General features: G+C 36.9%; 2 protein-coding genes across 3 annotated transcripts; both read left to right on the top strand.

Annotated features, from left to right (window-relative positions):
• Positions 1–33,225: 33,225 nt before the first annotated feature.
• Positions 33,226–59,558, top strand: LOC100891568 (cyclin-C). 2 transcript variants are annotated; one of them, XM_030981970.1, is made up of 11 exons: positions 33,226–33,358; positions 45,003–45,109; positions 46,382–46,466; positions 48,362–48,431; positions 49,808–49,859; positions 50,662–50,717; positions 51,402–51,437; positions 52,116–52,207; positions 55,156–55,223; positions 58,031–58,113; positions 59,405–59,558. In XM_030981970.1, exons 1-11 carry the CDS (start codon positions 33,327–33,329, stop codon positions 59,435–59,437), a joined length of 714 nt encoding a protein of 237 aa, XP_030837830.1. In that variant the 5' UTR covers positions 33,226–33,326; the 3' UTR covers positions 59,438–59,558. The 2 variants fall into 2 exon arrangements, with proteins under 2 accessions (XP_030837830.1, XP_030837829.1); XM_030981969.1 differs by lacking the exon at positions 59,405–59,558 and adding an exon at positions 59,242–59,297.
• On the top strand, positions 59,490–63,040 carry LOC105439202 (dynein assembly factor with WDR repeat domains 1-like). The gene is made up of 4 exons (XM_030981401.1): positions 59,490–59,622; positions 60,307–60,383; positions 61,369–61,531; positions 63,006–63,040. Exons 1-4 carry the CDS (start codon positions 59,490–59,492, stop codon positions 63,038–63,040), a joined length of 408 nt encoding a protein of 135 aa, XP_030837261.1.
• The last annotated feature ends 9,049 nt before the right edge of the window (positions 63,041–72,089 follow it).

The raw sequence follows: 72,089 nt of genomic DNA, 5'->3' as shown, positions 1-72,089 counted from the left end.
TTTTTTTTTTACAAATTATAATGAGTTTAGCGTATATAAATGTAATGGCATGTCAAATCATTCAAAAGGGATATGACCCGATTCTGATAACTAGAATCTTTTGCTTGTAAATACACAGGATAGGGGGTTAATTAACAATCAAAGAAACCAGACTTTCAAATTGAAAACCCCCCGGAAAGATATTAAGGACGGCATTTGTTCCCTCTTGAAACGCCGAACGTACCGCGTAGTGTGCAGCTGAATATACAATGGCGTTTTATTTTGCTTACAAGCGACAGATTCCTTTATTTTTGTATAGCTGCATTTGTCATCAAAATAAACCATGCGCGGGGTTTAGAGTGAGGCAATAGATTATACATTTAACCTGACGGGAGTGAAGTAAGAGAAAGAACTCAAGAGAAGATGAAAACACAGGCACTGAAAATGTGTGAGATGTCATGGGACATCGCCTGCTTGTGCAAGTCATGTCCATACTGTGATCTCAAACATCTCAGCAGCGTTCGGAGAGCTCTTCAGGTGCTATGCCGGGGCTGTATTTAAGCGATTTGTAATTTATACTAATCATTACTTCGAATGTGTCCAAGCATTGAATTTTGATAACCTTGTCGAATCAAAGCTTCAACTTTGCAATAATAAAAATAAAGTTAGTTTTTAAAATCAATGAACATCTACTTTAATACTATTATGACGTGCAGTAACAAATTGAAATTTCAGAACTCATTATAAATTCGTTTAACAGTTGATTCCACTTGATTTTTTCTATCGTTCGGGTTATTTAGCAGAACGAGATAGAAATTGACATTCTCATGGCTTACGACTTCGCATAAGTGTTCATCGTCTCTACAATGCTATTTGAACAATATTTGGTGACAAAAGACGGCATTTCTATGTAGCGTCAAAAGCCGTCAAATAACGAAAACATGGCACATAAAAAGATCCTCAGTACTGGGTCTGATTTAAAGGAAACTTGATTTGAACCCGGCCATATTCTGTCTCTCTATGTCGCTCTCGTTTGTCATTGCCTTCATTTTCCCTCGCTTTCTTCATTCTTACCACGGAATATGTAATGTGTATGCACGTGTATGCCTCAATCATTGAGAACATACTCACTAATATCGCTGAAATGATTCTTTTCCTACCCCTTTTTTCTTCATTTAATTTTTCTTAGTAGTTGTAGTTGTAGTAGTAGTAATATCAGCAGTATCATAATAATCATTAATATTATCATTGTTATATTTACTATTATAGTAAATATCGTAATTATAATCATTATTATAGTAAGTATGTGTTATTGTTATTATTCTTATAGTTATTTGTATGCTTCTTCTTCTTATCATTATTATCGTATACACTATACGTCACGTGCCAAGAATTTATTGCTATGATACATCCAAGATGTCTACCAAAAATGTCATGTCGTTGGTGAAATATTATCAAGCCAAAAGAAGGAACATTAGAATTACTATTTTAAATTGTAATAAATAGATAATACAATCATGATTTTTTTACTAGGGGATTAACATGGACATAATGCACTTGTTTACATGACCACATTATATCTTATTCATTCTACCTCCAATTTTTCAGACTGTTTTCAAAACAATATCGTGTTTATCGATCATAGTTCTATGAAGCTTGATGTCTCATGGTAATTTAAGCAATCTATTAGCAACAATTTCTGAATTTTAGCGACAATCGTTCGCCTTTGCTGCTCTTTAATACTATTATGACGTGCAGTAACTAATTGAAATTTCAGAACTCATGATAAATTCGTTTAACAGTTGATTCCACTTGATTTTTTCTATTGTTTGGGTTATTTAGGAGAACGAGATAGAAATTGACATTCTCATGGCTTACGACTTTACAATGCTATTTAAACAATATTTGATGACAAAAGACGGCATTTCTATGTAGCGTCAAAAGCCGTCAAATAACGAAAACATGGCACAAAAAGATCCTCAGTACTGGGTCTGATTTAAAGGAAAATTAATTTTAACCCTGCCATATTCTGTCTCTCTCTCTCTCTCTGTCGCTCTCGTTTCTCATTTCATTCAATTTCCCTTGCTTTCTTCATTCTTACCACGGAATATGTAATGTGTATGCACGTGTATGCCTCAATCATTGAGAACATACTCACTAATATCGCTGAAATGATTCTTCTCCTACCCCTTTTTCTTCATTTACTTCTTCTTAGTAGTTGTAGTTGTAGTTGTAGTAATATCAGCAGTATCATAATAATCATTATTATTGTCATTGTTATATTTATTATTATAGTAAATATCGTAATTATAATCATCATTAAAGTAAGTATGTGTTATTGTTATTATTCTTATAGTTATTTGTATGTTTCTTCTTCTTATCATTATTATCGTATACACCATACGTCATGTGCCAAGAATTTATTGCTATGATACATCCAAGATGTCTACCAAAACTGTCAATTCGTTGGTGAAATATTATCAAGCCAAAAGAAGGAACATTAGAATTTCTATTTTAAATTGAAATAAATAGATAATACAATCATGATTTTTTTACTAGGGGATTAACATGGACATAATGCACTTGTTTACATGACCACATTATTTCTTATTCATTCTACCTCCAATTTTTCAGACTGTTTTCAAAACAATATCATGTTTGTCGATCATAGTTCTCTGAAGCTTGATGTCTCATGGTAATTTAAGCAATCTAAGCAACAATTTCTGAATTTTAGCGACAATCGTTCGCCTTTGCTGCTCTTTAATACTATTATGACGTGCAGTAACTAATTGAAATTTCAGAACTCATGATAAATTCGTTTAACAGTTGATTCCACTTGGTTGATTCTGTTGTTCGGGTTATTTAGGAGAACGAGATAGAAATTGACATTCTCATGGCTTACGACTTTACAATGCTATTTAAACAATATTTGGTGACAAAAGACGGCATTTCTATGTAGCGTCAAAAGCCGTCAAATAACGAAAACATGGCACATAAAAAGATCCTCAGTACTGGGTCTGATTTAAAGGAAAATTAATTTGAATCCTGCCATATTCCGTCTCTCTCTCTCTGTCGCTCTCGTTTCTCATTTCCTTCAATTTCCCTCGCTTTCTTCATTCTTACCACGGAATATGTAATGTGTATGCACGTGTATGCCTCAATCATTGAGAATATACTCCCTAATATCGCTGAAATGATTCTTCTCCTACCCCTTTTTCTTCATTTACTTCTTCTTATTAGTTGTAGTTGTAGTAATATCAGCAGTATCATAATAATCATTATTATTGTCAATGTTAAATTTATTATTATAGTAAATATCGTAATTATAATCATTATTATAGTAAGTATGTGTTATTGTTATTATTCTTATATTTATTTGTATGCTTTTTCTTCTTATCATTATTATCGTATACACCATACGTCATGTGCCAAGAATTGATTGCTATATGATACATCCAAGATGTCTACCAAAATTGTCAATTCGTTGCTGAAATATTATCAAGCCAAAAGAAGGAACATTAGAATTTCTATTTTAAATTGAAATAAATTATATAGGAGAAAGAAAAAGAGAATACAATCATGATTTTGGAACTAGGGGGTTAACATGGACATAATGCACTTGTTTACATGACCACATTATCTCTTATTCATTCTACCTCCAATTTATCAGACTGTTTTCAAAACAATATCATTTGTGTCGATCAAAGTTCTATGAAGCTTGATGTCTCATGGTAATTTAAGCAATCTAAGCAACAATTTCTGAATTTTAGCGACAATCGTTCGCCTTTGCTGCTCTTTAATACTATTATGACGTGCAGTAACAAATTGAAATTTCAGAACTCATTATAAATTCGTTTAACAGTTGAATCCACTTGGTTGATTCTATTGTTCGGGTTATTTAGGAGAACGAGATAGAAATTGGCATTCTCATGGCTTACGACTTTGCATTAGTGTTCATCGTCTCTACAATGCTATTTGAACAATATTTGGTGACAAAAGACGGCATTTCTATGTAGCGTCAAAAGCCGTCAAATAACGAAAACATGGCACATAAAAAGATCCTCAGTACTGGGTCTGATTTAAAGGAAAATTAATTTGAACCCTGCCATATTCTGTCTCTCTCTCTCTCTCTGTCGCTCTCGTTTCTCATTTCATTCAATTTCCCTTGCTTTCTTCATTCTTACCACGGAATATGTAATGTGTAAGCACGTGTATACCTCAATCATTGAGAACATACTCACTAATATCGCTGAAATGATTCTTCTCCTACCCCTTTTTCTTCATTTACTTTTTCTTAGTAGTTGTAGTTTAAGTAGTAGTAATATCAGCAGTATCATAATAATCATTATTATTATCATTGTTATATTTATTACTATAATAAATATCTTAATTATAATCATTATTATAGTATGTGTTATTGTTATTATTCTTATAGTTATCTGTATGCTTCTTCTTATCATTATTATCGTATACACCATACGTCATGTGCCAAGAATTTATTGCTATGATACATCCAAGAAGTCTACCAAAAATGCCAATTCATTGGTGAAATATTATCAAGCGAAAATAAGGAACATTAGAATTTCTATTTTAAATTGAAATAAATAGAGAATACAATCATGATTTTGTTACTAGGGGATTAACATGGACATAATGCACTTGTTTACATGACCACATTATCTCTTATTCATTCTACCTCCAATTTTTCAGACTGTTTTCAAAACAATATCATGTTTGTCGATCATAGTTCTATGAAGATTGATGTCTCATGGTAATTTAAGCAATCTAAGCAACAATTTCTGAATTTTAGCGACAATCGTTCGCCATTGCTGCTCTTTAATACTATTATGACGTGCAGTACCAAATTGAAATTTCAGAACTCATGATAAATGATAAATGATAAATGCTATTTGAACAATATTTGGTGACAAAAGATGCCATTTCTATGTAGCGTCAAAAACCGTCAAATAACGAAAACATGGCACATAAAAAGATCCTCAGTACTGGGTCTGATTTAAAGGAAACTTAATTTAAACCCGGTCATATTCTCTCTCTCACTCGTTTGTCATTGCCTTCCTTTTCATTCACTTACTTCATTCTTACCACGGAATATGTAATGTGTATGTGCAGGCCTCATTATGTTAATTAGGGTCAATGGTCAAATTGTCTCAATATATCTGCCGTACATCCATAATGATCAAGGCTAAACAGTAGAAACTTGACATTTGGATAGATCATAATGGGAGAAGCATTTTATAGAACAATATGACATCGTGAAAATGCATTCTTCATTATGTAAATCATGAGCATACGTATCACCTAATTCGTCAAAGTGACGAATTAAAGTCTAGTGAATATTGTATGCATTAAATGCATTTATACATCAAATTTGATTAGATTACGAAAATGACCTATTAGGCAAACACCGAACACAAGCCAGCAATCGCAAAAGGAAGAGGCACTCGAAAGTACAAGTAAGAATCGTCAGAACGTGCTCAGGTTACACATTATCGCCCTGCATTTCCTACAATGGGCAAACTTCGAACTTCAACCCAGGACCAAAAGAATATCTAACATTAAATATATAAACCCATTCCCAACCTAAAACTCGATTGCGACCCTAAGTCACTCTTTTTATTTTTTGTTGGGGGGGGGGGTTCATATTATTGTCAACGGAGCAGATGTCAGATCCAGGCGCGGACCCAGGGGGGCCGAGCGGGCCTTGCCCCCCCCCACCCTTGCCCCCTAAAAAAGTTTTAAAAAATAATTTGTGACCAGAAATTTACCATTTTTTTCTCAAGGAGGGGGGGGGGGTCAAATTGTCGGGGTCAAAATAGAAATTTACTGCTCAATACCCCCCCCCCCCCATTGAGCGAAATACCGGCCGGCACGATTTGACAGGGGCTAAAAAGTAAAAGAAAAAAAGATTAGAGCTCACTCCCCCCTCCCCACCCCCCCCCCCCCCCCCCCCCCCCACCAACTGAGCGAAATATCGGCCGGCACGATTCTCAAGTTTCAGCACACTAGATTTCAGATTGATTTCAAATTTGGGCCTCCCGCCCCCCCCCCCCCCCCCAAAGAAATCCTGGATCCGCGCCTGGTCAGATCACCAACTTGCACACGAGGCGACTGACACAAACTTTGACGCGCCATGTTTGAATAATATCGTACATCAAGTGATTATACGTTATAGCAGAAGTCTTAAAGTAGATATTCATTGATTTTAAAAACTAACTTTATTTTCATTATTGCAAAATTTAAACTTTGATTCGACAAGGTTATCAAAATTCAATGCTTGGAAACATTCGAAGTAATGATTATTATACATTACAAAACGCTTGAAAAAAGCCACGGCATAGCACCTGAAGAGCTCTCCGAACGCTGCTGAGATATATGAGATCACAGGATAGACATGATTTGCATAAGCAGACGATGTCCCATGACATCTCACACATTTTCAGTGTCTGTTTTTTCTTCTCTTGAGTTCTTTCTCTTACTTCACTACCGTCAGGCTAAATGTATATGCAATCTATTGCCTCACTCTAAACCCCGCGCATGGTTTTATTTTGATGACAAATGGAGCGATACAAAAATAAAGGAATCTGTCGCTCACTCTGTTGGCTTTCATAAAAGCTACAGGTAGATACCAATCATTAACGAGTTATAACTAATTCTCTTGGAGAGGAAGGGAAGGGAAAGTATAGTTTAGCACTGCACAGTTAAACCTTATTATTAATAAAATACTCGCACCCAGTTCATGGTCGACACCTAAATTATTGCCCGCACCATCGAATAAACGGAAGCTGCACAGTACATGATACCCACTGAAGAGGAAAAGAAACAGCGCCATCTAATCATCAGTGATGAACAACTAAAAAAAACAGCACAGCAAAGGCAGAAATAATCTGTTTAGATTGGTTAGCCTTAAAACCCAAGAACAACAACAACAACAAAAGCTTGAAAACAAAATAAGACGCCATTGTATTTTCAGCTGCACACACCGCGGTATATGTTCGGCGTTTCAAGAGGGAACAAATGCCGTCTTTAATATCATTCCGGTGGTTTTCAATTGTAAAGTCTGGTTTCTTTGATTGTTAATTAACCCCTATCCTATGTATTTACAAACAAAAGATTTTAGTTATCAGAATTAGTCCCCCCCCCCCCCCCCCCGTGAACGGAGGGATACCATGCGTGTTCCCAAAATGTCCGTTAAAGGGATACTTTTCACGCATCCAAAGTCCGGCTCGTAGTACACAAAAAGCCGGCCCGTATTGACTTTACACACAGGACTTAGGGGGTATTTTCAAAAGGAGGGAAAATGCATAATTATGCGTACCCTAAATAACTGTGAGTGGGGGGGGGGGGGGGGGGGGAGGGGGCGGGAATCGGTTTCATATCCCACTTTTGAATGGTTCGAAATGCCATCACATTTATATACACTAAACTCATTATAATTTGAGAAATAATAACTTTGCAGTTATGTGTTCATTCGTTATGGGATGTCGTCTGCTTGGGCAGTATTGGTGCATTATGCGACGTCATTCAAATATTGCAGTTTTTCTGGCGAATCTCTAGTATATCCCAGATGCTATGGAGGTGGTTTTATTTGTATTTTTATAAATCACCCGATATGTACAGTTGAGATAAAACTTGTAGGTTGGCCATCTGTTAGGTTACCAGTTTCTAGTGATAAATTAGTTGACATATTTGTGATTTTCTTTGAATGTCCACTTAAAAAAAAAGCCTTTGTTAGATTTGAAGCAGTAATTCTAAGGCGGGTTTTTTCCAAAATGACGTCAGTGTTTTTCGCTGTCGCATTTCTGCATTTCATAGCATTACCTTGAAACCGTCTAAGTCCACACTTGCCCAGATACATTTGAGCTATCCTCTTCTCTTTCTATCTAGTTGGGGTTTAAACCTGGACTCAATGAGTACGCTTGTATAAATACCTGCCTTTGTGATTTGCCATTGAATGTGACCTTCAACATACCCACGCAAAAGCAGCAACGCGATTACCTCTTTTGTGAAAAGGAATAACAGCTTTACAAGGCTAAAGTAAATAGTTGAATTCCAAAGTTTTACGAAGATCTGTTGTTGTGTTCATCGAGCGGACAAAAACGCCCATTGGTTGGCTTTTTCATCTGTATCTGAAAACAAAATGTCCTTGGAAAACTAAATAATCACAGGTCCTGAAATGCAAACTTCCAATTATTGTAGTGCATGGTTCTTTGGGCATGAACCTGAACCGAGTATTACACACACAGAGAGACAAAGAGACTGAGTGCTCTACAACTTTTCTAATCCCTTATTAGGCTAGGACAATTGTGGTTTGAGGTCAAACAAATTGCAATACAATATTTTTCACTGCAATGCATATTAGTAAGGTCCCCCAAATGACATACTAAAAGTCCGAAAAAATCCATGTAGTGGAAGTGACCCTAATTTGCATAAATCCAATATGGCCGCTATTTCGAGGATTTTCACATAGATTTCTCATACTGTTCAACTTGTATGGGCTGTTGTGGCACATAACAAATAGCAAAAAAATATTTGTTATTGCAATGCATTCTAGTAAGGTCCCCCAAATGACATACTAAAAGTCCGACAAAATCCGTGTAGTGGAAGTGCCCTAATTTGCATAAATCCAATATGCCGCTAATTCGAGGATTTTCACATAGATTTTGTCATATTGTTCAACTTGTATGGGCTGTTGTGGCACTAAACAAATTTCAATGAAATATTTTTCACTGCAATGCATTCTAGTAAGGTCCCCAAAATGACATACTAAAAGTCCGACAAAATCCGTGTAGTGAAAGTGTCCCTAATTTCCATAAATCCAATATGGCCGCTATTTCGAGGATTTTCACATAGATTTGTCATATTGTTCAACTTGTATGGGCTGTTGTGGCACTAAATTTCCCCAAAATGACATACTAAAAGTCCGACAAAATCCGTGTAGTGAAAGTGTCCCTAATTTCCATAAATCCAATATGGCCGCTATTTCGAGGATTTTCACATAGATTTGTCATATTGTTCAACTTGTATGGGCTGTTGTGGCACTAAACAAATTGCAAAAACATTTTTTTTTCGCTGCAATGCATTCTAGTAAAGTCCCCAAAGTGACATACTAAAAGTCCGACAAAATCCGTGTAGTGGAAGTGTGTCAAATTTACATAAATCCAAAATGGCCACCAATTCTAGGGTTTAATTTTCCTAGATTTGGTTAAATTATACACCATACATACCTTTTAGCATACTTTGGGTGTACTTTGAAAGTCTAAAATGTTATTTCCTGGAATGCTTTTGTTTGCACAAGGTTTCATCTGCCCAGTTGCATGAGTGTTTCAATCTGCTTGAATTCAAAATGGCTGCCAAATTAAGCATTTTTGTAGAGAATTGATTATACTTATATTTCTTGTCCTATGATATATTCAGAATAATTGCGACAACGCTTATTCATGTTGTAAAATATTGTTATCTTTCAAATGTATCATAATTTGGTTCTTTAATTTGCATATAATATACACATACATTTTCAAAAAAATTGGTTAATTTGCATACATTTTGTTTTGATTCTCACCTTATAGTGCATTTCAGAGCAGCTATAATAATGTTGTTGTACAATCCCAGTTTAGTTGTTATTACAGGATGCAGATCATGAGGCCTACAGTTTGGTATACATATTTTAAGTTGATTAGAGTAATTGGTAGTCTCCAACAAACATACATTTATGTGGCATGCTGATTAGTAGTAGCATCAAGTTCTACATGTAGGTCTAATGGTGGTGAATTGGTGCAACTAGTGCCGCGACAATCAATGCAGGCTGTTAAACATTGGAGGCCATACTTCCGGCACATGTATTTCTTGGCTGCACAGTCTTTCTTGCATCCACATTTGATGACCTTAAGGAGTAATGCGGGTGCTGGTGTTTTATCAGTTTTTATTGGAAGATATTTCCCATCCATGACCTGCCAACTCAGTTTCCCGATGGCAGGTTGTCTGCCATTCCTGTCTATTCTGATATCTGATAGTACACACCCAGACTGAGGAACTTTGCTGCTGCTGAAGTTGGTGGCAAAGTCTTTGCTTCTAATAATAAGGCAGACAAGATTAAATGATACCTTTACGCAATACTTCTGTTGAGTCACCACCATACAGGCATACGAGTGTCTTCTATCCAGCTGTAATAATTATCTCCTTCAGGTCTGATGCTGGCTGACGTACCATATAGCAAGCTCAAAAAAGTCGTCATTCTTCATGATTTTCTTCAGTGCTGCACGCCTTATTATATCCAAATATGTGAGACGTTGTCTGGCAGCACAGAAGCACATGGACAAAGAGAAAGTAGTTACACACACTACCTTCCTAGAGTTTCCTTCAGCTGTTTCATATTACATCTTCGGTTCTACTTGGAGTTTGCCTTGGGCTGATCAGGTGCAAACAAAAAGTCCTTCGCATTCAGATCAGCGTAGAAGATCAGCAAGATGAGAAGGTTTGTGTCATCACCGACAAGAACTGTGGCTTTAAAATTCTGCTGCATCACAATTAATTCCAGGAATCTGCTCCACATTGAACACCTGGGTGCTGAACAACCTCTGGAAGTTCCTATAGTGATCACTATAGGAACTTCCGAAGGTAGACGAGATTTCAGCAGGAGTTGGGTAAACGCGTCACTTGCAATTTTCTTTAGCTTGACGTCATTCTTTATACGGTGAGGCAGCAGTCCTTATGATCCTCATTTTCTCCTGCTTTGGTTTGTTGTTCTTTCCGTTCAGTTCAGTTATAACAATCCTCTCAACCAAAGTGCCCCTGTATGTTCTTTTTCATGTATACCCCACTGTAGGCCTCATGATCTGTATCCAGTAAATACTCTTGCATCTTAGTGATCAACTACTGCTGTTTGTTCCTCATCATTTTCCTCCAGGAACTTAATTACTTTAAGAATGCAGTCAATTTCACCTCATCCTTAGGTCGGCCAGTTTTAGCCTTTTTGGAAGTGCTTGTGCTCACAGAGTATAACATTGATATTTGTTTTTCAGTTTTAAAGTTCACTATGCATTGTTTATGGTATACAGCATCAACTGCGGGAAGATCGTTGACAGATGCAAGTCTTCTAGACACATTTTATGAACAAGTATTATTTTTTTCATGCATATTCCTACTATACAACTACAGTAATAGGACAACCAGTACCAGTACCACACCAACAACTAAAACCCCCTTCCTATTGATGTAGGCTCATGCGTAGGCTTGTCTTTGTAGCACTGCATAGAAAGGTGTACATTCTGTGACGTCATGAATTACAGGCTTAATTTGACATCTGAATTACCTTAGATGAAGTGGGGTGTAGTGACAAACTTTGATTAGTCATTGTGCCTATGTGGGGTCATATATTTTGTTATTAAAAACATATATTGTATTCTGCACATTATAAGCTTTCCATCGATATTATAATGAAACTGTTATTGGGTGTTCAACTTTAAAGTTCTACAATGAATGACTATGAATGAGGCATTAAGCTTTATCACTGGACATCACACAATTAATAAACGCTTTCAGGTCTAACTTAGTTGAATATTTGACAGAAATAGTGATTAGAGAGCGTAATACCGCAGTAATATTCTTGTATTGTGATGAGCCATGAGCATGCAATGTATGCTTCTGTTTGTCACCTCTCTAAAGTAAACTGATGCAATGAGAACAACTTTTAACCAATCCAATGACCATGAGGATAATGTAAGGTACAGGCTGTATCCCTACATAGCCCTACCACGTACCAGCAGCTCTTGTGTGTGTATGGATACTCATAAGGGCCAGTTTTTCTGAAGATTTTTGTTGGAGTTTTTTCAAACTAAAATGGCATGATTTTTGTGTTGCGTATTACAATATATTTGTCTAGTGCATAATGAAATAACATCATCTGCTATTAAAGGTGAAAAATTGAGCATAAATTACATGTTGGATTATGTGGGTGTGGGTGTGCGGGGGATTTGTTTCAGGTGTGTGATAAACCTGTAATATATGGGTATTTTAGTTGATAAAAAAAAATATACAGCAGATCACTTCTTCAACACCTTTAGTGCCACAACAGCCTATACAAGTTGAACAATACGACAAAATCTATGTGAAAATCCTTGAAATAGCGGCCATATTGGATTTATGCAAATTAGGGACACTTCCACTACACGGATTTTGTCGGACTTTTAGTATGTCATTTGGGGGACCTTACTAGAATGAATTGCAGTAAAAAATATTTGTTTGCAATTTCTTTAATGCCACAACAGCCCATACAAGTTGAACAATATGACAAATCTATGTGAAAATCCTCGAAATAGCGGCCATATTGGATTTATGTAAATTAGGGTCACTTCCACTACACGGATTTTGTCGGACTTTTAGTATGTCATTTGGTGGAACTTACGAGAATGCATTGCAGTAAAAAATATTTGTTTGCAATTTGTTTAATGCCACAACAGCCCATACAAGTTGAACAATATGACAAATCTATGTGAAAATCCTCGAAATAGCGGCCATATTGGATTTATGTAAATTAGGGTCACTTCCACTACACGGATTTTTTCGGACTTTTAGTATGTCATTTGGGGGACCTTACTAAAATGCATTGCAGTGAAAAATATTGTATTGCAATTTGTTTGAGGTTTACCTAAAAAATGTGATATCTTTCCTGGCCTATATGTACTTGGTTAAGCCACAAGCGCAATGAAATATATTATTATAAATATTAATTTTAAGAAAAAAAGTTTTCTAGTGCCCCTCTTCCTTCATGATATTTGTTCAATATTCTTTATTGATTCCATTCAATGCATAAATCATACATAAACAATTTATCTTAAATACAAAAAACGAGAATCAGTTAGTACAAAAATAAACGAATACATGTTTATCTCAGCTAATCAAAACCACCTTGTACTAAACACAGAAAATACATGCGTCATGGTCATAGCTTCGCGTGCAAATTTAAACAAAATAAAAACCTTCAACGTTTCTATAAATGGAATGTACTGAAAAGACTTAACGGCGTTAAATGTCTTGGTATATTAATTGATGAAGAATCGAAGTGGTCCAAGCACGTTGATAAAGAAACAAAAGTAACGCAAAGAAATATTAGTGTAATAAAACGAGCTAAAGACTTTTTTTTTACTAATAACATCTTTAAAGTTGCCGTATAATTAATGCACTCGCATTGCCTCACTTTGATTATTGTTCCTCTGTGTGGTCAAATCTGTGTGGTCATATAACGTATTATCAGTTATAAATATATTTGTATTTTTAGTGTTATTTAAGAGTGCACTTTCAATTGCTATACTAGATTACATTTTATCCAGTAATTTACTATTCTGTAATATTTAGTTTTTAGTAAAATAAGTATATAACAATTTTGGTATTCCTAATGTATTTCTTAACTGAGCCTAATCTTTGTTTATGAACTTGTTATGTTGCCCTTTTTCAAAGTCTAATACATAACTAAATATGATAATAGCTACTTTTCATCGGATTTAAAATCTAATTACCGTCTTTACTTTAATGTTATCTTAAGATATTATAAATGTGCAACGTTTTCTTAGACAAAAAAGCAAAGCAAAGCAAAACAAAACAAACAAACCATTCATTCATTACGAGTATACAAAATACTTAGTATATTATGTTTATACATGTTCTTACTTATTCTTTGTTGCTATTATGAGTTTATGTTCATTATTTTGTTATTATTGTTTCTTATTATGTTTAACAGGGCCTCATGGAAGACCACCATAATTGGCGGATAATGAGTCACCTTGTCTATATATCAGAAATAAATAAATAAATAAGCTACGACGAGGAATCATTAACATACCTAAACAATTAATCCACCTTGGCTATAATACACTGGGAACCTATTAGAAGAAAATAAATCATATGATATTGACATCGAGGTTTTCGATTCAGGGTTCATCCTACAATGTTGAATGTAGTGTGAGCCTTTGGTGAGAAATCTCGTTGTCGTTGTTGCTAGGGTCCGACCAGCCCTTAACCACTTGACTGCTATTGGCTTAAAACGTGTTCATTCCCCCTGTGCTACAGCATTTTTTTACTATACAAAAACCTGACAAAAACTGTACACTGTACACATCAAAAGCCAGATTTTTTTGGAAGAGCGCCATCTACTGTTCAAGACCTGTATAACATCATTGCAGTGTTAATTACACAGTAGGGATGGCATTATGCAGTGCAACGGTATTGAAAGTGCAATGCCCTAAGCACTTACATGTACGTGGGTAGCAGTCAAGTGGTTAAACCTGTTTTATAATTATTACAAAACAATTCATCGATTACATTGGTATTTCCCCCCGGTGGCTGAGTCGCAACTTATATTTTCTCACGGATTGGGCCCCCCCCCCCCCCCCCTCTTCCCGCCGGCCGGATCCGCCACTACCTACCCATACATCTAAACACATACCTAACATCCTAATTCCTTTTAAAAAAACATATATATATCCATTCACATTCACAAGCTCGCACCTCACAAACATACACAGATTCACACGCGCACAACGCTGGACGCATCATACCCGTTCACATTCATATTCTTATTCACTTTCAGCTCTTCCCACTTTTGTAGCTGCAAATTCAACTTGCCCACCTTTACAATAATTTTTTTTTCTTCCTCTATAAATTCCGCTATTTATTTCTGTATCTTCACACTGCATGGAAGGTACATGACCCTGAGCCCTACAATGGAAATTACATGTTTGATAAATATGGCCAAAGAATTCACACATTTAGTTCCATTCGAATTACCAGGTAGTCCCATGAATATATCTCCCAATTGCATATCTATCAACTCATCCAAGCCGAAATATTGAATACAGAATTGCCGTAACTGTTTAACCTTCGCGCAGTTTAGAAATATTTGTATTAAGACTCTGTCTCTTTATTACAGAATGAATAGTAATTGTCCCCCACCAACCCAAACCTCATCAATTGTTCCTTTGTGTATAGGGCTCCATGTAAAAGCCGAAACTGAAATTTCCTTTGTTTTCTGATAAGAGTTGTGCTCCTTGCTCGGATAAAAAATGTACATATTTCCTTTTGTGTAAAATTAAAATTGCTGTGACCATCCTTTACTGTTAAATTATATGATTTACGTAAACTGTTGATAAAACAGTTATAAATAGTTCTAGATTTAACTACCTGAATAGCTGTTTCCTGCCCAGCAATATTCATGTTTATATCAATTTCTTTGAATTTAACCGAAGGGGTAGCATTCTTCCAACTAATTGATATTAAATGAGCAATATCGATTATATGGAGCAATTGATTTGCATTAATTCCAAGATTTTGAAAATAAGCCAAAGGCTTTATTATATGTCCATTGTCGAAAATTTAATTTACAGTGCGTATCCCTTTATTAAATAGATCATAATCAAAAATCATTTTACCTCTTATAAATATATTATGATTATTAAATATAACTGGTTTGACCTCCTCTTCATACAATCTATACTTCCTCATATCTTGCCAAGCCTTTAGCATTTTTAAAAAAGAGGGTTATATTTTCAATGTTAATTTAGACGTGTCAAAGTCGCATAGAAACAGAAATCTCCCTCCAACCTTTCTATACAAAAGTCAAAATACAGTTCATATCCAGCATCCCTATCTCCATACAATAAATATTTCAGCAACATCAAACGTTGCGCCTTTACAAACAATTTAAAATTCATCATTTTTAACCCTCCATGAGAGTACTCCTGATAAAATATCTTTCTGTTTTTGCGTTCTTTACCTGCCCACAAAAAAAGAAAAATCTAAATTAATTTTCTCCATCTCAGTATACAACCACTGAGGAACCACTATAAGTGATGGGACATAGTTTAATTTTGATAATACATATGCTTTTAACAATTGTATTTTACCCATAAGTGTGAGATCTCTTTGTGTCCACCATCCTAAAAGTCTTTTTATTTTACTAAGTATCTCTTTAAAATTCAAATCTTCTATAATATTTACACTTCGAGAGAAACAAACACCTACAACTAGTTTTCCAAACAAGGGTATTTGAGGTCTATCACTATCTTTGCCCATCCACAAAAAGTTCGTTTTCCCTTTGTTTATCTTTAGACCACTTACTTTCTCGAATAAGTATAGAATAAGTATTTTTCACAAACAGGGATATATCATCTGAATACAACATTTGTTTAATTTCATTTTTTACAAACTAAACTCCTTCAATGGTACTGTCTTTCCTTATTGCCAAAGCAAGTGTTTCTATACAAAGCAAAAACAAATATGGGCTAATACGATCCCCCTGTCTTACTTCTCTTGTTTTGTTAACATAACCGGTGGAGTACCCTCCATTTATAATACAACTAGTAATATATGTGTATAATACCTTAACCCACGAACAAAATGATTGACCAAATCCAAAAGTTTTAGGATCTTAAATAAGAAATCATGTGAAATAGAGTCAAAAGCCTTTTCAAAGTCCACCGTGACCAAATATCCAATATTTTCCTGAAAGGATTGAAATAATAAATTGTCTATCAACCTCACACCTTCTCCTATATTCCTATCTTTAACGTAACCTATTTGATAATTATGGATTGTCTCACTTAGTATTTTTCTCAATCTTTTCGCTAATACCTTTGACAATATTTTGTAATCAACGTTTAAAAGCGTGATTGGTCTATAATTTTGGATGTATAATGGACTTTTGCCTTTCTTTTTCCAATAACGTAATCACACCTTACTTTTGTGAGGTTGCTAATGTTCCCCTATTATATTTTTCATTTAAAACTTCTACCAAGAGTCCCCCAATAATGTTCAAAAAGCATAATGAAATTTTACCGTAAAACCATCATTCCCCGGGGATTTATTGAATTTCATTTCTTTTAAAACACTTAAATATTCATTACTAGTTACTCTATCTTAACAAATATCTCGATTTTCTTCGCTTAATTTAGGAATGTCAGCAAGGAATAAATAGTTCTGATTTTGCTTCACTCACTGAATACAATTTTTCATAATATGATCTAATCGTCTTCAACATTTCCTTTCTCTCCTTTATAATCTGTTCATCTTGATCATATAATTCTCTTATCACACTTTTCCGTTTATTAAACGTAAATAATTGTTCAAAATATTGTGTTTTCTGTTCTCCTTCCTCAAACCAAACGGCCCTTGATCGAATTTGTTTAACCTTGTCGAGTATAATCATACAATTTATTCCGATAGTATTTTTCCCCTCAATTATATAAATTATATTTCTAAATGGTTGAGCCTAAATCTGATTTTCTAAACATCTGATTTCCTCTTCTAATTTGTCAATGTTGAGTTTCCTTAATTTTGCCTTTTTCTTTGTATAACCATTAATAAACTCTCTCATTTTCATTTTCAGAAAATCCCACAAATTAAAGTAATTTATCCGTTATTTTTGGAATCCACTCTTCTTTTAATTCAACCACTTTATCTTTAAATGTACTCAAACATTCTTGATCTGCGCACAAGCTATTATCAAAATTCCAGTACGATTTACTAAAGTGAGGCCCGTCTACAAAATGTCTTAGTTGAAGCAGAACTCCAGAGTGATTTGGTGCAATAGATGTCAAAATTTCACAGTATTAACAGAATTATGTACGGCAGACGAGCCAAACCAGCAGTCTAACCGGCTTTGAACAACCGGCCACCTTTGTCTAAAAGTAAATTGTTTCTTATCTGGATTTCTTTTTCGCCATATATCTTCTAAACCAAATCTATCAAGAAGGTCTTCGAATTTCTCATTAACTCTATTTGTTGAAAAATTTCTTGGTCCCATGTAATCCAATTCTTTGTCCATGCCTGCTCCTCCCTTCCCCTCCCTCACACAAACACACACACACACATACATTACTCACTCAGTGGATGTCTGATAACACTCTCAACTCAAGAAAAATATAATAAATAGGTAAGTTAACCAGGCCGCAAAAAAGAGTTACACTTTAACAAGCTCACGGTGGAGAGAAAAAAAAATCTTAATTAACACTAAGCTGCTCCCATTTTAGAAAAAGGAAACCCTGCTTTCCCAATCTAATCCCTATTTTCTTTTCCTCATCCTTATACTTAAAAATGCTTTTCTTCATTTTTTCTAAAGTTGGTACTCTCTCCCCCCCCCCCCTCCGATTTTGACATAAATATAACATACTTCACCATGACAATCTTATTTCTTCGTATACAAAACGAACATAAATTATCACCAACGAAACCAAATATATAAAGATGCTGATTAGTATATATATATATATGGCTCCATGCAATAATCTAAACTGAAATTTCGTTGTTTACTAATGAGTATAGTCATTCTTGGTCTAACAAATATTTCTTTTAATTCTTTATCTATAATATCATAAATATTTTGCCCACCCCTTATCTGCAAATCATACGTTTACTGTAGTGCTTTTATAAAATAATCATAAATCGTTCTTGAACCCCCATCCAAAAACTGTATTTTTTTTAACCTAAAATATAAAAATAAGTATTCCAGCTTATAACATCAACCTCGATTAATTGAATTAACCCTGAATCATCCTTCCATAACCTGGGTATCGCATTACAAATATCAATAACCATAAGTAAATTATTACCTTTCACACCGAGGTTCATGAAATATGGAACAGGTGTTGATAATACCGATGGTCTCCATCATGATGACCTTAATAATAATAATAATAGCTCGTTCTTATATAGCGCTTATCAGGACCGGAGGCCCTCACAAAGCGCTTTACAGATAAGTATATTATTACCCCGGTCATTGGATTCAGGCTTACTCGCACACAATGTATGCACATTCTCCACTCCCTGGGGAGCATTCCAGCCAGGCGTCATTTTTACATGCGCACACTTGCTAATCTAACCACATTAGCTTTCGCATTCTACCGGGTACCCATTTAACACCTGGGTGGAGAGTGGCAAATGTAGATCAATGTCTTGCCAAAGGACATTAGTGCTGCGGCTGGCTTACGCATTTCAATACTGAAGTAGAAGTTTATGTTTCAAGTGAAATTTGAATGTAATTAAACTGGAAAACTGTTTGAGCCAAATGTCCAAGGAGTTCCAATAAACCGGACTAGTATAAATCAAAGTTTGTTTTAAAAGTTTAGTTCTCAGTGAATTTGTGTAAGTGAAACAGGAAGACTGCCGGGTTGGATAATTATGAAGTTGCTGATTCTTTTGGAATGTCGACGTGATGGCATGAGGAAGTTCGTTAGAATGTAATCGAAACATAAAACAGCCTAAAAAGAAATTGTACGGGTCATGAACTTTCAATATTTTATTTTCTAAGAATAAACTATTAGTGTGGCTTAACCTATTAGTGTGGCAAATTATTCGTATGACGCGTTTTTGAATTATCAATAATTTGTCCAACTGGTAATTAAACGAATTCCCCCATGTAAGTATGCCATAGTTAAGATAAGGCAAGATAAGCGTCGAGTACAAACTTTTCAAAATATACTTAGGAAACGACATTTTTAATTGATTGATTATTCCAATGTTCCTTGATAGTGTTTTACTTAAATATAAGTTGTGTTCTTTCCAAGAAATGTTATTGTCAATAATAAAACCAAGGCGTTTTGACGAATAAAATAAGTTTATAATTGTTTTATTAATGTAAACACTGCCAGGGAATCCCGAAATAGAGTTGCTGAAGAGCATATATTGAGTTTTATTTAAGTTCAAGGAAAGCTTGTGTAACGGGCCCGTAATGGGTCGGTGACGACAAGTTCAGAAACAAAATGAAAACGAAAGAAGCTCGGATATACAGTTGAAGTCCACTTTTTTATTCATAAAGTCAGCCGAAGCTCCAGTAGTTACAAACGAAGATTATTCATTTAAGGACATTTTAAAATAGCTGATTCTCTCAGAGGCTGGGCGGCCTTATAGACGAGTAAAACTAGCAGCACATCCTTAACATGGCAAAGGAATGAAATAACATAAAGCTACAAAATCCCGCACATGGCATTTAAATACTCCGGCACCCGACGAGGCTTAAATATCACATGATATTATTAGCCATTCAAGAGGACCCTTATACGAAGACAACCGATTACAAGATAAGATATATAAAATTACCCTTAGGTCATCCGATCAATTATGAGAGGAGTTATACATTTAATTAATTATAACAAAATTGACAAAGCATAATAGATAAAAGTGACTTGAACTAGCCACCGACAAAAATGGGAGGAGTCTATCTCTTCGCGAGAATGTCAGATCCCTGGAAAAACAGTCTGTTGTCTAACGTATTTATCGGAAATGAACACCTGTACATTTTAATGCAGGAATTCATTTCCAACGTGCTTATCGAAATGAACACTGTAATCAAATGCAGGAATTCAAGACCAGGGGTGATTACCCGTTCCCGGCACACTTTTGGAAACATAATTAATGCTATTCAACTTTTAGATGTATACCAAGTCAAACTAATAACCGTACGATTGATCAACCCAACCCAACTCCTCTATTGCTCTAGCGCCCCCTTTAGGTCAATGTAGTGAGTACTATTTTTTTTTTTTTTTTAGGGGGGGGGCCTCGAAAATTTGAAAAATCGAACCCCCCCCCCCCCTCCCCCTTGAGCGCCAGGGGGGCATCTCCAAAATTAAGGTAAAATTAACATGTTTTTATCCCCAAAAAACCATCCCAAGTGTATGAGAGTGATCATCAATTGCAGAAGCAACATGATTAATGGAATGTAAAATAGGATGAACGGTACGGTCGACGGTTTTTGTCTGAAGCCAAACCTTGAGTCGGAGAATATATTATTACTCATTAAAAAAGCTACTGTGCGATCATAGATGACTTTTTCTAACACTTTAGAGATGGAAGACAGGAGAGATATGGGCCTAAGAATTTAGGTGTGCTCTTGGATAGAGAAATGTCAATGTCAGATCGTGTCTCTCAAATAATTATGTACTACTGCAACTTTTCATTTAAGGAATATTTCTCGAATTAGAAGATATATTAATCAATTTGCCTGTAACAACGCAATTCTTTCTCTAGTTCTGTCTCGTTTAGATTACTGCAATGGCCTTCTTTCCACTATTCCTGTTACTCAATTAGATCGTATCCAACGACTCCAAAATTGGGCAGCCCGGCTAATTTATCATGTTACGAGATCTCACTCCCCTAAACCACTTCTTGACTCGTTGCACTGACTTCCGTTAAGACATCGTATAGTTTTAAATCTCTTAATAAACAGGCACCTCAATACCGACGTGATTGTTTTTGACACTATACACCCCTAGCAGGAATCTACGAGCCTCCAGTGACCCACTCCGTCTTACATACAACATCACACGGAAACTAGCTGGAGATAGGACTGTCACTATAACTGCATCTAAATATTGGAATAGACTACCTTAAATACTCAGGCAATCACCATCTGTCTCTTCATTCAAAAAAGGCACTTAAAACATTTCTTCTTTGTAATCCAGATTTTTAGGATTCTGTAAGTTTTCATTTTCATTTTTTGTACGATTCTTCTTGTTGTAAGCGCTTTGCATGGGCCGCTCTAGGAAAAGCGCAGTATATAAATAATAATAATAATAATAATTACATGAATCTAAGGGGTCACCCTTTTTAAAAATCGGAACAACTTTTGCCAGTTTCATGACGTCGGGAACCACACCCTGTGACATGGAAAGATTAAATATGTGTTCGAGGAGAACAACATTTTCGTGTATAATATTTTTCAATAAAAAGTTACTGACTTCACTATGACCCACATTTCTTTTTTCTTTGAAATTGTCAACAAGTTTTAGAATTTCAGATGAGTTGGTTGGACTAAAAATATAGAATTCTGAATTTTGTTCTTCGAAAAAGAATGAAAGGGTCTTTCGACAATAAAAATTTTCTTGGCAAGATTGGGTCTTTGAGAAGTAATCATTAAAGTGATTAGCAATAGATTCTTCATCATTGATGGTCTTATTACCCTCTCGGATTTGTTTTATGTTTTTTTTTCCACTTTTTTTGTTCAATGTCTTATTAATAACTCCCCAAGTTTCCTTAATGTTGGATTTCTTTTCTTCAAACTGAATACAATAATATCTCTGTTTCTCTAATCGCAGAATCTTTGTCAATGTGTTTTTATATTTAACATATTTGTCACGAAATTTTGGTTGGGGATTCGCACGAAATTTATAATACAAGTTATTTTTCCTATTAATTGATCTTAATAAAGATTTGGAGACCCAAGGGTTACGTGGTTCACGTCTATCTCTAGAGGAATACATTCGTCAAGAGCTTTTTTTAGAACGTGAATAAAATTGTTGTAAGACACATTTACATCCGTATGAGCCAAAACTTCTGCCCAATCAATCGATCCCAGCTTTCCCTTTAATTTAGCAAATTTTGGAGGCTGTAAATTTCCTTACTATTTTTGAGAGGGGAGGTGATTTAGCAAGATTAAATCAACTTTGAATTTTGCAATAAACTGGACAGTGATCCGATATGTCAGACAGTACGATGCCAGATTCAGGTTGTAAATGATCAACATTTACAAATACATTATCGATGAGAGTACACGACTGAGTGGATAACGGCGTGGGTTTTGATATTACTGGAACAAAAGAATATGAAAGCAAGGTACCCAGAAAATCATGAGAGAACTGATTATCATTACATTTTAACAAATCAACGTTGAAATCTCCCATAATAATGCAATGTTTATTTTGAAGAAGGGGGTGAAGAAGTAAATGCTGCATTTCAACTAAGAATTCGTTGTGATTGGAAGAAGGGGGCGATAAATAGTACCAACTACGATATTTTTCTTGTTTTGTAAGACTATTTCGATAAATACCACTTCCATTGCCAGATTCATCATCGTGTTTATATCAGAAAGTACTTTAAAATTCAGATGGTCTGGAACATACATTGCAACGCCCCACCTCTTTTATTCGTATGGCTATTAAATATGAGGTTATGTTGAGAAAGAGACAAAAGGGAGTGAGGCTGGTCTTGCAACCATGTTTCCTTGAGACCGATAATAAAGTTACACAGATCAATATTGTCCAGCAATAAAGTCAACTGCTCAAAAAAAAATTCAGGCTACGAATATTCAGGTTCAAGGAATTTAAATCACATTTTAATGTGCTTTTAACATTTTGAATAAACTGGTTTTGAGTATGGTATTGAGATTCTCTTACATAATGAATAACATTAGGATCAAACTGAAATAACATTTCTCGTATCGTTCGTCAGATGAGGAAGTTGAATCAACATTATGCAAACTATGAAATAATATGTCTCAATCAATATCACTTGTTTCAGCAAAAGGTAAGTCAGTCATCATTACGTTCACAAGAACTTAGGAATATCAATACATTGCAAATAGAGGTAGTAAATAAACACAGCTGGCTAACTGCATAACACATAATAACTACAAACAACAGACATGGGAGGAAAAAACAAACACAAACAGAAAAAACAAAGAAAATGAAATTTATTTTGTCGTCCATTTGTGGACTACATCGTGCATCCTGAAAATAGGTAGCGATTTCAGTTTAGGTTTAACCTGCTTAGGTCCTGAATTCAAAGTAGACGAAAAGCAGAAGGTACAAATAAAGGTTGATTTGTTAACATAAATTTAAGTTAATTAACATATTAAATAAATATAAAAAGAGATGGAGGAAAGAAAAAGAGGGAGAGAGAGAGGGGGAGGGGGTGCGAGTCTTTCTCTTCACAGAGGAGGAGACCTCTCGGTGCCTTATTTAAACATAAGGAAAGACGTGATAACGTGATACTTTAGGTGTATGGACTTGTACATCCAGAACATAAAAGTAGACATTCAAAGAAAATCACAAGTATGTCAACTAATGTATCACTAGAAACTGGTAAGCTAACAGATGGCCATCGTACAAGTTTTAGGTCAATAAGCCAGTTCGTAAATAGCTTCGGAACGCATGACCCCCAAATATCCACAGATCTTTTACACTATGGATACGTCCCACTTGTGCATTTTAGAAGAATCACTTTCGAAGTGATGGAGGTGCTTCATGAATACCTTTCGTTTGCCCCCTTGAGAAGAATACTTCCACCTGTGCAGGTGCGTACGCATGGGGGGGGGGGGGGGGGGGGGGGGGTTGGGGTGAAACCCTCCTTAAGTTTTTGTGATGTGTATGTTTTTCAGGAAAACCCCTTTTGAGTTGTGATTTTATTTTTATTTTTTTAAATGATAATAGTTATTTTAAAAAAATCCTAATGGATGACCTAAAAAAGATGACCTTACCACCCCCCCCCCCCCCTTAACGGAACGGAATACCGACCGGTCAAATTTTCAAATTTCGGGACCAAAAATAAATAAATATATATATCCTCTTCCCCCTCTTCAGGTGCTATGCCGGGGCTGTATTTAAGCGTTTTGTAATTTATAATAATCATTACTACGAATGTTTCCAAGCATTGAATTTTGATAACCTTGTCGAATCAAAGTTTTAACTTTGCAATAATGAAAATAAAGTTAGTTTTTAAAATCAATGAATATCTACTTAAAAGAAATTACAGGCTGGAATCAAGTACATATACATGTGCATGTTTGTGAGCACAAAAGAATACCCAAGTCCCCCCCCCCCCCCCAGCTCACAGACATCCAAGTCAAACAAAGCAACTGGAATTCAATGTCGATTACCGAGGAATGTCATTGGCCATGTTGACGAACCAGAAATATTTGAGATTCGTAGGAAGCAGTCATACAATGAACTGTAAATGCCATTATACATGTTCAATAACATCATAATAATTGTGAACTCGATTATCAGGTAAGAAGGCTACATTTGAAAAAAAATGGTTTCGTTCCCTTGTCCTTCCCTTAATAAGGAAGTTTATGCTGTTTAATTATATTAATGCATGTAAAGAAAAACATAGTAATATCAGCATCAATAAGCAATTTCCAAACTTGACTTGAAAATTATGCTATTCTTTTTAGTTTTGCACCATTCAAAGATATTCACTCTTTTTAACCTATCTTTTATTACTTTAACATTTAATCTCATGAAAGATAATTTCACTTCCATTTTACTTGATGTGTAATTGCATTCATACCCTTACATCCGTGAACTCTAAAGAAACTTCCACACAATATATTTCCTTCGTGAGCAAATGTATAGAACAAAATATCTGCAGCCCAACATACAATTTTTACATGTATACTTTTCGTCAAATTAAATTTAAAAATGTAAGCAGACTCTACCCCGTACCACACAACCGACCACATTCATACACACAAGCACAATCACTACGCACACAACACCCCCACCAAAAACCACCCAAATCTGCTCTAGCTTCAGTATACATAAATCCGAGAGCAAGAGCCTAGCTAGCGCTCCCCATTTCCCTGTCAGTTAACCCATGGTTAACCAGACCAATGATATAACTCATTATCTTAATTCTAAACTTGTAAACATTTCTTCTCGCACAAGTCGATGAGAAATACGTTGTATAGTTAAATAACCGTAATCTTATTAAAGAAATATTAATAAGTTTATGCATCTGGCGAAAAAAGAAAAGAAAATACAAACAAGCATAGAGCTTTTGTAATACGGAACTCGCTGTCATAACCAAGTTAAATGATTTGCCTACTAGTAAAATACACACATTAGACACATATACATGTATTATATATCCACTTAGATGCAGCTGAGGCATGCTGCTTGTCATCTTTCAAAACTCACTTGCCCAGGACAAAGGTATAATTAATAAAGGTTGAAAATTCATCGGTCTCAGTCTGTTGGGTCATCGAGTCTGGTTTTGCCGAAGTCATCGGCCCGTCTCCTTAGTCTAAAGTACTGGTTAACGCATTGGCGTTCTATGCCAGTAACTCGGGTTCGATTCCCGGCGGAAATTTTGTTTAACCTTTGCAAACATTTCCAAAAAGGGAGGACAGTGATAGGGAACTTTGAATTAAGCTACGCGACCATTGTTCTTTCGTCTCACATATATGTGTATATATATACACACACAAGCTAAATCCTTGCACCAACTTTTACCCAACATTCATAGAATAATACACTTTAGTGACACCAGCTTCTTTCCAGTAAAGCAATATGCATAGAATTGGTTTTACTCTGCGAGTTCAAAGTTGGTTCCATTACAGGCCTTTTCATAATGTAATTAAATTCAATACATACATCATTGTTGAGTGCCTCCTGACACATTACTTCAGTCACCTGTTATAAATAAGTGTATTTCAATAGTCAGGACGCGAATTGCATACATTACGTTTTTTTTAGGTAGCTGGGCAAGCCATTGTAAAGTACTCAACAAAGACTTATGAATTAAATTTGATTACACTACGGAAATGGTCTATTAGGTAAGATCATCTTAATCAACTTCATTTTGTGTAAGCATTGAATTTTGTTATTGCATTAGTTAAAATGTACATAAAACAAAAGCATATATTGGTCGTATTATCACTCACCTCGAATTGCGCTCAGCAATAAGATACTCAGAAGTATCAATCCTCTCATTAAAACCCCCATCCTGAGGTAGAGTGGAGTCACGCAGCTATCTGGAAGGATGATTTTCAAAGTCACTTGTACGAGTTTAAGAAAGCAAAATGCTGAATTTCCACGATGAATTCAAGGATTGATTGTTTTAATTAAAGTTTTTAAACGCCATGCTTCATCGCGATGTCAGAGTGGCTGTGAATAGTCTGGGCGCTGTTTCAGCAAATAAACACTTAACTGAGAAACACCTCTTCGATCAGTTCGGAACTCTGGTCGTCTGCCTACTAAGCTGTGACAAAATAAATATACGTTGGATTTTTTTCCTTCAGTATTGGAAAGGCTCTATTCCATGTTTACCGAACATTACTGAATCTGAATTGTTAGCTGCCCGTTCATCTGTTGAATGAGCATATCAGTCACGTTGACAAAAATGTGGAATTTATATAAAGACCCCAGTCACACCGTACGTAAAGGCAACTCCGGACGGACCCAAAACCGACAGAATGTTGGCAATCAGTTGATTAGTCGGCATGATGTCGGCCTCGTTATCGCGACCGTTCTGATATTAGTAGTGAAAGTTCCATTTTCCATTCTCATAGGTGCCCTATAAAAATGTGACAGGTGCCCCTTTTACTTTGTACAAGTGCCCCCTTCACCTTTTTAGAGCGACCCTTTTTAAATCGGATAAGCGTACCTATTATTAACATATGTGCTCCTTTTCGTTTTAATAAGGACCCCTTGTCCTTTTCATAAATGCCCATTTTCACCTATGAAAAGCGCCCATTTCATTCTTATAAGTGCCCCTTTTTATCTCTGGTAAATGAACTTTTTCAGGTACGAGAAGCTGATCTTTTCACTTCAGATAAGTGCGCTTTTCGCCTCCGATAATTGTTCGTTTTACTTTGACAAGTGACCTTTCCCCTCCTGATGAGTGCACCTTTTGACCTCTAATAACTGCCCCTATAAAAAAATCTGATCGGTGCCCCTTTTCTTTCAACAAATGCACATTTTCCTTTATTATAAGTGCCCCTTTTTCATCATCAGTAGTGCCCCCTTTCGGCTCTGATAATTTCCCTTTTAACAATCATTATGATACGTGCCGCTTTTCCTTTTTAATAAGGGATCTATCCCCTGGTCACGAATGCCCCTTTTCACCTCTGATAAATGCATCTATATCCAAATTTGATGGGCACCCCTTTTCCGTCGACAAAATAATGCCCATTTCCCATTCCCATAAGTGCCTTTTTTCTTCTCTGGTGAGTGCGTCTTTTCTGGTATAAGAAGTGCCCCATTTTCACCTCTGATAATTACCCTTTGTACTTTGACACGTGCTCCTTTTCTTTTCTAATAAGTGTCTTTATCCCTTTCGTTAAATGTCCCCTTTTCCTTAGATCATTAAAAGTGCCCCAAATTGAATGCGACTAAGAGTAATTTCCACCAAAGCTTGCATTATAGATGATATAATTATATGTTACTTATCAAAGGTCTGTTCGGTCTTCCATTATGAGAATGTGCTTTTGACCCCATCAGGTTTGGGATTTTCCTCTATATAGGATGTATTTTTCGCACTCGAGTGAATAAGATGATTTTTATAAAACTGTGTGACAGAAATTATGGGAAACTGCCGAGAAAGACAGATATCTCTATAACATACAACGAGATGTAAAATATACGTGTATGATAAAAGGTTTTTTGTCGGGAGGATGAAAGAACTTTACACCAACTCCATTGTGGTAAGTGTACACTTAATTATTACAATTACTCAATAAAAACGGCATGATACTGGCCTTTGTGACGATTGTCATATTTGCGAAACTATTGAACATTTTGTGTTCTCATGCCCTACATATGAAAGACGGGGGAATCGTATGTTTCGCACACTAAGAAAACTGCTCAATCATTTTAGCCTATATAAAAGGTACTGGAAGATATAAAGAATTATAAGAGGGAGGTGTCGTTATTATTCTTGTGCTTTTCAGAGTGAGAGGAGATGATGGACATACGAAATCTGAATAAAATAGAATATGGCAGCCGATTAAATGCGCATACTATTAAATTATAAGACATTTTTATCATTAACTCTATAAATTGAGACAAAAACTTCAAAATATTAGTTCCAACCAGTTCTAATATTAAATAACTAACAAATAATGAGTAACGACCACATATTTTAATCCTCCATACGCCAATAACAAAGGTCAAGGTAAGTCTTTATCTGACACACAGGGCAAGTATCAGAATCACAGAAACGTAGAGCAGCAAAAGTGAGAGCAAGAAAGAGCAAGTGAGAGCAAGTGAGAGCCCTCATAAACCAAGCTTGGTGGAAATCATCGGAATCGATGGATAGCGCCAATAAACCCAACAACTTCGACCGGCCTCACAAATCTTTAAATTTTTTCTCGCTCACTTTGCTCGCTCGCAAATGAATGTTCAGACTATCACACCCAGCTGCAAAGTATGATGCTTAAGCAATATCTTGTATAATCTATAAAAAGAAACAATACTGAAATCGTCCCTGGTAATGTAATCACAATTTGGGGCTATATACCAATTTCTACACAATTGTATATTTCCACTTTGAGATTTCCCTTTGTAGGTGCCCCCCCCCCCACCCCCACTGTGTAAGTCGCTCTGCCACTCCTGCTGGCGCGTTAGCGTCGGGGCACACCATCTTAAATTGTGCGTTTGTGCGCACAGTGGGAAGTCCGAGGGAGAATGTGCCCATGTGCCCCCTATGATGTTGACAAATTTTGGATTTATGAAACTAGATTCGTGCGATTTGGTTAATACTTTTAGGCAAAATTTAAAGGAAAACCTTCACGGTGAGCATTTTATCATAAACATCATATATGCATAACATTGAGGGGGGTAATTACATAGGCCATCCCCCCTTGGTCAAATATTTTTGGGGATATAGTAAGCAAATATTAATCGACTACGAGGGTAATGGTACAAAGTATCATCGCCGAGGTGATCTCGGGGGTTACTATCATCCCGAGCCGCAAGGCGAGGGATGATGGTGGCCCCGAGATCACCGAGGCGAAGATAGTTTGTATCCTTGCCCGAGTAAAGGAGTTTAATATTTGTTTTACATCCCACATCGGCAATAAGGTCTATTTAAAGTGAATTTTACATATTAAAAGAACTGATTCTGCAGACAGTTTAGCTTCAGCTAGATTTTACAAAGCGCAACATGCATACAATGTAACGAAGTCGATGCTCGCTCATTTGACAGTGACATTGACATTTCGCGTAACCTACTTTGCTACGCGTATTCAATGGCAAGTGGGGCAGCAGCAAAAAATTGCGTTACAAAAGACCTATCTCAGGTAGATAGTACTTATCTATCTTTTATCATGTGACCTCGTTTAGACTAATCGGATTGCAATATTCTTAGAATGCGGGATATAATATCTGATACATTTGATTTGATTCGATTTGCTGTGATTTGGTTTGATTTGATTTGATTTGATTTAATTCGATTCGATTCGATTCGATTTTATTTGATTCAGTAAGTATATAATAGGCATACGGAGGCCTACACAAGAAAATATGTGACATAATGTAGAGCTTGATAGAATAACCGATGAATATGTGCTATAGGTTATTTGCAATGTGGTCCAGAGATTCAGGGACTAAAAGATTCACAGATGTTGGATTTGTTGAATAAAATAGAATTAGCTGTAGACAAAACGAACTTGCTCAAAACTACTGAAAATGACTAATTTAATTATATGAACATTTGAATATTGAAAGTATTTGCACATTCTTTTAAGTTTTCTTTTTTATGTTGATTTGATTAATAGGTATTTGAAATATAAATAGAACCCTTATTATCCCGATTATCTTTTGCATTACGTCTAGAGAATACAATCATGACGATTGACAATTCCATGAATCATTGTCTTTAAAGAGAAGGTTGAGTTCTGGGAAGAGGTAAAAAATAATTTGTGAGCGTTATCATTGTTATTATGCAAGAGTGGAAGAACATCAGATTAAACATGTTCCCTGAAAAGCATGGCTCTTCAAATGCCTTCATATTCTAAATATGAATGAAAAATCGGGGGGTAAGTTTTTTTCGCCATGTGCTCGTGTAGTCCCATATACATCATTCTGTGTACAGTGCTTGTAACTTTGCCAAGATTTGGCCAAATTTCTTATCATTTTGATGAATTCAGAACCTTGCAATACACACGAATACTTATATACTAGATGGTCAACCTCTCTGATAGATTCCACACCGTAGTTCTTTCACAATGCAATCACATGACCAGAACTCAACTTTATCTTTAAGCTTACCCTTATATGAATCTGGGTCGAATGTTGATTGGGTATTTGGTACTGGATGATTAACATGGTAAAAGGAATTCTTGTCTTATTCATTCTACTCTAATTCATTTGCATTACGTTTCATTCATTCTAGTTCTAATGTTTTCTGACTGTTTTCAAGTCAATATCTTTTTTGTCGATCATAGATCTATGTAGCTTGATATCTCATGGTATTTTTTAGGGAGAAGCAACGGCCAATCGACGATTTCTGAATTGTAGCGACAATCGGTTGCCTTTGATAAACTCATGATAAATTCGTTTAACAGTTGATTCCCCTCGGTTGGTTCTTTTGTTCGGATTATTTGGCGGGGGAGATAGAAGTGAATGGTCTCACGCTAACGACGTTGTTTATTCCTATTTGTTCATCGTCTCTATACAATGCACTTCGAATAAAAAACACGTTTATTGCTAGGATTCCTGAAATAAATTTCAATTGTTGTTGCACTCTGTAGATTATGATGATGTGTTTGATATCTTGCTTTCAATAACAAAACCAAACACATGATAATAATATACTGGGTGCAATTAAGCCAAACTTGCTATTCGATGTGGCGTACACATGGCAATCACATGGTAGGTAAATGACCATCAGTACTAGGTCTAATAAATTTAAGAAAACTGAATTTGAACGCGGGCAATAGGCTACCCCCCCCCCCTCTCTCTCTCTCTCTCTCTCTCTCTTGCCATTGTCCTTCTTTTAACTCGTGTAGATGTAGTGAGCACATATTTTTTTTTTGGCCCTCGAATATTTGCACCCCCCCCCCCCTTGAGCGCCAGGGGGGGGGGGGGGGGGGAATCCCTAAAAAGGTAAAATTTACGTTTTTACACGTTTTTTTTTTTCCACCACTGGATCCGCCACTGGGCAAAAGCCGTTGTGAAACAGAAGCCAAGATCAGTACATCCCAGTGATGGTGTGGACGGCTTTTAGTCAAAAAGTCAAGTCAAATATTGATCGATTTTCTTCCAAATTTTGATTTGTTATAGCAAAGACAATTCTCTCCAAGCTGATAATAACAATTATAATAATAAAAATAATACTTCTAATAATGATACTAGAATAATAGTACTAGGTCTACTACTAGTAGATCTATGATAAGAAGAAGAAGAATAATGATGAATAATAATTAACCAGATGCGGTGATCATAATGTACCTCACGGACAGATACAGATAATATAATAATGGTAATAATGATAATTATGGTATTAATACTTCAGCTATAATAATAATGATATTTTCAATAATAATTCTAACGATGATAATAAAAATATAAATAACAACAACACCAATTAACATGGCTTAATTAACCCACAGAATTATAAGAAGGAGAAGGCTCATGGGCATACACTATGCACACACAACGGCTAGCCAATTCACGCACTGGGCTTCACGCTCGAGTGAACACGCCGCCATGTTGATGGTCCCATCCTGGTCATCTCTTACTGTCCTCACGGATGTGTTGCTTTTCCATGAACCTCTCTCTCACAATGTGACATTTCTATCTGTTTTGGTTTTTTTTTTGCAGCCTATTATGCCCAAGAAAATAAATCTAAAGGCCTAGTTGTCATGTTGATCTCAAGTTCTTTGATGGGAAAGAATTAGAGAATTGCTAGCTATATAGTAGTCCTTTTCCCCAAAATCTCTCCCTCGATCATTATTCGCTCTCTCCCTAATTGTATAACTCCACTCCCATTTCATCAAACACACATACATAAATATCTTAATATAATCTCTCTCTGACACATACAGTATCATTTCCTTTTTACTTCTCTCTCTAGATACCTTTCAACTTCACACCCATTTAATCACACACACACATGTACATGCAAATTCTAATAATCACTCTCCTCATTATACAGACACATACATTGTTATTCCTTTTTTTGCTCTTTATAACTCCACATCCATTTAATCACACACACATTCATGCAAATTTTAATAATAGTTAAAAGAAAAAAAAAGTCTTAGCATGGAAAGTACTTCCATGGTCTTAGCAAGCCTCTCTCACCGCTTAAAATCACTTTACAAATTAAATGATGATTGCAATCCAGCATTGATCTAAAGTCAATAAAAAAATCTATGAAATACATGTTCGATGAAGATTTTTTATTTTATTTCTTGACCGTGATCTTCATGATACGGTACATTCTTCACATATGATGATGCACATGCACACAAAGGTATCTGCTTAAAAAAAAAAATATGTGGCAAGTCACATTTTAGATAAATTTACTATTAACAGTTCATGCATCTCATAGGTTCACGAAATAGGCCTAAAATGTATATCAAATGAGGGGAAAAAATGTATTTGGCAACTTCTTATTCTAGTAATGTCACAATCAAATCATAAAATGTTGTTTTATGGAGCTAAATAGTCTTGTGTAAATTTTACCACTGTGAATTAACCCCTTATCATTTTCCTTTTTGTTATCTAATTTTCTTCAATTATTTGCCTTGTCAAATATACCATTATTACCTTGGTGAAAAAACCTTACAGGCGCCGAAAAGGATCTCAATTCGCGTTATTCGAAGATTTGTCGTGAGAAATATGGCAGGAAACTTTTGGCAAAGTTCTCATTGGTAAGTTCTAATTCATTATGGTTAATTTCAATGAGATATATGACACAGAAGTTTGATTTTGGTTAATCTTTCCTCGTCAACTTCAGTTTCTAAACCAACACGCTCATGCAGATATGGGACTAGACTCTAGGCCTAGACCGAAAGCTTCAGTCTCTGATATCGACGGTGGTTCCGCTGAGATTGCATCTGGCTCCACTGACCGCCTCTATGGGGAATGTCAACAAATGTCAGTTTTATTAAAGAAATGACCCATATCAGATGGTTATTTCTGTCTAATATGGGACTAACTCCGGGAAGCTCCGACGCCGATGCCGAAGGCGTCAGTGCACAGGTGCAGAGCTTCGGGTGGTGCATCAAAAAACTTTTTAACAGTGGGTTGGGCGACATTATCTCAAAATATGCAAAGGGAGTATAAATTACAATTTTGACTTACTAGGTTGCTCGACTTCTCTGGGCATCTATCCGCCAACTTGAAATTATAATTTGAAGAAGTCTTCGATGGGAAAAAAAATGAAAAGGGGGGTGATTCTTCGTCCTACCCCGACGATTGTGGCGCTTGTTCAGAAACGAATCCAAAATTTGACCCGTAACTCGGGCGTGAAGAAACATACCCAAGTAAAGTTATCTACCGTAATGAGGATCTGAGACATTACGATAGATAACTTCACACAGGCGCGCGCCGCACGCGCCCTCCCGCAACTACCATCGGTATGCACTTGTAATTCTCGCTACCCCAAATAGCGATTCTGCCGAGATCCGGGGAAAATCCTGAAAACGCGCATTGCATTATGGGATAGCTTTTCGACATTACAGCTTCCTGTGCAGGCGTTCGTGATCACAACCCTCTCTTTCACGGTAGAGTTTAACGGCCTTTTGTGCTAAAGTCACTAATTCTGCCCGAAGCTTTCATTTGCATATTATAATCTGTACAAATTACACTGATTGGCATCGATTTTAGCGTGCGTGAAAACTCTGCACAGCGAACACAGGCGCTAGCGCCAGCGGGATGGGACTCTATAACGGAAGTTGTAGTGACGACCCGAGAGAGTGAAAATTACCTCGTCTCGCGAATTTCGAGACTTTCGTACCTATTTAGGGTAGCGAGAATTGTATTGTGCAGCGGTTTGCCGTGAAACCTGTAAAAAAATGAATATAAATATCATTGTTTTCCCCAAAAAATACTCCAAAAATAACAAGAAAATTGACACGAAACAGGTAATTAACATAACGACTTTTAACTCATGATCTTTATTTGGACATTTAATGAATATTTACTTCATTTTGGGTATGTTTTAGTAGGGTATCTCCACGCTGGAGTTACGGGTCAAATTTCGGAAACGTTTCTTTACCTTTACCTTTACCTTTACCCGAGATTCTGGAAGAATGCTGTGTTCTCAGCAGTCGGGCTTCCAGTTCAATTCCATTTTCTTCCTTCTCGTAGTTGGGTGTCTTCTTGGTAGGTTTGTCTGGCTCAGTTCTGCGTCAGGTATTCTACTCATATGGGGAGCAGAACCGCTTGTCCTTCCATACTCGATCCAGTCTGGCTTTAAAGGCATTCACTGTGGTAGCAGTGACTACCTCATCAGGAAGTGTGTTCCAGTCATTGATGACACGTTGGCTGAATGCATCCTGCCTAATCTTCGTTGAGCATCTTTGTTTTACGATCTTTAGACTGTGGCCTCTTGTGTTGCTAGTCGAGTGTTCAAAGAAGGTATCAACTGGGATGCGTTCAAGTCCATGGATGATTTTGAAAACCTGAATCATGTCGCCTCGTCGTCTGCGATATTCGAGGGAGGGAAGGTTGAGCGCCCGAAGTCTCTCTATGTACTGTAAGGACGGTTGCGGATGTCATAAATCATTTTGGTAGCTCTCTTCTGCACCCTCTCTATGGTTTTGGAGTCTGTCTTGAAGCGAGGGTACCATATGGAATCTCCGTAATCTATGAGAGGTCTGACAAGGCCTTTGTATAGCTTTGGAATTGTGGACCTGTCTCTGCACTCAAAGCTGCGACGGATGCAGGAGAGTACTCCGTTGGCTTTCTTGACTGCATATGCCACATGGTTATGGAACTTTAGCTCGTCATCAATGAGGATGCCGAGATCTTTCTCCTCAGATGTAGCTTCAAGGACATCATCTCCAAGGGCATAGATGTGTTTGACGTTTCCTGGGCCTATGTGTAGTACTTTGCACTTTTGTGTGTTGAAGTGCATTTGCCATGTATTGCTCCATTCCATTAGTGCATCAAGGTCAGATTGGATTGAGCACAGATCATCTTTGTTGGATGCTTTGCCATACAGTTTAGTGTCGTCAGCATAGATCTTGACAGACCCTGGAAGTCCATCTGGTAGGTCATTGATGCACAAGACAAACATTGTTGGGCCGAGAACACTACCCTGCGGCACTCCGCTCCTTACTTTAGTCCAGTCAGATAACTCATCATTGACTCTAACTCTTTGGCATCTACCTTGGAGGAAGTCTGCTATCCATTCCTTAATTTGGCCACATATACCATATGTCTCAAGTTTTGATAGAAGGCGAAGGTGAGGTACACTATCGAAAGCTTTCTTGAAGTCTAAGTATACCACATCGATAGGGGTTCCTTTATCCAGCATCTCAGTCCATGCCTCCATGACAGTCAGGAGCTGTGTCACACAAGAGCGTCCGGGAACGAAGCCATGCTGTTCATCACAAAGTAGGTCATTTTCCATCAGGTGGGCAACTATCTCATCTCGAATGAGTGACTCCAGAATTTTGCATGGTACTGATGTCAAGCTGATTGGTCTGTAGTTCTTAACATCCATCTTACTGGCTTTTTTGTGGACAGGTACCACATGACTGACCTTCCATGCACTTGGTAGTTTGCCTTCCTTCAATGATGCATTGTAGATTATGGAGAGGGGCTCTGAAACTGAGGCGGCTGTTTCTTTTAGAACGCAAGGGTGAATGCCATCAGGTCCGGCACATTTGTACTTCGACAGCTTGACAAGCTTTTCATAAACATCATCTTCAGAGATTGAGATAGATGTCAATGTCACTCCTTTGTGTCTTTGTGGGAGTTTTGGAATGTGCCCTTTATCCTCATCAGTGAATGTAGTGGCGAAGAAGGTGTTCAATGCATCCGCTTTTCCTTTATCAGTTGATATTCGTTCACCGTCTGGAGTTCTGAGTTCACCTAGTCTGCAAGAGGTTTTGAGTTTGCTATTTGTATACCTCCAGAATGCCTTGGGATTTGATTTCACATTCATAGCCAGGTCTTTCTCAAAATTCCTACATAACTGCTTGGTCAGAGTTTGCAGCTCTTTGGCTAATCTCCTTGCTCTCATGATGTCCACAGGATGTTTGGTCCTCTGTGCCTCTTTCCAAGCTCGATGTTTCTGGCTTTGTTTCCTCATGGCCTCTCTAGTCATCCATCTCTGTTTCTTTCTGCGGTGTTTTGGTTTTGACTTCGGTATGAACTTCTCCATTTTTTCAGTCAGGGTGACTAAAAGAACTCCCAAGCATCCTCTACACTTTTATTCTCCAATTCAGATTCCCACTCGATTTGGTCTAGCTCTTTACACATATCATCATACTGCCCTCTGTAAAACTGGAGGTGAGGAGTAGGGGTGTGGGTGTCAGGTGTGTATACTGTAAGGCCAAAGAGGATTCCAACATGATCACTTCTTCCAATTCCAGGTACATAGTCTATGTGGTTGATCATGCCGTCCTCGTTCGTGAAAACCAGATCTAGCATACTGGAACGTTGGCCTTCTCTGTATCTGGTATGTTCCCCAATGTGTTGGTGTAGATAACAGTCAGCGACAGTTTCAATGAACTCCTGTTCATTATGGGACCTTGCCCTTCCAAGCTTCCAATCAATGTTGGGATAGTTGAAGTCTCCTGCTATTAGGACATGGGAGGAGTTGGTTGATGTGACTTGTGTAAATGCTCGTTTCAGTTCCTCATGGTTGTCTAGTGATGGGCTTCTGTACATGCATCCAATCAGTAGTTTGTCTGAGCCTCTTAGAGTAATTGAGATCCATACTGACTCATGGAAACAGTGCTGCAAATCACATTCACTGACAAGGTGGTAAAGATCTCTTGCGATATAAATTGCAACTCCTCTATTACCATCCTCCAGATTGCAGTGCAAATCATATCCCTCTAAAATGAAGTCTCTATGTGTAAGGGGGTTTTGGTGGTTCTTGGGGAACACTTCTGTCAGCAAGACAAGATCGACGTCATGTGATTGAAGAAGAAGAAGTAGCTCGTTTCGTTTGTTCAGAAGTGAGTCACAGTTTGTGTAGAAGATTTGTAGCTTCCTATCTCTGAGTTTCCTTTTGAACTTGCTTTGATTACCTCTATCTGTATCAGTATCTCCCTCTCCTCCATCATGACTATCATCACCATTGACAGTGCTATTATCATCATCATTACTCTCCATATTAATTTGAGTGCTGTCATCTTCACCGTCACTTTCAGTGAAAAAATCAGAGCTTTCTGACATCAGGCTTGAGTTCATGTGGTCAGTATTTCTCATGGGACTTCTGTAACAGCTTCTTCTCTCATCATTGTCACTACATCTCTCAGTACTTCCATCTTCTTGTATTACACCTTTCTCGTTATCAGCTTTAACAATATTGGTGATATTCCCCTCTCCCAAATCTCTGATACTCATGTCAATGTGGGATTGCTGACATGAGGGAATCTTGTATGTACACATGTCATTTTTGTAGTATCCTTTTGCTTTAAAAATGTCCCTTGTGACATTATTATTATCAGCACTGCTGCACTTCATTTCTCTTCCTATTTGTACTGGATTTCTTGTAGCTGGTTTTGAAAGATTCTTGCAATTCCATTCCGCAGTTTCTTTTACTGCTGTATTACTGTGGGGTGATTGCAGATTGTAGTCTGTGCATTGATGCGTTAGCTGACCATCTATTACTAGGTCTCCTATTCTATTTGAGTCTATACGTTGCACTTGATTCAGGCGCTTGTAGTTGGCCAGCTTTGCACAGGAGTCATCACTTATCGTGTTGCATTTCTCATGTTTGCCGCGTCTATGCTCATACCTCTCATCATTGTTAAAGTCTGTTTTCTGTTTCCTTGCAGCACTTTTCATTTGTTCGCCTTCTGCATACACAAATTCATACTCTGCTTCTGTTTCTTGATATTGCGGTAATCTCTCCTTATCTTTCATTGAGTCTTTCATTGTTTGCTCTAGTCAGATTAAAGCAGGATGCTCATTTCCTTGTGAATGGGGGTGTTTTCTGCTCTCACTATTTGTTGTTTTTGTCATCATTTCTCCACCTTCCATCTTTTCTCCACCTTGCATCTCTTCTGCATCATGCTTCTTTTCTGTACTATGCACCTTTTCTGCCCTTTGATCATTCTCTACAACTTGTGTCTTTTCTGCACCTTTCATATTTTCGGCTCCATACATATTTTCTGCACCTGGCATCTTTTTTGGCTCCATACATCTCTTCGGTTTCATGCATCTTTTCTGCACCTTGCATCGTTTTTACATCTACCATCTTTTCTGCAACTTGTGTCTTTTCTGCACCTTTCATATTTTCGGCTCCATACATATTTTCTGCACCTGGCATCTTTTTGGCTCCATACATCTCTTCGGTTTCATGCATCTTTTCTGCACCTTGCATCATTTTTACATCTACCATCTTTTCTGCACCATACATCTTTTCTGCACACTGCACCTTCTCTGCAAGTTTTATCCCCTCTGTACCTTGCAACTTTTCTGAAGGAACATCAAATTTGGAAGTGGTAGACGTCCTTTGCCTTTGTGTTATCTGCTCTGCATTCATATCTTCATTGCTTGAAGTGGGTATCCTTAGTGGCATTGAGGTACCTTTAAAAGGAGATGCTTGGTAACGTTTGGTTATTCTCCCTTTTCTAATTATGCAGTCTTCTCCCATGTCTCTCCTTGTTTTCAGCTCCTTGCGCAATTTCCAGTGGGCCTCTCTCTCTGCTGGGGTACGATCAGGGTCAATAAATATCATGTTATACTCAGAATGACTCCTCAGTTTCCTTGCCTTGGATATAATGCGTTCTCTTGGTGCATCCACTTCGACAAGCAGCACTCTGGGTCTGGTTTTGTCCTGCATTTTATGTCCAAGCCTTATAGCCTGTCGGACAATAACATTTTCAATCATGAGTGTATTGCTGATAAGATTTTGTACAAATTGTCCATCATCCTTTTGGCGGAGAGCACTATTGCCCCCTGTGCTTTCTGGAACATTATGTAGGATGATGTTGTTTCTTCTACGTTCTCTGTCTCTGTACTCCTCGAGGATTGCACTGTTTCCCAAAGTGACATCTAGGACGGTGTTTGGACTGTTACTGTTTCTTTCACTATAATCATCTCTTACTAGTCTGTCAGAGTGAGGATGGGTTGTTTCCACATTCATCTCATGATCAATATGATCATATGGCAATGCCTGTTCTCTGGGCCTTTGGTGTGATGAAGTCTTGTTGGTAGTCAAAATTGTGAGTTTCGATTTGATATCTTCAGTGTCCGCCTGCAAATATTTCATTCTCATCTCCATATCTGTTACAAGATCCATGAGACTCTTGAGAGTGTGCTCGGATTCCTGTGTTAGGCATTCTTCTTTTCTAGGGTAGGTAGGACATCCTGAATTGGTTTGAAGCTTTGTCTCGATGTTACATGATTTACAGAAAAAGTGGACAGTACTCCACTTACCAATGTCTTTTACTACTTTCGGGTCAAGGGCTGCACATCTTGGGCAGAGCCACTCATTGCACAGTTCACATTCAATAAGCATCTCAGCACGGGTATCTTGGCAGCCGTTGCAAATGAGTCTCAAGTCATCTTCAGTTGAGTTTGTAGTCAGTCCTGTAGAAGTTTTTTCCTCTAATATTTTGCTACTCTTTTTGCCCTTGTCTGTTGCCTTTGAGCTTTCTCCTTTGTCCTGATCTCTGGTATTTTTCTTCTCAGGCTCGAGATTAATTTCACTTTGATCACTTTTATTCTTCAAGGTTGTTGGTTCTTTTATCTTACTTGGCCTGCCTCGTTTTCCCCCTTGACTGAGAGGCCGCATAGATTTCTTACTAGTTGTTTGAGAACTGGCTTGTCCTGGAGTCATAGGAAGATTCCCAGAGAGTCTGACATTGGATTGCTGTTTTAGGGCAGTTCCTTTCTCAACGCTAGATTTACACAGACTGGATGCTGTTGATTGGGGTGTACCAGAGCGTCTCAGCATCATCGGAGTAGAGGTAGAACATGATGCCATAGTTCACGTATACTATTTCTTTTATACAACAATCGGGTTGAGCTGCATGTTAGGCCTATATTATATAGCCAAAAATTTATGATCTCACTGAAGGATCATATAAACATCCCGTCCAGGTAAATGGCACATGAAGAGTCTACAGACTACACAACTCAAAGGCTGTTCTTTTCACTACAGCTGTGTTGCTATGACCTTACTCAATTAAGGTCAATAAAGATCATATAAATGCATCACTTTTGTCAGCAAAATTCATCATTCATTCATAGAACAATAACTTATATGTGCCGTCATTGTTCCAAAGCATGCCCGACAGTAAAGTCTCCGTTTTTGTTCAGTGATTTTGTTTCTAATTATGTACATTATTTGTTAATACATTATAGGGTAGCGCGCCCGGTATTCGGTCACTTAAGGGGAAATCACTAATATTTTAAATTCATACCTCTTTTATTTGGCGATCTACCCATCAAAAGAAAATAAAATTATTCCTCTAACAGGATTTTATAGTCACTTAAAATATAGAATAATGATGAGCAAAATATTTCCGAAAGAAGACGGAGCATTTTTCTGCCCAGAAATTGGTCGTGCCAAATAGAATTCGGTCACGCGATTTGTGCATGATATCTCCGTTGCCAAGGAGCGAAGCGTATTTGCGCACTATTTTCACACAGGCTAATTGCGATAAACCCTATTGGCAAGTTAAGCTATGCTGTAGCGCTTTCTTTCCTTAAAGGAAACCGAACCCCAAGAAATAAGTTTACTTATTCTGAGAGATGTCTTATATTATTGCCCATTAATCTACAAGATTCCCCACCAAAGTGTATGAGAGAGGTATAAAGCAAGAATAATGTAGGTCTACAGTTTCTCAGCACGACATGGGCATCGCCATTTTCTTGATTATTTGACGTACTATGCGAAGTCATTTATCAAGTAAATGTACGGTATTCAAATTTATGGATGCTTCTTTCCCAGACGTGTGTGGTGATGAAGCATTTTATTCACCTGCTATTATATAAATCCTACTACAATTGCCAGAATGCAAATTGCCAGAATGCAAATTGCATAAATAAGTTGGTGCTCTTCTGGGGTGAAGGTTTCTCATGAATGAAATAGATTTGTCAACTGCTATAGTGTAGTATTTATAAATGAATTTAGTTAAAATTTTTCCCCTGTTATTTATTTGTCACTAAATATAATTTCTATCATCTCAGTTTTTTTTTCATTGAAAAGTAAAGGTTTCTTCATTGATTAAAAAATTCTTTCCAACTAAAGCTTGGTACATGATACATGTACAACTTCAACAGGTACGTCACATTTTCAAGAAAATGGCTGCGCCCATGTCATGCTAAAAGGCATCACATCATGCCAGGAATATCTTCATTTATCTTGTACATTTTCCTAAGGAATATTGTACATCAAAGGGCAGGAATACATTTCATTTTTTAGAATACCTACACTTATTCTTTGGGGTTAATAGGTTTCCTTTAAGTACTGTCTGGAATGTGAATGGGAAGCTAAGATGGACAATGTCTTGTTCTAGATTTTTGTAGGATATTACACAATATGTACAGATTTTTGGTAGAAAGTCTTTCTTTGCATTTGTCCTTTGGCCTCGACAAATATAATTGACATTGTCGTTCATTTTCATCAACAGTGTTCTGATTTTTGGTCTAAATACGAACCCGGCTATGCACTAATTTAATGCCACTAGTCATATTTACCAGTATTTCAATTTAGGTTAAAGGTAATACAAAATTTTGGTATGGGGTCATGAATTTGGTTCAAATGAACATATTGGAAGCATATGCTTTCCTACAATATTCAGTGATCGTTGTCGCGGTTGAAATCGAGTCCAAAGTTATGAAATTGTAAATAATAAACTCTTTATGTTGTATACGTGTAGCTCCCTCTCAAGGTCAAGATATTAATTAAGCAATTAAACAATGTTTCTTGACTAAAATCGACCAAATAGCTATTTCCGTTTGGAAATTATATATCAATACTACATATTCTGAAAGTTTCATGGTCGCAGCTACCATTGTACGGCCGTAGGTGCTATTTGAAATTTATCAAAATTTACCGGGAGCACCTGTAAATTTTTATATTCCATTTTTCTCAAAAGCAGAAGTGTTTAAGGGGCTACATTTTCTAGTGCTTATAATTCATCGACAGTGGCATCCCAATATATCAGAATTGTAAAGAATCACTATCCACCCAATTTTCAAAATTCTCCAAAACTTTGTATTACCTTTAAGGCCAGTGTAAAGGTGAGGAATAGTGCGTACATGTAACTATTCTCTTTCCAGGCTTTTTTCTACTTTGGGTAGAATCTGGAGAATTACCCAATTTTCTATCCAATTATTTTGTTTTTATGTAAACTAAGTCTCCATTGAGCAGGTCAGTTATTACATCTACACTGTACTTTGGACAAAATATCACAGATGATGCCAGATGCGAAGCAGAAATTAAAAGAAAGATAGAAATAGCTCGGAATACATTTCTGGCAGTGAAAGACTTTATTCACAGATAGAAAGGTGAAATTTGCGCTTAGGTTAATAAGACTAGGATAAAGCTGTCATGTATGGTCTGTACTATTGTATGGAGCAGGAGCATGGACAATAAGGCATGGAAAATAGAATAACAGATGCGAAGCAGAAATAAAAAGAAGGATAGAAATAGCTCGGAATACATTTCTGGCAATGAAAGACTTATTCACAGATAGAAAGGTGAAATTTGCGCTTAGGTTAAGACTAGTATAAAGCTGTCATGTATGGTCTGTCCTATTGTATGGAGCAGAAACATGGACAATAAGCAAGGCCATGGAAAATAGAATAACATCTTTTGAAATGTGGATTTACAGAAGAATGATGAAAATATCCTGGAAACGAAGAGATTTGCACATGGCAGGGCGTAAACAAATTGCACTGGTAGGATTAGTTAAAGAGAAGGTTGAGCTCTGGGAAGAGGTGAACAAATAATTTGAGCGCATTAACATTGTATTATGCATGTGTAGAAGAACAACAGATAAAAAAATGTTCTCTGAAAAGCATGGCTCTTCAAATGCCTTAATATTTTTGTATTATGCATGTGTAGAAGAACAACAGATTAAAAAATGTTCTCTGAAAAGCATGGCTCTTCAAATGCCTTAATATTTTTGTATTATGCATGTGTAGAAGAACAACAGATTAAAAAATGTTCTCTGAAAAGCATGGCTCTTCAAATGCCTTAATATTTTAAATATGACATCATAAAAATCGGGACAGATTTTTACGCCACATGTTCGTGTAGTCCCATATACATGTTTCTGTGTACAGTGCTTATAACTTTACCAAGACTGGGCCAATTTTCTTATCATTTTGATGATTCAAGAACCTTGCAGTATACACACCAACACTTACAGTACCGGTATGGTATATGCTAGATGATCAACATTTTCTGATCGATTCCACAACGTTTATTTCACAATGCAATCACATGACCAGAACTCAATTTTATCTTAGGGCCTGCAAATTATCTTATCTTAAAGGTACTATGTCCCATTTACAGGCCCAAAAAATGAAAAAGTTAAATTCCAACTGCATTTGAAAGATAATACTAATTTAGAACTTCCCTAAAAAAGGTGGGGCTTGAAAATGTCTTCAAGTGGGAAAATAACAACTATTAGTTGTCAAATCGACTTTAGGGCTATAGAGCCCAAAAGTAATAGTCTTGATTTTCAGACAATTGTACCGAATGGTCAGACGTTTTATGCTGCGCAAAGATTCAATCAGTTTAATCTTGGCCATCACAAGAAGTGGGTTATTGATGTAGACAAATGCTCATGCACCCTTTACAACTCTTTTCATGTATACTTATTACCAAAGAAGAAAAAAAGCCAGTCAGTCACTCAATAGTGTCTGACAGTGAAGTCTAGCAAGTAAACGGGTTTCCTTGCATAATTTGAATATGAGGACACTGCTAACGTTTAAATTTCACAGATAGGACATACATGTACATGACATATTCATAAGTTCCTGCAAAGTTCTACAGAATTTGAGGTTGGCTGCAAAAGGGACATAGTACCTTTAAGGAGAGAAAAGTCAAAGGATGTGTTGGAGGGAAGAGTGGAAGGAACTAGACCGAGAGGGAGACCCAGAATCACTATAACTGGGAAGAGAATGTCAAGAACTGGAGTGGACTAAAACTGCAAGAGTGCACCAGAATGGCAGAAGATAGAGTGAAATGGAGAGATGTTGCAATCAACCTCCGAACCGGGAGAAAATATTTAGATAGATAGATAGAATGAATATATGGCGGACAGTCTCTCAAATGGTAGAGTCCAGTCTCTAGAGAGTCTCCCAAATCGTACTGGTGGATGGAAATTGTCAATGACAATGTCATTTTCTTTCATGTTAAAACAGTCAGCAATGGATTCTGGACAAACAAGTTCTGATGAAAGATCGCCAGACGGATCTAGAAATCCTAACGGAGGAAGAATACCAGAAATGTATGATTTTCTACGCAGGAGGTAATTAAACTTATATTTGCCTTGAGTGCTGATTTGCATGTGAGTAGCAGGCATGCCACGCATTTTGACAGGCACAAACAGAAATGTTCCAATTTAAAAGAAAGATTGCACTGCACGTTGTGAAACCTTCATTTGGGCCATTCTCCGATAAAGTGTTCAATTCAATGACCAAATATTAACCATGAGAAATTGTTAAAAAATTATATGTATAGTTACTTTCGCAAACTTCAATACTTTATCCAGAATACAAAATAACAGTCTTACTAGCTAAATGGCAATCCTATTATCACCTGTATGTAATAGTTTGATACTGTAGAATTTGAAATAAATTAGAATCCTTTAGAAATACAGTTTTAGACAAACAGGGATATAATTTTAGTGCCATAAAGAGTTTAATAGAAGAAGTATCTTTATGATTATAAGAGAAACATATTTTTTTGTTCAAACCTTTCTTGTGACTTCATGAGGGTCAGAAATGACTCATTTATCCAGATTATCCTGATTGCTTCATAACTAATTTAAGGATTCTTTGAAGAAATGGAAGTCCTTATACCAGCACTTTTCTTTTACTTGTCGAGATTCTTGATTGTATTATATGTAATAATTCAATTTTTATTCAATTTTCCTGCTTCATCACATTCCTGAAAAGAATAGGTTGGAGCAGAATGAAGGTCAATCAGATCTGCAAAGATTTGAAAAAAGCTGTAGTATACCCCCCCCCCAAAAAAAAAAGGGATTTTGCTTTGGCAAAATTCCCAATGGAGCTCTTGCGAACAGGAAATTTGTTTTACAGTTGGATGAGCTCAAAGCGATATACATGTACATGTACATGTAGTATTGTGAAATGTGAAGGTCTTTTTAAAGAATCAGTGTGATTTTTACTTTTTCATTGAAACAACGTCTGTGCAGTTGCTATCTTCTATCAATTTGATAGGAAATGTTATCAGAAGACCAGTCTACCATCTCATTGTAAAGTTCTTTAATGAGCCTTAAAAACCCTTACGGATATTGCAACTTCTATACTGTTTATGTGAATTTATAAGATGATGAAGCGGATCCTAATCAAATGTTTGGTTGAGAGCGTACACGTGACGTTGTGACCAGGCATTTATTTTGCTTAACACGTAATTTTACTAATGTTAGACGGTTCCAAATGTACCTTGTATGGGTAATTCTTACTAATTATGCCCTTTACTGCTGTGTATTATTTGTATTTGCAATCAGAAGTTGCAATATATTCCCATTATTGTATTTGTTTCTCTGTATTTCTAGTTATTCAGGCACTTGGAGAACAACTCAAAGTTCGTCAACAAGTTGTGAGCACAGCAACCATCTATTTTAAAAGATTTTATTCCAAGTAAGCAAAAAATCATCACACTTTATTATTCTGTTTTTGTTTTTGTTTTCTTCTTCTTCTGCATCCATTCCCCCACCCTTTCAACCTAGCATTTACCTTCTTTCCTCACTCTATCTCTCTCTCCTCTCTATCTCTACTCTCTCCTCTCTCCTCTCCATCTCTACTCTCTCCTCTCCATCTCTACTCTCTCCTCTCCATCTCTACTCTCTCCTCTCCATCTCTCCATCTCTACTCTCTCCTCTCCATCTCTCCTCTCTCCTCTCTCCTCTCCATCTCTACTCTCTCCACTCCATCTCTACTCTCTCCTCTCCATCTCTCCTCTCTCCTCTCTCCTCTCCATCTCTACTCTCTCCTCTCCATCTCTACTCTCTCCTCTCCATCTCTACTCTCCATCTCTGCTCTCTCCTCTCCATCTCTCCATCTCTACTCTCTCCTCTCCATCTCTCCTCTCTCCTCTCTCCTCTCCATCTCTACTCTCTCCACTCCATCTCTACTCTCTCCTCTCCATCTCTCCTCTCTCCTCTCTCCTCTCCATCTCTACTCTCTCCTCTCCATCTCTACTCTCTCCTCTCCATCTCTACTCTCCATCTCTACTCTCTCCTCTCCATCTCTCCATCTCTACTCTCTCCTCTCCATCTCTCCTCTCTCCTCTCTCCTCTCCATCTCTACTCTCTCCTCTCCATCTCTACTCTCTCCTCTCTATCTCTCCTCTCCATCTCTACTCTCTCCTCTCCATCTCTACTCTCTCCTCTCCATCTCTACTCTCTCCTCTCCATCTCTACTCTCTCCTCTCCATCTCTACTATCTCCTCTCTCCTCTCCATCTCTACTCTCTCCTCTCCATCTCTACTCTCACCTCTCCATCTCTACTCTCTCCTCTCCATCTCTACTCTCTCCTCTCCATCTCTACTCTCTCCTCTCCATCTCTACTATCTCCTCTCTCCTCTCCATCTCTACTCTCTCCTCTCCATCTCTACTCTCTCCTCTCCATCTCTACTCTCACCTCTCCATCTCTACTCTCTCCTCTCCATCTCTACTCTCTCCTCTCCATCTCTACTCTCTCCTCTCCATCTCTACTATCTCCTCTCTCCTCTCCATCTCTACTCTCTCCTCTCCATCTCTACTCTCTCCTCTCCATCTCTCCTCTCTCCTCTCCATCTCTACTTTCTCCTCTCCATCTCTACTATCTCCTCTCTCCTCTCCATCTCTACTCTCTCCTCTCCATCTCTACTCTCTCCTCTCCATCTCTACTCTCACCTCTCCATCTCTACTTTCTCCTCTCCATCTCTACTCTCTCCTCTCCATCTCTACTATCTCCTCTCTCCTCTCCATCTCTACTCTCTCCTCTCCATCTCTACTCTCTCCTCTCCATCTCTCCTCTCTCCTCTCTCCTCTCCATCTCTACTCTCTCCTCTCCATCTCTACTCTCACCTCTCCATCTCTACTCTCTCCTCTCCATCTCTACTTTCTCCTCTCCATCTCTACTTTCTCCTCTCCATCTCTACTATCTCCTCTCTCCTCTCCATCTCTACTCTCTCCTCTCCATCTCTACTCTCTCCTCTCCATCTCTACTCTCACCTCTCCATCTCTACTTTCTCCTCTCCATCTCTACTCTCTCCTCTCCATCTCTACTATCTCCTCTCTCCTCTCCATCTCTACTCTCTCCTCTCCATCTCTACTCTCTCCTCTCCATCTCTACTCTCTCCTCTCATCTTGATAGTAAATTGTACTGAAGAAGAGCAAAACTTTGGAGAAACCGATCGGTGGAAGCATGAATAAAATTAAAAAATTAACCGTGGGAATGTTATGACAAACTATATGCATGTGGAGTTTCAGCATTTTAGAAGTGTCAAAGTTTGGCTAATCATGATACCTCTTTCTTTTTTTGTATTGCAGGAACAACCTCAAGAGTATAGACCCACTTCTCATGTCACCTACCTGTCTATTTTTAGCATCCAAAGTGGAGGTTTGTATCATCATTTGTTTATAACTTTAGCACTTTCCATAATCCTTCCCCCTCCCTCCTGTAATATTTATCCATCCTTATCTTCTCATGTCACCTAACTGTCTATTCGGGGTCCAGACAACTCGCCACAAAGACAACCCGCCCCAAGACAACCCGCCACAATACAAAGGATAAGGGGGCACTTTAGGGGAACCTGGAAAAGTGGGGGCACAGTGTCCCCCCCCCCCCCCAACCAAGAATGCCGCCTCTGATGAAACTAACCCAGAAAATCTAGAAATAAACCACATTCCAATTTTATTTCGCGGGTCAACTGCCCACCACCCCCCCCCCCCCCCCCCCCCCCCCCCCACTATCAGTACGCCAGTGCTTCCAGTATCCTACCATTAAACAAATTCTGGGACAGAAAAATGCAGCTGTTATAGACCTCTAGATCAAAAGTATATTATTGTTACAAGGGAAATCAACTTTATTCTTTGTAATGACTGTGTTTATAAAAGCACGAAAATCATGAAAAATGACAATTTCATTTCAATTATTGTTACAATTAGGGAAATCAACTTTATTCTTTATTCTTTGTAATGACTGTGTTTATAAAAGCACGAAAATCATGAAAAATGACAATTTCATTACAATATATATTATTGTTACAAGGGAAATCAACTTTATTCTTTGTAATGACTGTGTTTATAAAAGCACGAAAATCATGAAAAATGACAATTTCATTTCAATATATATTATTGTTACAATTAGGGAAATCAACTTTATTCTTTATTCTTTGTAATGACTGTGTTTATAAAAGCACGAAAATCATGAAAAATGACAATTTCATTTCATTTTAGATCTAGAAATCATGATGGGAAAAAGTGTGGCGAGTTGTCCGAAAAGGTTGTGGCGAGTTGTCCAGGGTATTGTGGCGGGTTGTCCAGGGTATTGTGGCGGGATGTCCAGGGTATTGTGGCGGGTTGTCTTGGGGCGGGTTGTCTTTGTGGCGAGTTGTCTGGGATTCGTCTATTCTTAGCATCCAAAGTGGAGGTTTGTAATATCATTTGTTTAAAACTTTAGCACTTTCCATAATCCTTTGCAAAATTTGCCTTTCTGATAGCAATACCTAATGTGCACTTGGAAATATACGGTTTGTGTTCTGTGGCCTCAGTACATATCTGTGTGCACAATATATATTATTTTAGCAAACTCTTGTATTTCCATTGGCAATATGTATTATTTTGGGTCATTGTTTTATATTTTTGTTTTAAATGTTTTATATTTGGTGTTGGTGTAGGCAAAATCTATTGTTGTGAGTATTTGTTTTCATCTTTGTGGACAAAGTTTGTAATTTGGGGTAATTTTTTCTTCTTCTTTTTCTTGTATTTTCACAGGAGTTTGGGCCTCTCATCAATAGTAGATTGATAAGTGCCTGTCAATCAGTAGGTATGTTAAACTATTTCATTTGATCGTCGTTCAGATACGACACGGTAAAAGCGCAACATTAAGTTTAAAGGTATAGACCAGTTTTGGAAATGCCCCCTCTCAAAACATGAAATGGAAGCTCTTATTACCAATCATGTGAAAGAATATGTTTTGACTAATACGTGATGATACAAATTTTGCTGGGAAACCGCCTACTAATTGTGTTGCGTAGTCCCATATACATCTTTCTACGTACAGTGCTTGTAATTTTACCAAGACTTATCATTTTGATGATTCCAGAACCTTGCAGTACACACCAATACTTATACGCTAGATGATCAACCTTTTCTGATCGATTCCACAACGTTTCTTTCACAATGCAATCGCATGACTAGAACTGGTCTTTACCTTTAATACGTTTCACGCTCCTGTCAAGAGCTCAGTGAATACTTGCAATTGCCATTCATTTTACATGCTGTTGTTGTTGTTGTGTTTTGTTTTTCCAATGGTGTACCGCTCCATATCCGAGCAAGCCTTTAATTTTTATATAGTTTTATTGTGTGACTTTGCCTTCAGATAGTGCTATGTCATAATTATTTCTATCAGTGAACCCTTTTGTGTATGATGTCAAACTCGAACAAAGCTAGATTAATATCAAACTCTATTATTTACAAATGTATGAAACATGACCCTTATCAACAAGTTCAGAGCCAAATGCTTTGTTTTTTGTTGATGTAGAAGCTCTTGGAAAATGTTCAATGTGTTCACATTAATCTCCTATGTCTGACTTTTTAACTAAAACGTTCATTTTCCATTATCACAGTGAAAAAGCTGCCATATGCCTTCTCTGGTCAGGAATTCCCATACACCATCAAATCGGTAAGAAACTATTTTGTTTTGCTGAAACCATCGTTATAATGATAATGATAATAGTATAATTATAGTCTTCTTTAGCATTAATACTGGTCTCCCTGAGGGCCCTGCAATCGTATTGTTACCCTTTGCTTTAACCAAGCTACCGTGATGATTAGGCGCTCAAGCATTCCATGAATGTCTTCCTACCAGGTACCCATTTACTACACCTGGGGGGTGTTTCACAAAGATCCTAAGTCGAACTTATCTCTAAGTTGGACTTAACAATTATGGAAAGCCATTAGCATCCTTGAAAATATTTTGTAAAAGTTTTTTTAAAAGGCATAAAATGTTTTTTCAATTATTCACATTTTCTATTATCATGGGAGATTACATGTTCTTGATGTGGAATTTATGAAAAGTCTAAAATACTTGAATTTTTGCTTTTGAATATATTTCAAAATAAGGCTACAAATGGCTCTCCATAATATTTGAGTGAAACTTAGAGTTAAGTTCGACTTACAATCTTTGTGAAACACCCCCCAGGGTGGAGAGTGACAAGTGAAGATCAATATCTTGCCAAAAAAGTACTGCAGCACTTTACGTCATCGTAAAGAAGAAAGCATCCGCGTTGCTGTGTCATATCTGAACGAACCATAATTTGTTCAATACATAATGCATATCATGAATGCTACTTTTTCTCTTTTGCAGATCCTGGAATGTGAATTCTACGTACTGGAAATCATGGTAATTAACCATAATTTTAATCCTGTTGAGTTATGTAGTTTTGTTTAATTTTTGTATTTATTAATTATATATTTTTTGTTTGGGGAGGGGGGGGGGGTGGGGGTGGAGGTGTAACATACATCTTCACTTGACGTAAACCATATCTTAATAAAACGAGCCATTCCTGAGGAAGAGGGTGGTTATTTTGTTCCCTCTGATTTCAAGGTCTGATCAACACAAAACTCATGCTAGGTATTTTGTACTTGACATTAATTATTATTTGGGCAGTTTGCAACAGCACTACACTACCGGTATATATGCTAATATAATACACTAATCTATATGTTTTTCCATGTTTAATCATGTTGCAGAAGTGTTGTTTGATAGTCCATCATCTGCACAGACCTCTTATACAATTATACCATATGCTTCTGACTTTTTACAGGACGGTGTCAGAACGGTGTTCATTTCTATTCTGCCCTATCTCTATTTCATTCTTTCCTATTAAAGCGTATTATGGGGACTTTCTTTGTGTTAGTGATATGCGCTATACTAGATTTCTTCAAAAAACAACTGAAACTTAACTGTACAACTCCCTACATTGTTGATAGTCTAAGAGACAGCGCCTTGTATTCTTTGGAAAAGGCGCTATATAAATCCAATTATTATTATTATTATTCCATGTGGCTTCTGTTGCAGGATTGTTGTTTGATAGTGTACCATCCGTACAGACCTCTTATACAATACGCTTCTGACCTCGGACAAGAAGATCAACTCCTACCCCTAGCATGGTGAGTGTCCCAATAAATGGGATTATAATTCTCCTGTTTTACATCCTCTCCGAGGGACTTTAAGGACACTTGTAGCTCCAGAAGTTTGCAGGAGCTCTTTTAGGATTTGGTGTGATAAAAAGTGTGATTTTCTCAGAGTGATATCCAGGTATTTTATTGTTATATTGCCAGGGGGGGGGGGGGGTGTTTCATGAAGACTAAGATTGACTTTAAGTTGGACTTAACTATGGCAGGCCTTTCATGCCCGGCCCCCCCACTCCGGGGTCGGAATGACCGCATGCATGTTGCCAAAATGTCCGGTAAAGGGGTACTTTTTCGTGCAACAAAGTCCGGCCCGAGAATTGTAAAAAAAAAGGGATGTATTTGACTTTTCACCCAGAGATTTCTTTAAAAAGGGGTGTTTTTTCTTTTTTTCTCTCATCTCTTTGGACTCCTGAGAAATTATTCCGAATTTAGGGGGTACATTGAGCATTTTTCCTGATTTAGGGGGTCTCCAAGGCAGGAAAAGCCCGCGAAAGGGGGGTTCGGAAATGTTGGCAGTCCTCAGATAGGGGGTGCTTTCAAAAAGAGGGAACGAGCATATGCGTACCCTAAATAACACTGAGTGGGGGGGCCGGGCTTTCATGCCACTAGTTCCTCTAACCATGCCTGGCATTGGTTTCTCAAGGGACGTACAAATCGTGGTCACAAATCTACAGAACTTACCTGGTTTGATAATTCATTATTGAAGGAAAAAAATATTATCTAAAGATCAACATTAGGAGACCAATGGTGAGAGCAACCAGTGGCATGAATGGCCTGCCACAGTTAAGTCCAACTTAAAATCGATCTTAGTCTTTGTGAAACACCCCCAGAGCTCTTTTGTTTTGGGGCTGTCCGTCCGTTCGTACGTCCCGTTCTCATCGGTTATCTCAAGAACTGATTGATGAATTTCCTACCAAACTTAGGTCATGTTTGTATCTTGCAGAGCTAATGTATTGATTATATTTTGGGGTCAAAGGTCAAATGTCACAGGGCTCATGTATGCAAAAACAGCTTGTGATCGCGTTATCTCAAGAACTGATTGATGGATTCCTGTCATACTTATGTCATGTATGTACCTTGCAGACCCAATGAACTGATTCGATTTTGGGGTCATGAGGTCAAAGGTCAAAGATCATGGGGCTCATATGTATGCAAAATAGCTTGTGATCGCATTATTATTAGAAACGATGGACGGATTACCATCAAACTCCAGACATGTATGTATCTTGCAAAGCCAATGAACTGATTAGATTTTAGGGTCATGAGGTCAAGACCAAGGGTCATACATGTATATGATAAAAAGCTTGTAATAACGATATTCTGAGAACCTGTTATTGGATTATAAAAAAACTTGAATTTTAGAAATTGCTTCTGTTGTGGTTTGTAAAATCGCTCTATGGCGGAGGCATCTTTTTTCGACTGCGCGCAGTCGAAGGTCCATCTAGTTTTTATTGATCAGCGCTACTCTGGAGCTTTCCAGAGCTGAATAGCTCACCGCTCACGTATATTTTTATTATGCCTCCGTTACAAAGTAGCCGGAGGCATTATGTTTTCAGGTTGTCCGTTCGTACGTCCCGTTCTTGTGATTGCATTATCTCAAGAACCGATGAATGGATTCCTGCCAAACTTATAACCATGTATGTATCTGGCAGAGCCAATGAAGTTATTCGATTTTTGGGTCACGAGGTCAAAGGTCACAGTGCTCATTATGTATGCTAAAATAGCTTGTGATCGCGTTATCCCAAAAACCGATCGATGGATTTCTGCCAAACTTAATTCATGTATGTATCTTGCAGAGCCGATGAATTGATTGGATTTTGGGGTCACGAGGTCAAAGGTCAAAGGTCACAGTGCTCATTATGTATGCTAAAATAGCTTGTGATCGCGTTATCCCAAGAACTGATTGATGGATTTCTGCTAAACTTAAGTCATGTATGTATCTTGCAGAGCCAATGAATTGATTTTGGGGTCACAAGGTCAAAGGTCAAAGATCAGAGGGCCATTATATATGCATAAATAGCTGATGATCACATCATTAAAACCGATAGACAGATTACCATCAAATGCCGGACATGTACATGTATGTATCTTGCTGAGCCAATGAACTGATTAGATTTGGGGGTCAAGAGATTAAAGGTCAAAGGTCATGGGGCTCTTCATTTATATATATATATGCAAAAATTAGAAAAATTAGAACCGATGGACGAATTACCATCAAAATCAAGACATGTATGTATTTTGCAAAGCCAGTGATCTGATTAGATTTTATGGTCATGAGGTCAAAGATAAAAGGGTCATACATGTATATGAAAAATAGCTCGTAATCACAATATTCTGAGAACCTGTTAATGGATTACAATTAAAATTGAATTTGAAAAATTGCTTGTGTTTTGGTTTGTGAAATCGCTCTATGGCGGAGGCATCATTTTCGACAGTCGAAGTTCCATCTAGTTTACAGCTGAGCCACTACCCTTGGTCGGTTTCCTTTATTATACCAATTCCTTACTTCAATCCTGGACCAGACATAACCCAAAACCAAACCTAAGACCAAATTGCAACCTGTACCCCAACCCTGTATCTTTTACGAAGTTAAGCAAGGAGCGATTACCATTGGAAGAAATCTCAAAGCACCGCTGCATGTGTGCATCTATGATGAGAGCAATTTCTGAATTACTCGTAATTCAAAATACTGTGGCAACATTCCTCGAGTCCAGGATTTGTATTCTGTACAACTCAAACGTGTCCACATTGTTGTTAAAACCAAGTATTCATGGCTTACATTTCCCCTCAGATCCTGTGCTAATTTGTTTGTTGTTGGTAAGTGCATTTATAAAATTGTAGAAAAAAAAAAATCAATTGATGGAAAATTATCTCTGTCGGTGAATCCTTATCATCTCAACATTTTATCCCATTCTTTGTTGTAGGCATATAATTAATGACAGCCTCAGAACAGATGTATGCCTACTATACCCTCCATATTTAATTGCTTTAGGTAAGTCATCTAGCCCTAACGGCAGACTTTTTACTCAAGAGGGGGGGGGGGTTAAGGAGCATTCATTTTTTTGTACTCAGCACACCCCACGGGGGGGGGGGGGGGGGGGGGGGGGGGGGGGCTGTGCTGAGTAGAAAAAACAAATTAATGCTCCTTAACCCCCCCCCCCCCCCCTCCTCACTGAGCGAAATATTTGTCGACGCGATTTTCCCACTTCCGAGGAAAAAACTAAATAATGCTTATTACCCCAAATTATTATAATTATTATGATATCATTATTATAAGCATAATCAACAAAGGCAGTAATGTCCATGTAGAAGTAGGCCTAGTAGTAGTGGTATCATTCTGCACCTACCTATTCTGATTATCGTTTGCAATACGTCTAGAGAATAAACTCATGACAATTGAAAATTTGTCATGAATCATTGTCTTTAAGCTTACCATTATATGCATCTGGCTCAAATTTTGCTTGGGTATTTGGTACTTTATGATTACGTGGTAAAAATGAGCTTGTGTCCTATTCATTCCAGTCTTATTCATCTGCAATTCTGCATTATGTTTTATTCATTCTAGTTCTATTGTTTTCTGACTGTTTTCAAGCCAAAACTTTTTGTTGATCATAGATAGTTCTATGTAGCTTGATATCTCATGGCAATTTTGATAGTTCGCCTTTGCTGCTCTTCAATACTATTTTGACAATCAGTATTAATTAACTTTTCAAGGACTCATGATAAATTCGTTTAACAGTTGATTCTCCTCGAATGATTCTTTAGTTCAGATTATTTTGTGGGGAGAGATAGAGGTGAATGATCTCACGCTTAACGACGATGTACTATTATTCTTATTTGTTCTCTACGATGCTCTTTGAACCAAAAATAGCTTTCATTGTTAGGTTTCCTGGAAAAGTTTCAATTGTTGTTAAGAAATTTTTGGTTGCACCCTGTAGATTATGATGATGTGTTTGATTTCGTTTTCAATAACAAGATCAAACACGTGATACAAATCTACTGGGTGCATGCCATTAAGTTCTTTACAACAATAATACAATATTGAGGCGCTATTCGGTGTGGCGTACACATCATGACATGGCAATCACATGGTAGATAACTAGAACATCAGTCTAATAAATTAAAGAGAACTGAATTTGAACCCGGGCCATAGGCTACCCGCCCCCCCCCTGTCTCTTTCTCTCTCTCTTTTGTCGTTGCCCTTCCTTTCCCTTTCTTATTACCTTTTTGCCACAGAGTATGTACATGTAATACGCATGTGCAGACGCGTACACAGGGGGAGGGGGGGGGGGGTGTTTTGGGGGTTAACCCCCCCCCCCCCCCCCCAATTTTTTTCTTACTTTTTGCTCAAGGGAGGGTGTGCTGAGTTAGAAAAAAATGAATGCTCCTTAACCCCCTTCCTCACTGAGCGAAATATATTGGTCGACGCAATTTTCCTACTTCAGGGGACAAAAAAATTAAAAAATAATGCTCACTAATAATGCTCACTACCCCTTATTATTTATTATCATATCATTATATCAGCATAATCAGCAATGGCAGTAGTGTAGTATAGTACATGTACATGTAGAAGTAGGCCTAGTAGTAGTGGTATCATTCTGATCCTTATTATCCTGATTATTTTTGCAATACGTCTAGAGAATAAACTCATGACAACTGACAACTTGTCATGTATCATTATCTTTACCATCATATGCATGTGGCTTGAATTTTGCTTGGGTATTTAGTACTATATGATTAATGTGGTAAAAATGAGCTTGTGTCCTATTCATTCCAGTCTTATTCATCTGCAATTCTGCATTATGTTTTATTCATTCTAGTTCTATTGTTTTCTGACTGTTTTCAAGACAAAACTTTTTGTTGATCATAGATAGTTCTATGTAGCTTGATATCTCATGGCAATTTTGATAGTTCGCCTTTGCTGCTCTTCAATACTATTTTGACAATCAGTTTTAATTAACTTTTCAAGGACTCATGATAAATTCGTTTAACATTTGATTCTCCTCGAATGATTCTTTTGTTCGGATTATTTTGTGGGGAGAAATAGAAGTGAACTGTCTCACGCAATAATGACGTTGTATTATTATTCTTATTTGTTCATCGTCTCTCGGATGCTCTTTGAACCAAAAACAGCTTGTATTGTTAGGCTTCATGAAAGAAATTTCAATTGTTGTTAAAAAAAATTGGTTGCACCCTGTACAGTGTAGATTATGATGATGTGTTTGATTTCGTTTTCAATAACAAGATCAGACACATGATACAAATCTACTGGGTGCATGCCATTAAGTTCTTTACAACAATAATACAATATTGAGGCGCTATTCGGTGTGGCGTACACATCATGACTTGGCAATCACATGGTAGATAACTAGAACATCAGTCTAATAAATTAAAGAGAACTGAATTTGAACCCGGGCCATAGGCTACCCCCCCCCCCTGTCTCTTTCTCTCTTTTTTCATTGCCCTTCCTCTCCTTTCTTATTACCTTTTTGCCACAGAGTATGTACATGTAATGTGCATGTGCAGGCGCGTACGCAACGGGGGGGGGGGGGGTGTGTTTTGGGGGTTAACCCCCCCCCCCCCTCAATTTTGTTCTTACTTTTTGCTCAAAGGGGGGTGGGGGTGGGTTGTGCTGAATAAGAAAAAAATGAATGCTCCTTAACCCTTCCTCACTGAGCGAAAATATTGGTCGACGCAATTTTCAAATTTGGGGGTGGGCGCAAAAAAGAAAAAGAAATCATTGCTCACTATGGAATTATTTTTTTCCCTTAAAATTCTCTCTTTTTTTTATACATTTAGCTTCCCTACACATGGCGTGTGTGATATCTCAGAATGATCATACTAAACATTGGTTTGCTGATCTCAATGTAGACCTTGACAAGGTAAGGTTTAAACTTAAAGGGCAATCCAACCCTTGTATTATTAGTTCATTTGCATGAAAGCAGGAATTCCCGATTAACAGATTGGTGAAAGTTTGAAAAAAATCGGACCAATCATAAGAAAGTTATGATTGTTCGAAATATGTGATCACTAAAGTCTATGCAAATCTCAAATTGGTAGTTTGGTCATTGGATTGCCACATAGTCCCGCATAACTCTGCAGTTTGTCAGGTACAAACATTTTCATTTCTGTTTTTCTCCTAAGTGCTTTCTCCTTTGGGGCACTACTCGAAATATATTATGGAAAGCTTATTATTATAGGTCCTCTAAAGAGAAAAGACCCTCCGGAGTGGCACGATTCTGAACAATTGGAATTTTAATCATTTTGTTTGATGGAACAAATGGGAAAGTTGTCCGCCACTACATCATAAAGACTATTACAGATTCATCCTATATGAAGAGCCCATACCTGTTGTCCTCACAACTTTGAATAATTCATAACTTTCTCATTTTTGTCCGATCTCATTCAAACTTTCACCAGTCTACTTCCCTGATTGTTCTACTTTATTCCAGAGTAGTTTGCTATCAAGTTTGGATTTACCTTAAAAGCAAAATTTAGCCAACTGAGGTCCAGAATATCCATGTGAATATTAATTCAGAAACTCATGATATTTGAAGCTTTCCTAGTCAGTAAAAAAGGTTGTGTCAGCTTACAATGGCCAGTCATGCAAGTATTTTTAAAAATTACTACAATTTCCAGGTGATTTTTTACATTGCTATACATGTTCATATGTGATACCTTACATGAAACATTAAACTCAAAATAAGTATATAAGTTGGCAGCAATAAAGGCAATGGTTAAGAATTTAGACAGCTTTTGAGAAGAAATTTTGGCATATTCCCATTGCTAGGGATTAGTACCTTTTTGGGGGGGGGGGGGCGGTACTAGAACTGTGAATGGGTAATTTGTCATTCTTTTGAGAATAGGGTACAATTATCTGACAGTGAGAGTACACCACTATCTTTTAAAAGAAAGAAAACTAACATGTTGTGTTAGTGTACTACAGCTATGGATGCCGTATACATGTGTACATGTCTTTATTTGCTACCTGTGTCGCGTTTCATTTTCAGATACTTGAAATCACACAGCAAATTCTAAAGCTATAGAAGCTGAATGCTAATCCTGATGACTGACGTCACCCGTTATCGGGTAAACACCCAAATGGTGTGGAATTCCCCATCAGAGCCCAATACTATGCATCTTTAACCAATAACTATCATCTTTATCATTCAGACGCATCCACACTCTGATTGGCCATCGAGGTGAGATCAGCTCCGCCCAGTTCAACTACGATTGTTCTCTCATCGTGACTGGCTCCATGGATAAGACCTGTAAGATCTGGGATACTGCCATGGGCAAGTGTGTGGGTAACCTACGTGGCCATGATGACGAGATTTTGGATGTGGTCTTTGACTTCACTGGACAGTTCATTACTTTAGCATCGGCAGACAGTAAGATTGTGCTTTATCAGTTGTTGAGCCAGGAATATGTTTTATTTTCAGTGGGGGAATTTGTAGAGCGCTGATATCTAGTTGTGTTATTGAAAGGGTTATTCAGAGTTGCCAACCATCCATTTTTTCCTCCAAATTACGGTACCTCATAAAATACGTTTTTTTATTTATTTTTATTTTTTTATTTACAAAACTTGTCATCAGTGACAAAAGACAGTTTTTGTTATAAGCTACTGAAATCCTTGCTTCTGATTGGTTATCAGCAGATTTGTCAGTGATTTTTGTCATTCGTCATTGAAAAAAGGTTTTGTGAAACGGGTTCCTGTTGTTGAGCCAGGAATATGTTTTATTTTCAATGGGGGAATTTGTAGAGCATTGATATCTAGTTGTGTTATTGAAAGGTTTATTACTTCATGAACTAGAGAAACAGAAAAATAAGAACAAAATTATAGAAAACACATCACACAATAGTAAAGAAGGAAACTTGTATTCCCAATATTACAACCTCTGATTACCACTTAACTTGATAGTATTGTAAGGGTACTTGTAAAGAGCAGATTGAACACAAGCTGCTAGTGATATTTTTAAAATAGTAAGTTTGTTTTTTTGTTACAGGACATGATTTTAAGTGTTATAAGTTGCATTGATATCAAAATAACTTTTTTGTTCTGTATTATACTACAGGTTCTGCAAGGGTCTACAATGCTGTTACCCATCACTGCATATGCAAATTGGATGGACATGCTGGAGAAATTTTGAAGGTATTTTTCATTTTATATTCTTAGGTTTGTGTAGTTCTTTGAGCTTTGCTTTTGTCGAACAAATTTTGTTGTTTTTTCCATTTCTTCTTCTTCGTTTTGTTGACGATCAGCCATGTACAAAGAAGACTAAAGACTTGATGCATGGCTGATCGTCATGAAACGGAGTTAAGTCTTTTGTCAACTCTGTTTGTTGCTACGGCAGGCAGCCAGCCAGCGAAAACGAACTCGTTTAATCAAATTATGGAAAGACACACAGAATTTTGTTATTCCTGGCTCATTCTTCCTGATTGAAGTGTCATATGAAAGGGCAGAAATTGAACTTTCTAGAAATGTTATTTTTTCTTTGAAATTCAGATACCGCCCGCCAAATGACTTTTTGGTTTCCTCTCTTCAAATTGTTTTTTATCACTCATGCGTGAAATATGCATCATATGACTTCAGTGCATAAAATGAAAGAAGAGGATCTCAGCTTTACAAATATGTGTCATTTATTAATTATAATTGTCATTAAGTTATGATAAAACCTTGATAATTCTCGGTTTCGTTTTTCTGGGGACGCACTGTATATCAACATTTTAAAGAATTGCTATCCATCCAATTTTCAAAACTTAGCATTACCTTTAATAATAACACTGATTACTCATAATAATAATATCGAATATTTAGGAGCGCTAAAAACAATAAGTACCATAGCGCTTACAAATACAAATATATGAAAAGAGGACAAAAATGTACAGTACAGGAAGTATATCACATAGATCATTGGGGAAAAAGGTGAGTTTTGAGGGATCTTTTGAAGATGGCAAGACAGGTAATTTCCCTTATGGAAAGATGGATGCTGTTCCAAGTCTTTGATGCAGCTACTGCAAAGCGTTTTTTCAGCTGCTGAGAGTCTAGATTTGGGAATGTTAAGTTTACATGTGTCGGTTGCTGAATGAAGATTACGAGTTGGTGTATATATTCTTTTCTGTTTTCTGTTTCCCAGATTTCCTTCAACCCTCAAGGTACCAAGCTACTGACAGCCAGCGCTGATAAGACAGCTAAGGTTTGGGATCCTAAATCAGGTACCTGTCTCCAGACACTAGAGGGACACACAGACGAGATATTCAGCTGTGCATTCAACTATGAAGGAGATACAGTTATTACAGGTAATGTGTAGATGCAGATGACTAGTTATTAAACTGGGGATCTTGATCCCTAAGGCGGTAGTAGATCAGGGAGGTGTTTCACAAAGATCTTAAGTTGAACTTATCTCTAAGTTGGACTTAACAATTATGGAAAGCCGCTAGCATCCTTGAAAATATTTTGTAAAAGTTATTTTGAAAGGCATAAAATGTTGATTCAAATCATTCATATTTTCTATTATCATGGGAGATTTCATGTTCTTGATGTAGAACTTATGAAAAGTCTAAAATACATTAAAGGCTACAAATGGCTCTCCATATTATTTAAGTCCAACTTAGAGTTAAGTTATACTTATAATCTTTGTGAAACACCCCCCAGTTTATACTTAACACATGATACAAATGACCTCAATATCCACAAAGCTTGTGAACATAAAGAAGTCCTGTTGTCCCATTGAGAAAAATTGCTTCAAGATTTATAGAGCTGCTACTTCAAAAACTTGTTTCCATTTTGTTAATACATGCAACTGTCCATCACAGAATGCGCCAGTGACATACGAATGAATGGATGGTGGGTATATTGTTCATGCAGGATTGTAATTACATCAGATTTGAAAGACGTGTAATCAGTAATTTAATATACAAATAGTGAATGGCCACGAGTGCAATGGTACAAGATTTTGCACGAGGTGAAAGATAAGAGACGCTATATTCAACGAGGCACAGCAAAATCACTGAATGCAAAATCTTGTTTCATTGCACAAATAAAGTCCATTCAATTTTAGTTTTATACAATACCTCGGACGTTAATGGGCTTAAAACAGTTTTCCTGGGCCTAAATCTCAGCGATATTTTGTTTGTTTTTAATTAATGAAATTGCTGATAGTGAGCGCGCACTATTAAGTAGGCAGCAAACCATGCGCATATCATGCGCCGCACGTACCAAGCTTTATGTTTATTGTGACGCGGAGTGCAATTTTGTTTGATCCATTGGTACCATTGCATGGCGACGTCACTTACCTCACGATATACTTTGTACATCGTTGGTGATGTCAGCGTGCAATGGTGCGAAAGGATCAAATAGAATTGCACGGCTGGAGAATGATGCCGTTCAACAGTAATTATAGCGCATGTCATGTGATCAAGAATTGACCAATGAGGTTGCAAGAATCTTAGTAGGCGTTGTACAAAGAGTTCTATGACATATCCAAACTTATTTACCTGTGTGACAGTTTCAGACGCCTATTTCAGACAACTCCTGGCCGACTGAAATTAGCTGCCAGTCTGAGAAAGGTGTCTGAACTTGGATACCACAACCGTCACACAGGTAAATCATTTTGGATGTGTCACAGAAGTCTGTAAACTCCTTATCATCCAAAACATCCTGATGAAATTGTCCAACAGTTCAGTGAAATCAGTAATTTTGAAAACTGGTAGTTATTTTCTGTATTATGTTAATTCTATTAATTCTTCCTCCGTGATGTGTTTCATCCTATAGGAAGCAAAGACAACACTTGTAGGATCTGGCGCTGAGACCCTGGATGCTCCTCTCTCTCTCTCTCTCACCTCACCATCCTAACAACCATCCTTTTTCTCCATCTATGGCCTACGTAGATCAAGAGAGAAAGATCATTCGTCTTGCTTATCATATGGTGAATATGTGAAGTACTATCAAGCCTGGGGGGTGTTTCACAAAGATCCTAAGTTGAACTTGTCTCTAAGTTGGACTTTAAGTTATGGAAAGCCATTAGCATCATTGAAAATATTTTGTAAAAGTTGTTTAAAAGACATTAAATGTTGATTCAAAACATTTATATTTTCTGTTACCAAGGAGATTTCAATGTTCTTGATGTGGAATTTATGAAAAGTCTAAAATAATTGAATTGTTGATTTTGATTACATTTTATTTTAAGGCTACAAATGGCTCTCCATAATATTTAAGTCCAACTTAAAGTTAAGTTCGACTTAGGATCTTTGTGAAACGCCCCCCCCCCCCCAGAATTGTTTGTGAATTTAGCGAGTTGTCCAAATTCACACGTGATTCATCCAAAAGTACATTAGAGAGCAAAGCAACCTTTGAATAAGTGCATTTTGTAAAAGTTTCTTCTCTCAGACTTAGGGATTCAGTAATGATTTAGAAGTTTTAAAAGGTCACAAGTTTTCTGATATTGCAGTAATATAAGGCCATGATGAAGCAATGGCGAGTTGATGATATATCTGCTGGGAACCAAAATGCGATTTACTCATTTTGGCAATAAGGCCTAAAAAAGAAAGATGTTGCATTGCCCTTTAGGTCCTAGCACCTGGGCCAGTCAGTCATTTTTTTTCCCTACCTATTCGGGCTGATATTTTAGAGTTTTGAATGCTTTAATACATATTTTTTTATTCATTAAACATTCTTTAAAAAAGGAAACGGTAAAAAAAAAAATTAATTCAAAAGCCGACCGTAGATTTTAAGATTTTGGGGTCGGTCGAAAAGGGCAATACAACAACTTTTTATTTAAAGCCTAATTATAGTAATATAAAGGGGAAGAATTAAACCAGCAGAGCACCGATAGATTGTCAATATATTGTATCATATTAGATCAAATTTTACTTATCATATACCAGTGCCCTTTTGGCTGCAAGTCAGAACTGTCTAATCCTATTTTTGTTGATGTGAAGGCATGATGAATAAAAATTAATTTCCTTTAAAATTAACAGAACAAGAGCTACATCTAGACACCTTTGACTTGGGTTTTTCTTTCCAGTTCACATCTAGCTAAAGGCTTACAGGTTCTGAACTTATATTATTCAGTATGTTTTGTTTAAATATTGAAAAAACCAGCATGAGCGTGTTATGATGAGGTCAATAAGCCTGTGGTATAGTGTCAATGCAAGGGTCGTATATTTGCTGAGAAATATTTCTTTCTTATTCCTTTTCAGTAGCAAAATGCAGTGTATGTGTTAGGAGAGAATTCACGGTACTAACAAATGTTGGCTACTATTAAAATAAATAGTGTAGTCCTTATAAATTCTCATCATTATTGTTTCTGTTATGAGAAAATATGTGAGATATGTAGAAGTACAGTGTAATAATGAAAACATGAATTACATTTTGAAGGAATAGAAATTTTCGGTTGTAGTGTCTGCTCACTTAAAAATCATGTTCATGTACTGTGTTCTCTTTGTACATGGTGCCGTTAATTTTGTATGATAAAGTGATAGCTGCATTGAATTACACATGCCTTGATAGTCCATCTACTTCCAGTCTTATGTACACAATACTCAATTCTATTCCATCCATTTAATTATTCTTGGATTTCTACTTTGAGTCAGAAATAGTACTAGGCAAAAGCGTGGTTCAAACAACTTGTATTAATTTTGTTTCTCATTTGAATTCTTCCGTATTCATTTCAAGTGTCTTGCTGCTGTATCAATGGATTATGTATGTAGCTAATAGTCTGGTTTACTAACAGTTATCCACATTTTCCGGGGGTCTAGTGACGAGGTATTCCATTTACCTGTTATTACTGAATGAGCTACAATACTTGGAATCCAGTCTGCATACATTACTTGTTGCTATGTCGGGCAAGCCTCAGACAAGCTTACTGGTTGTCAAGAACAACCTGTCTTTAAACAGTATGCATAAAATTGTAATATGTTAGTAGACCGGTCTATTCTAATACATTTATTTTACCATACTTCATGTTATATTTCTACTCTGTATTTATATAGAAATAGTTTACTGGGCAAGACTAAGATGTGCATGGATATTTCATTTTACATTCAAATTCATCTCTACTTATTTCAAGTGTCTTACTGTATCACTTGTGTCACATAGCCAATTCTATTCCATCCAAATTTATAATAATTCATGTTAGATTTCTACATAAGGCAAAACATTGGTTTTGTATGTTTTTCATGTGAATTCTTCAGTACTTCTTCCATCAATTGTACTACATAGCCAATTGTACTTCAAGTCATATATCTACTTTATATTCACATAGAAATTTTACGAGCAAAACCATATAATGCATGGACATTTTTTGTTTTTGATTTCTCTTCTTCAGTATTAGTGCCTTGCTGTATCAATCTTAGAACATTGAAGGTTTTGATCCATTCATATCATTATACTTCACGCTGGATTTCTACTTTGTATTCTTATAGAAATTTTATTTGGCAAGATCATAGTCTTCATGATGTATGCTAACTTGTTTTTCAAGTGTCTTGAATAATCTTTTTTAAATGGATAATGCACTGACTGTCTGAATAATGATAGAAAGAAAGTTTTTCATCTGTGTTATTATCATGTGTTAACATTATTGTTGATAAAAGATAAAGGCGAGTTCTGGTCATCCGATGGCATTGTGAAAGAAAAGGTGTGGAATGGATCAGAAAAAGTTGATCATGTAGCATGTAAGTAAGTCTTGGTAAAGTAACAAGCACTGTACACAGAAAGATGTATATGGGACTACACAAATGGTGTCGGGGCTTCTAACCTTGATTTCCTAAACTTTCTATGCTCATTACTCAGCCAGTATACATTTTCTACCAAAATTGTTTGGCAAATGACATTTATTTGTAATCTTGAACATTCAGTGTAAGTTTTGTTTGATTCTGTGAGAATTCATTTTCTTTTTTTAAAACCAGAACTCACCTTTATCTTAAACCACCGTTGATCAACCACTACATGTATCCCTTGTTTACCGTCCAGTATTTACTTTATATTGGATCCAAATTTGTATTCTTTCAATCTCATTGCCCCAAATTAGAATACCTATCCACACTTTGTGTGCCTGGACAGATTCATTACCATAACAGATCATTTTCAAACTGTAACACCAACAAGATTGCATGTGATATATCGTGTTTCTTTTTCAAAAGGTATGAATCGACTCTTTGGAGACAATATCATATATGGCACATATTCATGGTCATATATGCTACTTGATGCATTTTTTGTGTGAAACCCAACAGCATACCTACTTGTCCGCTTTGAATTTTTAGTGTCCTGGCACCCCACTTTATTGTACCAGATTATTGTGAAAAGCATTATCCATTCCTCTCCCGTGTAGAGAGCCTCAGTGTTAATGAAATGCCTTGAAGAAGTGCTAGAATTGGCAATAATAACCTAATCAGCCACATCCATCCCAAGTGACTGCAATATTCATATTTACCAAATATTTTGTACTTCATTTTGTCAATCATTTTAAACTAAGTCAAATTGAGCTTCCGGTAGCTCATTCTGATTTTAGAGAAAAAATGTTGTCTATGACAGATGGTCAAATTCCTCTTTTACTTAACGCAGCCAGGGCTTTTTTTCGCTATTTTTGTGACCAAAGTTATTTTTGAATTTGAATATCTTGTCTACACATACTTGGGATATTTAATTCAAAGTAGGTTCACTTGTGTTAATTTAGTCAGTTTTCTATATTCAGAAAAACAGAATAACGTAAAAGTCAATTCTAAATGCTTATTTGTGTTGATTTATCCCACTGATTCTGGAGCTCCATATATCAACCTCTTTATTTCACACAAGTCACTAGCTGTAGCTAAAAAGAATAACCAAAAATCATGTCACCATGAAAATGAATTTTAAATTTACATCCATTGCATGACAGAATGAAATGAGACCGAAGAAATTCGTAGAATGCAATGTAAAGAGATTAACACTTAGCAATGTTTTTAAATATGAGAATTAAATTGATGCAGTTTAATGTAAATTTACGCTTTCAACATTTGGGCCGAAATTGGTTGTATGAAATTTCATCTGAATTCTCTCATAAGTATTAGATCACTAATCACCTTGAAAATTGATTCACTTTCCATGATATGTTTCCATGCATTGTATTGAGACCATGTATAAAACTATGTATCCACATCATCCTACTGCAATGTGTACTATACTATGCATTTTAAATTTTGTTCTCACGGATGACAAAATAGTAAATGTTTGGCTATTACTTTTTTCCAATAATAGTTTGATCTTCAAACTAAAGATTTGTCTGTATTGTATCTTTCTTGTACTGCATTATATTTGATTATGATATATTACTAATGTTTCTCACAATGTCAAATGCTTGCGACATGTTTGTCAGCCTATTGTATTGATTGGATGATATAACAGTGTTGAGTTTTAGATTAGCCAGCTTCTAAAAGCAATTCAAATTCAATTTTAAATTACTTAGACAGTCTGCTTTTACAATCATATCATACACTTATACATTATGCAGCATTTTTGTAACCAACACATGTTTCAGTGTACAGTAGAATGAACAATATATCGTACTAGCAAATTTCACTACCCTTTATGATATATACTCATACTTTATTAATGTGTATGCAAGCAGCTAGATCTTCAAAGCTATGCCTCTAGCAGAGATATTTATAATTTGTATATTATTTTCTTTAATCTTCATGCTTAGGCTTGATGTTGTGTATGGTTTTATGACACCCGCTCTGGCGACAATTGCTTCATCAATACCCTTCTCCGTTTTTTATCCTTCTCTCTCTCTTTTCTTATTTTGTTTTAAATTTCAGACATGGACCAAATCTATACATAACCTTAACCCTTAACCATTAACTTAACATCCCCCCCCCTCCAAAAAAAACAACAACCCCCCCCCCCCCCCCCCCCCCAATTGCATCCTGCCCCTAATCCTATATATTTGATGAAATAGATCTTGGTTAAATTGTCGCTGGAGCAAATGTCACCAGAGCCAATGTTGGGCCACCATTTACGTGTATAGATTGCAAAGGTTTATGATTTGTGTGCTTGAAAAAGAATTTGAAATGTAAGGAGTGTACAGCTGGATTGCTTCTGGCATTTGTGATCGTATGCCAAGTTGTTATGTAAAGATTGGATTGTATTGGCAGAGAATATTAAATGTTTGAATTAAAAAATGCAAAACTGTTGTCGGCTAATTTCTTGGAAATTGAAAGTCTTACTAAATGGAACGAATCTGAGAATAATGATAGCAAGAGAGAGGGTGGGGGAGAAGTGGAACACCCCCCCCCCCCCTTTATAGTACATTAGAAATTCTGAATATTATGAGGATACTTTATTTAGAAAAAGAGATTTCCTTGTCGGGGCATTTTATATTTAAAAAAAACGCTATATTTTGACCATGATTTGCCAATCATGAATCCTTGAACATTGACGTGATAATCCTTAATGTAGCTTTCTAAACTAAACTGGGGTGGGTTGTGTGTGATACAGTGGTGTAATAAACCAGAAAAATGGCGGGGGGGGGGGGTGGGAGAGAAGAAAAAAGGTGCATCACCATCACTCTTTTTGCATGCACGTCCCACAGAACTTTTTTCAAAGTTGGGTGGGGGGAGGGGTGGGCGCTATCGTATTTACAATCGGGTAACGCGTAGCGTAAATGGCGTGGGGTCCAGGAGCAAAATGGACACTTATTCAAAAGGGTACTTATTAGACAAGAAAAGAGGCACATGTCAATGTTAAAGGAACACTTATCAGAGGTTAAAAGAGGCCCTTCTCGCACCTGAAAAGGAGCACTTGTCACAAGTAAAATAAGCATTTTTCAGATTTGAATAGTGGCATTTGAGGGAAAAAGGCACTTTTGGAATACTTAGAAAAAGTGTGTGTGTGTGTTGGGGGGGGGGACTATATCCCCTTGCCCCCCCCCCCCAGAAGCACGCCCCCTGTTCATATGCAAATGTCTACTTTTTCCCTTTTGTATAAATGCTTTCATTTTGGTGGATTGTATTATCAACTGCAGCTTGTGCAAAATTTAAATAATTTACGTTATTTGCAAAATGGATTTTTAATGCATTGAATCGTTAATTTGATGAAGTCGTTCACTCATTTCCATATATATGCTTTTAGTAAAGTCAATTTTTAATGTCATATATGGGTTGAAATATTTCTGCAAGCTTTTTGAAATAAAAGCCTTTTAGATTAATGTGTCATTCGATGGCTTGCTTAAGTGATAGTTTTTTAAAGGATTAAAGTAAGACAAATTTATTTATTATAATAGAAGCAAAATTTATTCCCGAAGTAAAACCAATTACAAATTAATTAAAACTTACAAATTAAGGATAATTCAACATGAAGTAGCAAGACCATGTTTACATCATTGATTCAAATAGAAATATGTCCCTTTTGTATGAAATTTCTTCCTTTCAGCAAGAATTAATTTTGGACTACTTGACAAAATGTTTATTTCCTTAATTCTTTTATTTGATGGTGACAAGAAAAAAACAATGAAGCTTAAAAAAAGTGTCTTTACTTTTATCATGAACACGCAAACATAATCTTGCTATATTACTTCCTATACCGCATACTATATATTATTATAAAACTACTACAATTTTCTATACTTATTAACACACTAGGGAATATTACTGAATAAATGTGTTGAGATTAATACAAAATATAATTTCGGTGTATATACCTTATGACTTTTGAATAACCTACATCAGTGCATATTTTCATTGCTAAGGTATTGCTCGATGTAAAGCCTATGGGTTTATATGACACACGCACTCGCACATATATACCTTTTTAAAGGGGCACGTTCCCACCAGTGTAGTTATCGCTGCTCTAGTCATCGCCATCTTGGTTCCGAAGATCGACTTCTAATTTGCATACAGCTGTAAATCAAAGTACGCGCGGCCTGGCCTGCCTTCGCCAAGCCAGCTGATCGCTGCCGATTGTGACGTCACGAAAGTGGGTGGAAACCGCAGCCGAATCTTAGAGCCGAACTGCGATTGGTATTACTTCGGCACATGTATGCGATAATCGGCATTGTGCGGGCATTCGGAACATGCCATCTGCGTAAGAGCCATATTCTGTTGGTGTCAATAGGCAGCTAGCACCGTCTGCCAGCGGGTACGTATTTAGAACGCCCTCTGGAATACGGGGAACATATGCCCCTTTAAAATATTTTTTTAGTAATTTTTGTTTTATCCCTCCAAATGTAATACAAACAAAAACAATATATCATTGAATAAAATAGAACGTTTTCAATATTAAAGGGATAGTTGAGTTCTGTTTTCAGACTGCAAATGCCTTCAAAGTGCATGGTTATTGCTCTTATTCCTATCTATGACATTTCTAGTGACCTTTTAGGACCTAAATTTGATATGAAGGTAATTTTAGACCCCAAATGTGTGAAATTTGGCCAATACGATCATACCAATTACGGCTCCACTTTCCAAAATATATGGTGACTGTTAATTAATTAATTACATGATAATAACAATTAGGACATGGGCCGGTTGGTTGAGCGTAATATAACCAACACGAAACAGCCAACAAAAAGCCAACATCGGCATTGTCTGGAATACAACGTAGAAGGCGCTATTTTTTTCTTCAACGGCTGGTTCAAATTTTGAATATTTGTGGTGGTACACAAATATTAGAAACCGCTATATTTATGGATATTTCAGCCGTTTCTGAACCTATTTTGATCAAACAAAGATAATTTTGTCATTTAAATTGTATGTTCTTTCAAATTTGACAATCAGTTTTTCATTATCTCACAAAAAATTATTTTGTGTAGCGCCCTCTGCACCCAACTATCCCTTTAATTGCTTATACATAAACATACTCAAACTAAAACTCATTTGCATTTTGCAGCATATATAACTGAGCAGCATAGTAAACTTAAAGAACATAAACATAATTTATAAGACAATTTTACATGTTATTCACTCTATATAAAAACAAAAAAACTTTAACAAATCCGGAGGTTATATACACATGCCCCCCATACAAATGCACGGACGTACTCGTACAAGGAGTTCAAATTCAGATTTAGATTCAAATATTTCCTGTATGTATTGAATTAATATGAAACAAACGTTTACATTTAAGTAAATATCTAAAGACTAAATATGATACATCATAGTAAAGTTTACTGTAGAATTGTAAATAAATGAGATTTCCATGGAAGAATTACATAAAATTAGAATAGAATTAATAATTATTTTGCGTAAGTTTTCTTTAATGTGCTTCCACTCTAAAAGACAATGGGCTAAGAATGAATAACCAGAGTAAGAAAATTTTCTTTTTCTTTAACATAGAGCAGGTAATGCTGAAATTACTCTCGATATGGAAACAAGGGAAACGCTCTCGGCGGTCTCGCCTGCATTACGCAATTCGATATGATGAAAAAATGAGGTTTGGACATTATTTATAGGCAGGGTGGCCCATTAGCAGGCCCCAAAATGTGAAATCCTCTGAATAATCAGCATTATGAAGTGAATATTAACCAAGAATCATCAGGGGAATTATTTACTATTACTTGTACCAGACGTGTACGCAGGGGGGGGGGGGGGGGGGGGTCAAACCATCCCCCCCATTTTTGTTTGTGTTTTGGAGGAAACCCCCCTCCCTCCCTCAATTTTTTATAAAATAAATAAATATAAAAAAATTAAAAAAAAATGTGCTAATGGGTGACCAAAAAAGGGTGACCTTACCCTCCCCCCCCCCCCCCCCAACGGAATGAAATATCGACCGGCCAAATTTTGGGACAATTAAATTTTTTTTTTTTTAGGTGCGATGTTCAAATTTTAGACCCCCCCCCCCCCCTTCGAAAATATCCTGCGTACGTGCCCGACTTGTGCTAAG

This window comes from Strongylocentrotus purpuratus, unplaced genomic scaffold (genome assembly GCF_000002235.5).
Source record: "Strongylocentrotus purpuratus isolate Spur 01 unplaced genomic scaffold, Spur_5.0 spur5_scaffold_12, whole genome shotgun sequence".
NCBI classification, from domain to species: Eukaryota; Metazoa; Echinodermata; class Echinoidea; order Camarodonta; family Strongylocentrotidae; genus Strongylocentrotus; species Strongylocentrotus purpuratus.
Note: the sequence above shows the minus strand (reverse complement) of the source record. Positions and strands in the feature narration are given on the sequence as shown.

Excerpts from the sequence above, each read along its gene's own strand:
- LOC100891568 (XM_030981969.1), top strand. The coding sequence starts at position 33,327 with ATGGCAGGAAACTTTTGGCAAAGTTCTCATTG. Across the intron at positions 48,432-49,807 it reads TTTTAGCATCCAAAGTGGAG|GAGTTTGGGCCTCTCATCAA; the intron begins GTTTGTATCATC and ends GTATTTTCACAG. Across the intron at positions 58,114-59,241 it reads TCAATGTAGACCTTGACAAG|ATACTTGAAATCACACAGCA; the intron begins GTAAGGTTTAAA and ends TTTCATTTTCAG.
- LOC105439202 (XM_030981401.1), top strand. The coding sequence starts at position 59,490 with ATGGATAAGACCTGTAAGATCTGGGATACTGCCATGGGCAAGTGTGTG. Across the intron at positions 59,623-60,306 it reads TACTTTAGCATCGGCAGACA|GTTCTGCAAGGGTCTACAAT; the intron begins GTAAGATTGTGC and ends ATTATACTACAG. Across the intron at positions 61,532-63,005 it reads AGGAGATACAGTTATTACAG|GAAGCAAAGACAACACTTGT; the intron begins GTAATGTGTAGA and ends TTCATCCTATAG.